The sequence below is a fragment of the Ambystoma mexicanum genome, chromosome 7q, assembly GCF_040938575.1.
Source record: "Ambystoma mexicanum isolate Mex_15411 chromosome 7q, UKY_AmexF1_1, whole genome shotgun sequence".
Taxonomy (NCBI): domain Eukaryota; kingdom Metazoa; phylum Chordata; class Amphibia; order Caudata; family Ambystomatidae; genus Ambystoma; species Ambystoma mexicanum.
Genome location: NC_090941.1, coordinates 694,827,149 through 694,899,237, shown reverse-complemented (window position 1 = coordinate 694,899,237; position 72,089 = coordinate 694,827,149).

The window sequence follows — 72,089 nt, the reverse complement described above, 5'->3', positions numbered from 1 at the left end:
GCTCTCTTATATTGTGCGGTGACCCGTTGACATGTTTGCAGGCACAGTAAGAGGCAAACAGATTGGCTATCAGCAAAACAGGTAAAATGATTGGACTGGAGCTTTCAAAACACTGCCATTGGAGGGGGCGTGGCTTGGCGCCAAAGAAGATGGCCGCCTAGCCCAGTTGCTCCGTCCCACTATTAAAAATAAAACAGGCATATTACATATTTCACAATTATTACTTACCTGCTTCCCACAGCGACGCGGACCGGACCGCTTCCTGAGGCTGCCGCTCGAAATTCGGAGTGGTTCAGGGATTTTCCTCGCGGCGCTGCGAGCTCCGGAGTCCCTGCCTCGACGAACGCTGCAGCCGCCTTCTGCTGCCCGCCTCACACGAAGTAAGTGCCGGCGCCACGCCTTCAGTGACGCGCCGGCTTCGGCCCGGTACGCCCTTCCTCCCACGGCATATCACCGCCTCAGGCGAACAAGCGCCATAACATAAGGGAGGAAAAAAAAAAAAAAAAGTGAAAGGAAGACACACGTTTATTTTGACTAGCTACACGTTTATTAAGGAAGTAAAAAAAAAAAAAAGCTGAGACCTCTTCAAGCTAATATATTTAAAGGAACATAGAACTATTCTATAGGTTATTGCGCAAATACTGCTACATAAGAAACACAACCCTCCCTATTTGGGTTCTTCTCTTCACTGATGAGACGGAGAGATATATGTTTACTTCACATCTTGTGCCATATTTGAACCGTGTACTCAACAAAGTGGAATCTGTTTGGAACTGCGAATAATTATAACTCTTCGCTGCAATCTGCTACTACTAAATACCTACAATAACTGGTGGCTTCTGATGGGTACAAAGTTGGCTGCCCCTCCGATCTACGCCCAAGTTTACGCCTTATTATTCAACTGTGCTCTATTAACATCCACTTCTTGGAGCAGCACTGCATGCATAATATGGATATAAGAATTGTAAATTTGGGATTATAAAAACTCTTAAACAACTCGCTAAGCGGTTATATGGTTCTTAGCCAACTACCACAACCTACGACCATTATACCTCTTCAAAACAGTTCCCATCTAAGGAAGAACCTGCTATTACATCATCCATTATAATCTTCAACATCTTACCGCCCTCCAACATCAATATATCGGGCAGCGTATTACGCAATATATAATATAATAGCATGGCGGCAAACAAAAAGAACAATACTTCTAACACCAAAGATGCTAACATCCCTGCGGCCAACCTCAAGAGACCCAAAAGTGACTCACCCCCTCCGTTAAGCATTTCCGACCCAGCTATCGAAGTCATATTATCAGAAATTAGAGCACTCAAACCCTTCATAGAGACTACTAACCTAAAACTACAACAGTTGGATGACAGATGGAAAGGTTTTGAAATTAGAATGGAAGAGGTTGAGAAAAGAGTTGCGCTAATAGAAGATACTACTCCTAAGGTAACACAACTTGAAAAATCAATAAAAGATCTTCAAAAACACAACGAAGATTTAGAAAATCGCAGTAGACGTAACAACCTCCGAATTTCAGGCCTACCAGAGGGCTCTGAAGGAACGGACACCATCGCCTTCTTGCAAAAATTTCTATCAGCTCTGCTCCACCTACCTTCAGATTTAATACTTAACATACAACGAGCTCATAGAATTGGCCAAACGTCCTCCTCCATCACTCCTCGACCAACGACCAGAACCCTGATTTTCTATCTTCTGGAATATTCTCAACTTCAGCTCATCATATCTGCTGCAAAAGAACGTAAATCTCTTACATGGAATGGCAATAAAATGTACATCTCGCAAGATGTTGCCAAAAGTACGGCTCAGCGCAGGAAAGTATTTTTATCCTTCCGCCCAGCCTTGAAACAGTTAAACATACGCTATGGTCTATACCACCCATGTTCTTTTAAAATAACACATGAAGGTCGTACAATAATGTTTGAAGAACCAACTGACCTAAGAGCTTTTATACGGTCTATTAAATCTGATGGCATGGACACTTCCTCTCCTGCAAGTACCTCCACTTCCTTTATAACTTGAATGTATTATCTTCCTGCACTCCTCACTATCTCAATATATAAAGCCTCAAATATACCCTATGTATGAAGTGTGGGATGGGTAGCCTTGCTGCGTCTATCTTCCATCCTGAGTTGTTCTTTTCTTGTAGACGACTCAGCGGGTGTCACCCTCCATCTCTTCAATTTCACTCTCCTCTTCCCTCTTCCTGTCTAATCTATATTATAATTTTCACGTCTCAAATCTTTGCAGAATATCTATGATTAGACTCCCCAACCCTCTCCCCACTACCTCATGTGTCTTCCTTATGTGTCCTACTCCCATCAAAAACTACTTAAGTTACTGTTGCTCGGCTCCTAATATTGGCATGTACAAGGTTTTATGCTATAACTATGCTATAACAATATTTGAACTGTTACTATGATTTTTAAATGTGTCACCTGGAACATCAAAGGTTGCAAAAATCCCATCAAAAGGTGTAAGGTCATATCTCATCTTAACAAACTCAACCCCTCCATTGCATGTATACAAGAAACACACTTATCTACCTGTGAAACTTTGAAACTGAAGTCTAGATGGATCAAGGAAATTATTTCTAGTCCTGCTGTTGCTAAATAAAATGGGGTTGCTATTCTAATCAGCAAGAAATTAACATATAAAGTTCTTGATCAAGGTGCTGATACTGATGGTAGATGGGTTTGGGCTAAACTAAAAATAGAATCTACTGAAGTTACCATTCTGAATATTTATGGTCCTACTAATTCAGACCCCAAGTTTTGGATCACCATCAAACAATTGATACTTCAAAAAAACTTTTCTAATCTAATAATGTGTGGGGACATGAATCAAGTCCTTGATCCATTTCTGGACAGAAAATCTAGCTGTGTATTCAAAAACAACAAATCACACAAATCCTTTATTGGTTGTTTAGCTGAAACAGGTCTTATAGATACATGGAGAATATCCCACCCCACTCAGCTTGATTACACTTTCCATTCTTCCCCACACAATACTCTGTCCCGTATTGATTATATTTTCTCCACTAAAAACCTCACAGGTACCATTACAGATTCCAAAATAGAAAACATCATAATTTCTGATCATGCCCCTGTTTGTACCTCATTCAGTCTTTCTGATGTTCGAAAACCGTCATCTCGATGGAAGCTTAACAATTTTCTTTTACAAGACCCTCAATTTATCATATCAGTAGAGTCCTTTATTCAACAATTCTATATAGATAATCTAGACGGAGACACTTCGGTAGTGAATAATTGGGATACTCTTAAAGCGGCCTTGAGAGGTCACATCATGGCTTACTCAGGCAAAATGAAAGCACAACGCAAAAAACACCTAGATGACCTATATTCTCAACTAACTATAGCTGAGCATCAATATTACAGTGTCTCTAACCTTGCCAACCTTCATAAAGTACTGACTTTGCGCTTCTCAATCAATAAGGAGATTACAGACCTAGCTACAGGGACAATACTTAAATACAAAACGAAAATTTATCAAACATCCAATAAAGCTGGAAAAGCACTGGCCTCTTACTTAAAAACCAAAAAGGAGCAATTTTTCATATCCCACATCAAAGACCCATCTGGCAATGTTCATCACCATCCCAAAGATATTCTAAATTGCTTCAGAGACTTCTATACCAAATTATATACTCCCGAGATTTCTATACCCCATAACAACATCACATCCTTTTTTGAAAATATTAATAGAACCTCCTACCCTCAATTAGACTTATCCCATTTAGACACTGCAATCACTCTTCCAGAAATTTCCAAAGCAATTAAAGGATTAGGCAAAAGTAAAGCTCCTGGCCCAGATGGCCTTTCCACAGAATTTTATGATAGCTTATCTCGATCCCTCATTCCTAAACTTCAAAATCTATTTTCATACTTTATTTCCCAAAAAGCGTCCTCTGGTTCCTTCTCAGAAGCCTTGCTCATTCTCTTCCCCAAACCCGACAAGGATCCGTCATTACCAGGAAATTATCGGCCCATCTCTCTAATAAATGTCGAAAGCAAAATCTTTGCAAAAATCTTGGCCAATAGGATTGAATCCTCTCTTCCTTCTCTAGTCAAACCTGATCAAGTAGGCTATGTTAAAGGGCGAAACATCTCTTCCAATGCCAGACTCCTTCTAAATGCTATCCACCTAACAAAAATAAAAAAGATAAACGGGGCGCAGCGGTTATAGCACTAGATGCAGAAAAAGCCTTTGATCGTGTCAACTGGGACTTTATGTTTCAATCCCTCCGCTGGCACGGTTGTAGCGATAAGTTCATTTCCCTAGTCAGCTTACTTTATTCTTCTCCACGATCCTCAATTTGTATCAATGGTCTTACCGCCCCATTTTTTTCCCTCAATAGAGGTACTAGACAGGGGTGTCCCCTCTCACCTATCTTATACATCCTCTCCTTAGAGCCATTATTAGAAATGATCAGATCTAATAAAAACATTCCAGGTATAGCAAGCGGTACATCTCATATTAAAACAGCTGCTTATGCTGATGACATCCTTATTCTCATCAAAAACCCAAAAACACACCTCCCACATTTACTTGAAGTATTATCGCAATTCAGTTCAGTTTCAGGTTACAAACTTAATAAAGATAAATCAGAAATTATGCCCCTCAATCCCTACTGCCTTAAACACGACATTGACCCCTTTGGTTTTAAATGGTGCAGTTCCTCTATTAAATACCTAGGTCTTAGATTTGCTCCCTCGATCCCGGACACCATTAAGCTCAATACACATTCATTACTAGATAAACTAAAGGAATTAACATCCAGATGGTCCCCCTTATATCTTTCTTGGTGGGGACGACTAGACACGATCAAGATGATGCTATCACCAATAATTTTATATTACCTACAACTCCTATGTGTTCCGATATCTTCCTCCTTTTACAAATCAATGTACTCTATTCTTCTAAACTTCCTTTGGGGACAAGGCAAAAGTAAAAGAATTGCTCTAACCAAATTGAAGGCACCATATGACAAGGGAGGGGTCAAGTTTCCCGATTTTAAAGCATACGATAATGCCTTTCTTTTGAAGCAAGCCAGATATTGGTTTGCCTGTCCCATAATGTCAGATATTCCCACATGGTGTACCATAGAGAAACAGCTTGTGTTTCCTATAGAAATAACGGACCTCATTTATGTATTCAAGCATTCTTCGACGTCTATATCAGACCCTATCAGAGCTACAATATCAGCCCTCCAACTCTTTGTATTCACACAGACAAATTCCCCCCAAAAAAGCCTCTCACCTTTTTTATGGCATAACAGCAAGATAACGATTAATAACAAAACCTTAAACAGAAAATCCTGGAAGAAAAAGGGTATTAGATTTATACAACAAATTATAAATAAATCTTCTATCCTTTCTTTTCAGCAGCTCAAAAATCAATTCTCAATTCCCAACACTGATTACAATTTCTATAATAAGTTAGTTAATTCTTGCTTTGATGCTCTCCGCAGCTCCTCCAATGAGATTCTAACTCCTGATGTCTCAAGATTACTACACCTAACAATGCCCACCGACACTAAGGCTTCAAAATTCTATGGCATTCTCATATCATCCCTTAAGATTTGCACAATACGCCACAAATGGGAAGAGGATTTTGGTTACATTTTAAATGAATATACATGGTTTAAGATTTTCTCAAGAATCAAGGACATCTCTGCTTCAGCAAATATCTCCCAACATTTTCTCTTCTTTATACACATCACACCTGCTAAACTATGCCTCACTAATATTAATAACAATGATAACTGTTGGACATGTGGAGCCACCCCAGCTTCGTATGAGCATATGTTCTTCATGTGTCCATATACCCACAGATTTTGGCAACAAGTGTGGAAGTACCTTAACTCTATTTTTTTAACTAATGTCCCTCTGTCATTCATGAACATTGTCTTAGGAAGCCTGGCTGTTACCACCTACTTGCCATCTGGTGCTTCTAAACTCTATGATCTCTTCATTTGTTTGGCTATGAAGAATATAACTGCCAATTGGAAAGACTCCCGCTCCTTGTGCATAAGAAGCTGGTGGAATAACATCTGTCTCACGCAAAAGATGGAAATGTATATGGCAAACAATCTTAATTCTATACCTAAGTTTAATGCTAAATGGTCATTTTTCATTCGTTATCTGGATCATTTTAATGTAACCACACATGGAATGTGACTTTTGTTAATATATAACACTCCTTTGATGCTCGTAAGATTTTTATGTATGAATCTTAACCCTAACACTGTATTGAATATTTATTTTACCATATACTAAAGAGCCACACCTCTACACCTAGCCCCCTACCTCTCCCATCCCCTCATTTTTCGTGTTTGTCAAATGTTAGTCTTGTGTTCGTCCTCCCCCTACTTAAAACATCATAATGCAGAAATCGTTCAACACTAAATCGTGCGCAACACTGTGTCACAATGGTTTCGTTTATGTTTCAATTATTATTGTAAGTTGTTCATCAAATGCTTAACCTCATAAAGTATGTAGTGCACTCTATTAATAGATCCTCTGGATCACTACTATTTTACCATAGATTATTCTTAAGTACATGTAATGGTTAACTGCATTATGTTTTGGATATTATGACGTTACAAATGTATTCTACATACCTTAATAAAAAAAATTATTAAAATTAAAAAAAAAAAACACTGCCATTGTGGTTTGTGACTTATATTGTTATCCTGCAGACAGACACTGCACACCATTATAAAGAATATGCTTATTTCGACCCTCTTAGTGTCCACAAAATCCTAGCAAAGTTGAGGCGGACTTACAGAAGGATGTATATTGTCCCAAAAATCGCAAAAGAAAAACTGTTATTTCCTTGGCGCTCAGGCACATGATTGTAGGCCGCAGAGATGTAACTTCGGCTCTATGGCTGGGACGTAATGTCTGCTGGCCAAGAGTGAGTCTCAGTCCAAGATTTAGATTAAACCACAATTACACATGCACACTATGTGCAGGTAAATGCTACCAAAACATGACAGCTTCAACCGTAGTACAAAAGGTTGAAGCTACATGTCAAGTCTTGGAAAGCAGCTTAATACGCATATAAGTAAAGATGCACAGATCTGAAGAGGCGTGGTTAAGATATTTTTAACTCAATCGTACCAGCAGCATTGTCTGTGACACTAACTTGTGCAGAAAAGCCAAGTGAATAACGCATTGACTTCCTCAAGCTTGCCAACAAACGCCTTCTAATTATGGAAAGTATGACTCCTAATGAATTGTGTGCCATGGATACAATACGTGTATACAGGCACTTGTACTATGGCTGTTTTGCTGTGTTACATTTCATTCTATTACCTGAATGCTCATTGCACTCTCTTTAAAGGGAATCAAGCCTTCGAGGCACCACATATCCATAGCTTGTGTGATAGTTTATTGAAAATACTTTGCATGTGCTATCCCAAATGAAAATACCAATCCACAATTACACACCTAAGTTACTTGATACCAAACACAGAGATGTAGATTATATTGAAAAAGAACATTAAAAAACATCAGTATTAAAAGCAACTAGTTATACCTAGCGTATTATTTACATGCCTAATGCTTTCTCTCTCTCTCCCCCCTCGCTCTCTCTCTGTCTCGCAATGTGCCTGTCTTTCTCTCTGGCCCACTTTGCCTGGGTCTGTTTGTATGTTGATGAGATTTGCATTGTCAGGTGTGCATTTGCTAAAGCCAACATCTGTTCCTGACAGCTGTGCAACCACTGGAAAAAACGGTTTTCTTTAGGGGCTGGCTGTGTTTCTATGCAAATGATATTTAATGGTAATAACAGGTAATAACAATGCAAAGTGATTCTTTTTAAAATGTTGCTATGTTCATTTCTATTGATTGCTTCCATTATATATTTTCAAAAGAAGAATGTTAAATAAGAAGAATGATAGACTTGCATTTCTGAGGCAAGCACATTTCTGAAACCCTAAAATACCCGTCTACAGTGTATAACTCTAAGATGGCTGATCTGAAACACTTCGATTGTACTCTTTCGAAATACCCGATGAGAAAGATGTAGGATGTAGATGATAATTAACACCAAGGACTGCTCCATCCTGCTGTGCACAAAACTGGACAACATTTTGTGAATGTAAGAATTACCACAGATCTTTTCTATTTGACAAATATGTCTCTGATAAAACGGTTGTATGCTTGAATAACTAAGTACATTACCACTGCGCTTGGTGACTATTTAATTTGTCCCAAAATGTTTATAGCATTGAACTGTGCGCATTGATTCGAACAGCCTAAGAATTTGAATGTGAGCATAGAATGGCCCTCACATTAACCCCTCCTTTCGGCTGCAAGAACCACCTGGAGGTAACGTGTCCTTTCCATGCATTGACATTTAACTGGATGTCTTGAGTGAAGATGGCTGTGCACATGCTTACTTTTGTATCAAACGGAAAATTGTCCTTTCACATTTCAGGTGGAAGAGTTGTTTCAAGGTTTTTTAAACCCACTATAACTTTACTGGTGTTTGTTAAACATATCACAGTGCTACAACTACAAGACTGTCAGACTATACTACACTGATACTTCCTAATAAGGGCGAAATCCGGTATGTAGTTGTCTTGAGAAATGTTTGTCTTGGGTTGATTAAGCTATGTATACAGTCACACTACCCTCTAAGTCAAAGGAAATGTTCTGGAGAAAAATGCTTGCATTTGAGATAATCTGCATACCTACAATGCCTTGCTCATGTGGTTCTGAACTGCAGGTGAACTTCCAATGATGGCTACTAGGTGGCATTGTAGTGTGTGTGAAATAGCTCAAATGGAACATTATATATATATATATATATATATATATATATATATATATATATATATAATATAAAAAGTGTTGTTCCCAAAAAGACAATAACTTGGTTAACAGAGTCTTTTATTTGCAAACTTTCGTAATCTTCAGATTCCTTCATCAGACATAATAGGAATGAGGCTCTTGGAAAAGCAGGATTGCTTAAGGATTTATCTTTGGAATGTATTATCTGTTTGTGTCTGTGAGCTGCCAAAGACCCACCAATTGGACCCAGGGAAAAACGTACCTGTGGGAGTCCGAGCCATGGGGAAGGTTTGGCAGCAGACATGTGGGTGGGTGGTCCAGCATTGGAGTCAGTCCCCACAGATGATGCAGGAAGGTGTGGGGACAGTGCCCCTCCCAGATTAATGGATCTGTGACGATGGCACAGTCGGTGGTCAGAACCTACATCGACAATCTGAGCCGAGAGAGACGACAAGGACCTGAGATAGGAAACCTGGTCGGATGCCATGCGGACGTAGAGAAAAGCAAACCCATGCCTAGTCAGAAGGGGAGGATCCTCCGGAGGAGTGGTCATGGAGGTTCCAAGCCCAGATCGGATAGCAACTCAGCTTGCCTGGAAGGGGGCAGAGCCAAACAGGCAAAACACAAACACATTGGACAGGGGAGAGCACACATGGATTGGTGGGAGATATGTTTTAAAGCAGCTCAGTATTCTATCAGAGCTGACTGTTCCTTCATCTCCGTTTTGAAGAAGATGGCTCTGTGGAGTGGGCTTAATGATTCCCTATTCAGAAAGCGAAGAGACGCAAGTAGAAAGATTGATCCTTATCAAGCAATGACCCAGAACGAGAGCAGAGGAGAAGTGGTGAAGTAGAAGAGCAGAGAATGTCCCTATACAAATATGTATTGTTTGACTGACACCACAAGTCCTGTCATCTCTGGCCCACAACGTGGTTTCAGAAGTGTGATTGATGATTGCCATGGAGGGACTGATAAAGGTCTTGTCAGATGGGCAGCAACAGTTGCAACAGCTGATCCAATACAGAGTCAACTGGCCTAAGCAGATCGACAAGCTTTTCATCAAACTATACAGGTACAGGGAAAACCAGCAAACTACAGTGTATGACAAACACCAGGTGGCCCTTTTACAGATATTCAGTAGTGTGGTGGCCTAAGCTCGAGTGCATCCTGTAGCACCATCATCAGTACTACAGAAGTACCATGAAGGGTATGACCCAGCTTTTCTGTTTACGAACTATGAGAGTGTTGCTTGCAATGCCCAGTGGCCACAAGAGAGATGGGAACAGTATATAGCTCCCTTTCTTACTGGTACATGCAAGGGGCAAATCAAGCCACTAATCCTACTGGAAATACTCCTTATGTTGATATTAAAGGGGTGGTTTTGGAGAGACGAGGCTTAGATAAAGAGGCATACCAACAGGAATTCCGAGAAACCTGCCTTTGACCTGGAGAAAACACAGAGACAACTCTATTACTTGGTTAAGGATATGGCAGAGAAGTGGCTATAACCAGCTACCTCTCCCTTAATGGGAATAACCTAAAAAGTAATATTGGATCATTTTTGAGAGTCCTTTCCACATACAGTGCAAAGATGGGTCTGACAACATCAGTGCCCCAGTCTTGCCAAAGCAATTAATATAGCCTCAGCATATCAGAAAGCCGGATACATAATTGGTATCCAGGAGCCCTTGACCCAGTGAAAACAGGTCACCTGATGAGACTGCCTGGTACAAAAGCACCTAGACCCTTACAAACCCTATGGAAGCCATCAGAAGACAAATCTCCTTGTGCTGAGATTCTCAGTCCAACACACCCCAGTCTACCATGATAACCCTAGTGTTTTGACTGAGGGGATTGGGGACACATTGCCATGTTCTTCCCCAAAAGGAAGATATCTGAACCGATGGAAATAGGAGCCATGCAAAGCCTGAACACCAGCTGACACTGATATCCCTACACGATTGGGGTGCAAGATGATTGAATCCCTACTTAAGCTATGTTGGACAGCGGAAGTCAGCAGACGGCCATAATCACCCAAGTAAGTACCAGGAAGAGGGGTGAGCTCTCCCTTATGCAAATGAATATGTACATTGGGATGTAAAACTCTTCCCATCCAAAGTGGTAAATGTACATATTAAGAATAATAATCAGAGATCCGGACCACGATACTACCCTCACTAACCGCACCTGTAGTCTCTGTTTCAGATATGCCATGATTTCATGAAATCTTTGAAGGAAAGGAAAGCGACTGGTTGAGGGAAACCCCAGTCGCGCAATATGAAATATATAACAACCTGACCAAAGAGAGAAAGACCCTGAAGGAAGTCTGATGGGGAAAAAGTAAATTGGTGAAGAAGTGTCTTACATATTAGTTTAGTCAACTGGAACATTGAGGGAAAGTCCCTTCTTTGAAACCAATTTATTAGCTGACCCCACTCTCAAGACAACCCAGAAAAAAGCGACCAAGGAGAAGAACCTACAAACAAAAGGCTTCCCTGTTTCAGACTAAAGAATTGTCTCTATTACCAAGTGTTTCAGGACCAAGCTGGAATAGAATTAGAACAACTTGGTGTCCCCAAACAACACTGGGAAATGGTACTGCATGTGGCTCATGATCATCCTCAAGGAGGGCATTTGGCATGGCAAAATACACAACAAAACCTGATAAAGAGGTATACTTGGCCACTCATCTATGGGGATGTGTCTCGATACTGTGCAGCCTGTTCCACATGTCAGCAAACCAGTACGACCCCACCGTCAAAGCCCCATTACAGTGAATGCCCCATATAATTATTCCATTCCTATGAATAGGAATAGACTTAGTAGGACCACTCAAACTCACTAGTACAGGATACAAATACATACTTGTAATTGTGGACTATGCAACAAGGTACCCAAAGGCATTTCCCATGAAAGGAAATCCGCTAAACAAATATGTGATCAACTCATCCCTTTCTTCGCTCATGTTGAGATACCCAGAGAAATCAAACCAGATCAAGTACCCAACTTCATGTCTTATATCATGAAGCAAGTCTTTCAACAACTACAGATAAAGAGGCTGAGGACTTCTATCTATTACCCACAAACAGGCAACTTAGTTAAATGATACAAATAGACCATAAAACAAATGCTAAGAAGAATAACAGAACCAAAAGGAAAACATTGGGATCACGCCTTAACATTAGACCTTATGGTCCTTAGAGACACCCAACAATCCTCAACTGGATTTTCCCCAGTTGAACTGCTTCGGTTACCACCCTACATCCCTTTTGTACATGGCACGTGAGGAATGGGAACAACCCAAAAAGAAACCTCAAAACGAATATGTATATGAATTGAAGGAACATCTTAAAAGTCCCTGAGAAATGGCAGAAAAATCCTGGGATAAACCCGACAATCACAAGAATCTCAATACAATAATAATGCAAAGATGAGATCTTTCCATCCCTGGGATGAAGTTTTTGTTTTAATCCTTAGCAGTGGCAATAAAATCCTGCCTCAATGCAGAGGGCCTTATAAAGTGATGAGAGGTTTATGACCTGTGAACTACCTGGATTCACAACTAGATGCAAGCAGACAGAAGCAAACTATCATGTGAACTTGCTAAAGGAATTGTAGAACCAGAACCAGTGCTATTGTTCATAACCACTGAACAAAAATAGATAACCGAAATATACCTAACCCAAAAACCTGCAGGCTTCACAAAGGTGCAATGGGCTTCTTAACTGTCTGAACATCAAAAAAGAGAAGCAAAACAGCAGTTGCTAACTTATCATCTAGTCTTTTTGACAAGGCTAGGTCAAACCACTCTGGTGGAGCATGCCATTGAGACCACACAAGGAAAAATAGTCTCACTACATCCGTATAGAGCACCGGAAGCAAAATGCAATCAAGTAAAACAAGAAATACAAGAGATGTTAAACCTTGATATCATCAAACCCTCAAATAGTCCTTGGTGTTCTCCCATCGTATTGGCACCTATGCCTGATGGTTCAACCCGATTCTGTATGAACCTCTGACAGCTGAATACCATCTCTCTCTATGAAGCATATCCTATGCCCAGAGTAGTGGACACAAAATTTGGGACGTGCCACCTACATACCGCTCAGAAACCAGGATGAAGAGAAGACTGCTTTTGCCCGCCCTCAAGCAATATATCAGTTTAAAATACTAACTTTCGGGCTGCATGGAGCCTGGCAACATTCCAAAGGATGATGGACACTTTACTATTGACAAATGAAGAATATGCAGCTGCTTACCTGGATGATATCATTGTTTTCAGTAAGACCTAAAAGGAACACCTGACTTAGTTGATCTTATTGTGAACACCCTTGGAAAAATATGTCTTAAGATTAACCAAATGAAACGGTATTATGTATGTCACAAACAGGATATCTGGGATACATTGTGGGATATCGAGAAGTACGTCCACAAGTGGAAAAAATCAAGTCCATTCTTAAATTACCTTTTCCTGAGACCAGACTAGACATCCTTGCCTTCCTTGGGTTTGTCGGCTATTACACAAGATGTATTCCTCTATTTACATCTATAGCCACCTTTTAAATCGATTTATAAGGGCAACTTGAGTCAGGACTAACATGCTACGAATGCCATCAATCAGTTAAAGGACATCATCATTAGACAACCCGTATTACAATGCCCAGACTTTGGGCAACCTATCTTGTTGCTAATGGATGCTTCTGGATAAGGCCTGGGAGCTGTTCACTCCCAGGGAACCCAACAAGACATCAGACCAGCTTGTTTAATCAGCCGCAAAATGCTTCCACATGCAATTGTCTACTCTGCAATCAAAACAGAATGTTTGGCTATTAAATGGGTGGTAGAGTCTCCAAGGTATTATGTGCTTAGTCAAAATATGTCCATCTTTACGATCATGCACCATTACAATAGTTGGCCATTCATAAGGACTCGAATCATAGGGTTATTTGGTGTTTTTTGTCACTGAAGCTCTACTCCTTCCTTGCATTACATCAACCTGCTTCTTTCCAGTTGACTGTGGATTACCTTTCCAGAAATGGATCCCTGCTCGATCGTCAGGGGTTTGGTAGGGGGATATGTGAGCCAGCAAAGACCCGCCAGCCAGATACGGGGAAAACACTTACCTGTGGGAGTATGAGCCGCAAGGCAGGCTCGGCGGTGGACACGTGGGCAGCCGGTCCCACATTGGAGTCAGTCCCCTGAAGGGATGCAGGAAGGTGTGGGGATGGTGCCGTTCCCCAGATTGATGGATCCACGCCAATGGCAGGATTATCAGTCAGAACCCGAACCAACAATCCGAGATGAGGAAGATGGCAAGGACCACAAACTGGAAACATGCCAGACACCAGTCATACATGGAGAAAACTGAATCCATCTCTTGTCAGCAGAGGAGGAGCCTTTGGAAGAGTGGTCTTGGAGGCTCCCAGCCCAAATTAGATGGCAGCCTGACTCGCCTGGAAGGGGTGTAGAGCCCAACAAGCCAAGCACAAACACATTGGACAGGAGAGAGCTCACAGGGATTGTTGGGAGACATGTATAACAGCATCTCTGTATTCTAAGAGAGCTGACTGTTCCTTACTCCCTGTTAGGAAGAAGATAGCCCAGACAAAGCCCCCTCTGTGGAGTGGGCTTAGTGATTCCCTTGTCAGAAAGAGAAAAGAAGTAAGGAGAAAGATGAATCCTTATCAAGTGATGACCCAGGCCCAGAGAATAGGAAAAAGGGTGAAGTAACCTATGTGTCTTTCCTTGGTCAGAGAAGAGAATTTCCCTGTAAAAATAAATATCATTTGACTGACAACACACGTCCTGTCATCTCTGACCCACAGTGTCTGTTTCTGATTTGCGTTACCTTCACAAAGAAGCCTAAACTTCAGAAATTCCCCCACACATTCCAGTCACAAAGATGTAAACAGGGCACTGAAAATGACATGCAAGCAAGCAATAGACAAAAACACTGCTGGGCTGCACTCAAAGGAGTATGAATAGAGAGGGTATTGTCAGACATGGCATTTGCAAACCTACTGAAGACTGGTATGTTTTAGACATAGGCCCTCATTACGACCCTGGCGGAAATCGAAAAACGATGGCGGAAATGCAATACCGCCATCGAATAGCGCTCGGTGCGACTATGACCCGTCACCGCAAAGTACGAAGCCATTAGCGACACCGTAGTGAACGCCAACGCTAACTGCACCAAGCACGCGCGCGCGCGCCATGCCAAACCGCAAACACCACCATGGCGCAAGGGTACGCCAATTCCGACCCTAGCGGACATGTACCTAACGCCATCAGGCATGGCGTAATGTACCATTCCGCCATGGCGAGAAGTACGGCATCGCGAATCAACCGTAAACGGCCCCACTGAGTGCCTGTACACCGCTCCCTGCCCACAAAGTACAACTCCCCGTAGGTGCAATGAAGTCACAATGCAACCATTGAAATGTACAAGTCACCCATGCATGCCAACGAACAAAAGAAACACAAGAGGGGCCAATGGGAGCTGCAGGGCACAGATGGCACGAATACAGAAGCCATCCCAATGGACATGACCACAGTCCCCCACCAAGAAACGCACGCAAACACAGGCACCTGTGACCAGCAATATTCCGAAAATCACATCATTCCACCAGTCCACCTGGCTGACCGGCATCTGTTACACAAAACCCAATCCCCCGCCCCTGAGCATGACAACATTCAAACTGTCATATAGGCAGCCCCCATCCCTGACCTCACGGGCTCAGTAGGCAAACGCGCCCAGTACAGTACCACGCAACTAAACCCCGAAGCTGGAACCCAATGCAGATCTCCTCACAATACATCGCCCCCCAAATAGGCATATGCCACATCACTTGCAAAGAAAAACGCTACACGGGCCAAATCAGAATAGAAATTTATGCACATCAAAGTCACCAAGCCCATACAGCCATCAGGCCATGAACTCCAAAACACTAATCACCATTGTGGGCTGCATCCGCAAGAAATGACCAGCCACTACTTGTGTGTCGCCCTGTTCCCCCATGGTACACAGAGCCACATTCACGTACGAAAAGGCAACATGGAAGCGCACAGAACCGCAGGGCCGTCCCAATGGGGAGGCACTAGTCCAGCTGAAAGGCCAAAATGTTGCTCCGAGCCACCAGTACTGCGTAAGGGCATGTGGGCCATTGGCGATCGTCCCATAAGATCGTAATGCTGCTCCACTGATTAACACGAAGCAGCAGGTGTCGGGAGTAAAATCCATCTGCAGGAGTGGCATACAGATGGCAGTGGCAAAAGGGGAGGAGATACCTGTCAACCAAAAGAAAAGAAAAAGAACAGAATGGCCATCAGAACTACATTCGAACAACTCACTTCAATGATCACACGAAATCCACAGCCATATGCATGCTAGCCCACTCAAAAGGATCATCACCACCCCAAAACCACTTGCGACTCATAACCATCTATATCGAGGTGCAAACACCATCACAAACGAGTGTACCTGTGCATGCGTCTGTCAAAACAGAATCCATCAGATGGGAATGTTAACGTGCATGGACACAAGTGTCTGAGGGCGCCTCGAGACAGGGAGGGCTCAACAAGGCCAGATAGACGATGGTCCCACTATGGCAGCCCTGCATCACATAGCGTAGGGGAGGCGGATAGATCCCAAGAAGCCCTGTACATGGCAAACTCTGTATCAAATCACCTGCCCATGCATCCATTCATCATTCCCTCATCCCGGGATCAAAACGCCTGAATAATTACTCACATAACATTAGAAACATCCATTGAGTCTGTGCGTTATGCAGCCTGCAAAATCCACAGTGCCCCAGCCCGTAATTCCAGTGTTGTGAAGTAACATGTATTTGGGAACGGCCGGCCTCATCGCCCACGTAGCTATTGCGCATCCCAAACTATTCATATCAATCATTGCTCCCTCGCCATGGGCCCTGTCTCAAGGACATTGAACAATAGAACGTTATATTTGCAGTCAGACCTGTGGGCATCTCCTCGCCGCTAGCTGGAAACCGAAAGCGCCGCCCTTCGAATTCCTCATTTGCAACACCACGTCGGAAAGGCATCTGTGGCCGTTTGAAATCACTAATTATTCCATCGAGTGCGGCTGTGTGTGAAAATGGCAACTGCCTTCACCCACGAATGGGACGCCCCGCCCGTCGTTGCAACTCGGTACAGTGATGCATGAGGGCCCACCGTTACTCGAGTACTACGTTCCACTGACCCTTCACAAGTCTGTTCGCGACTGCACAGATAGTATGGGAAACAATGGGACCACAGCAGAATGAACATATCAACCAATCTTACACGGCCATCGGGTACAAATACATGATAGCAATAGCAAGATACCATTCCCCGAATTGCAGCGTTGTGCGCGTGACGTGCTCGGCCAAAGGGGAGAGCAGTTTGCACAGGTGGAATGAATCACCACAGGTGGAGGCCATACAGCCTGAAAACACATAAATTGCACAGCCAGTCTCCTCCCACAACCACACCGAAATGCTACCGGCAGGACTCGCGATGTTGGGCCTGGGGGACCTGATAGCACTGCAAGTGCTCCAACTCCAAGAAGAAGACGAACACCAACTACAACCAGCAGCACGGAGGAGACGCAGGAGGAGGAGGAGGCCAAGGCAGGGCCAGCAAGGCCCACCAGCACAGCCACTACCACCACGCAGGCAGCCCGCAATCCCACGCCTCCGAGCACATCCGTTCAACCTCACTGATGAGCAGATCCACACCCTCTACCGTCTGGACCGGGACACCATAGCCGCCATTGTGGACATGACACAGGCTGACCTTGTCAGCATGATAGATAGCCCAACCGCCATCCCACCCCTACTGAAGGTGGTGTCTGTACTCCACTTCCTGGCCACAGGCACCTACCAGCACACAGTCGGACAGTTGCATGGCATTTCTCAGCCACTGTTCTCACGGACACTATTGCAAGTGCTCGATGCCCTCCTGCAGCACGCAGACGACTACATCTCCCTACCACGCTCGGAGCAGGAAATTACAAACACGAAAGTGGGATTCCATGCACTTGCCGGCATACCGGGTTGCATTGGTGCCATCGACTGCACCCATGTTGAATTGGTCGTCCCACATGCCATGGAGGCCCAGTACCGCAACCGAAAACAATTTCATTCCCTGAATGTACAAATGGTGTGTGACTCCAACAGGATCATTACACATTGTTGTGCCCGATTCCCTGGATCAACCCATGATTCTATGGTCTTGAGGAACTCTACAATACCACGCTACATGGAGCGACACGCAGGGAACAGATCCTGGCTACTCGGTGAGTCTCATTACATGCATGATGATGTGGGGTATGTGAATTGGCAATGACCTGGCAGGAAGGGGGGGGGGTGTGCGTACGTATCAATGGCATTCCACATCATACGTTTCTCGTCCACATACAGGTGATGCTGGATATCCACTGAAGAGATGGCTCCTCACACCAGTCCGGAACCCACGGGACCAGCATGAGGAGGACTACAACCATGCCCACTCACGTACCCGTGTAGTCATAGAACAGGCATTCGGCCTACTGAAGGGCCGTTTCCGCTGCCTCAGCAGGTCTGGCGGGGCACTCCTGTACCGCCATGAGAAGGTTGCAAAGATGGTGATGGCATGTGTCATGCTCCACAACATGTGCGTACGTAGAAATGTGCCCATGCCCCCTGACGCAGAACTGCAAGCACCTGAAGATGGTCATGATGAGGGTGGGGATGTGGCAGCACCTCATGGAGTCTGCGAGGCACCGGAGGCCCGTGACATTCGTCAGCATCTCATTGATGTATGCTTCTAGCACTCACGCCTGGTGGCTGATACATGGACACGGGACTCGTGGCACTGCGTGTGTCTGGGACATGCACAATATGGACTGTACGCCTATGATGGCCTAGTACACAAAGATCAATGTCCACACATCTCATTGGTTGATCGTGCACTTTTTATGGCATATGTGATGTCATGTTGAACACCCTATCGACCCGCCACCCAAGTGAGCCCAACACACCCCCTCCACCCTCCTACCTCCCCCCCGAACACCAGTGTCAGAAGATGCTCATTGTCAGTGGGCTGTCGCTATTGCATGCCCCCTCTGCGGGTATCAGGGGCACCCCTGCCTGTGGAGCGCAGGTTCCTTCCAGATCTACGTTGGGGGCTGCCCTGGACGGAACTTGCAACGGATGATGTGTCTGCCTGCTCACGTCCATGCATGTCCCTAAGGGTTTGCGAGAGCTCAGTGAGCACACGGCGCACTGCGGCAAGTTCGGCACATACGTCCTTGGCCGTCGCATGCAGTTCCCCCCTGAGGCTCTCGGTGCTTCTCTCCATTTGGACTCTCAGGCTCTCGGTGCTACTCTCCATTTGGACTCTCAGGCTCTCGGTGCTACTCTCGATTTGTGCCCTAAGTGTCTCAGTTGATGTTTCTATGTCTGCCTTAGTGCCCCCACATTCATCAGCATGGTCCTTGAGGAGCGTGGCCAGTTGCTGCTGTTGTTCGATCAACTGGTCGAGGGACTGTTGCCTCTGCTGGGCCATGGCCATTTGCGGGGGTGTCACAGAGGGGCTGTTGTCCTCATGTTGCCTTGCCACAGGGCTTGTGGGGGATGGCCAGTCGTCGTCTTGTGGGTGCCCCTGCGTGGTATCCTCATGTTGTACGGGATGGGACAGACAGGGGGATTGGGACAGGTCATGGATGGATCTGACTTCGGCATCCCCGTTTTCTGTGTCCGAGCATGCTGCCATCAATGGGGTGTCACCTATGGTGCTGCTGCCACCAGAGGCAATGCCTTCTGTGGCATCCATTGGGGGGACCTGTGGTGGTGGTGTTGTGGGCATGCTGGCTGCTGGGGTGCCTGTTGATGTTCCCTCCTCTGTGCTGCCACCTGATTTGTGCTGCTGCCGTGTCTTGATGCGTGCAGCTGAGGTGGAGGGTCTCTGGCCGTTGGTCTTGGCCCTCTTTGCAGGTGTGCTGGTAGGGGTGTCCTGTAGCTCGTCGTTTGGATCGGACCCTGTGGTGGAGTAAAGGAGGGCGAGGGTTATTGATGGGTCTGTGGGAATTGGAATGGCATTGTATCACATGCATTGGGGTGGTACCTGAGGGTGATTTGGGTCGGGGCCTTGGAGGTGCTTTGATTTGTGTGTGGAGTGAGGGTGCAGTTGTTTGGCAGCCTGCAGTTAGGGTGTGCCTGCTGCACGTGTAGTGCGTGTATTAGGGGTTTTTGATTATTTATGTATTTATTGTGGGTTTTAACGTGCGCTATCAGGCCGATGTGTGTGGACGTTCTGTGGAGGGTTTTGACCCATGTGGAATCATTAGACGGGGTGAAGATGGGGATTAAGCTGTCGCTGCCCATCATTTTGCCCCAGAACAAAAATAAATAATTGGAGTGGGTAAAGATGGGGATGCGCTGTCGCCGCCCATCATTTCATCCCAGAATCCAGGAGAGCTGCGCAGTTGTGCGCACACCAAAATGGTTACCTAACTTGCCACCCACCAGTGTAAAGAAAGGTCTTTGTTAACAAAATCCACTGTTACTGGTGTCAAAAAGTTGCTGAAATCGTGACTCATTGGACCACTTTAAAGATTCAACCCTTTTTGTGTGTGTTTAGAATGCATTAATCCAAGAAAATCCCAAAGTTGCATGCAGTGTCAACAAAATCCTCTAGGCGGCACTAGCGGTCTAAACTCTGACTGGAGAACTGAGTGCAGTTGCTGTACAAAGGGATTTGACTTAGCTGACTTCAAAGGCTGCATTTTAATTAAAAATTAGCCACATGCTGTTCCCAGAGGCCTGAAGCCTGGGAAACCCTATCACCTCAAGAGCTTCACACCAGGAGTTAGAATCTCACATGACCTCTTGATTGATAGAAGGCAGACTGGCTGGGAGCTTCCCAGAGACCACACAAAGGACCCTTTCCTCTGAAAGGAATATGTTAATTCTGAACTGTTTAATGTCAACAAAGCCCTGCCTGCCCAGAGGACTGACCCACCCAAGTCTTGGAGGCGGACCTCAACACTCTGAGGATTGAATTGAAAGGAATATATATATTTTACAAAAACACTGATAACTCTTTGTAATCAAATGACAGAAATGTATAACTTTGAGAGCTTTAATTAAGAAAATGTACCTTTCATTCAAGGCCAAACTCGAATTTGAGTGATGTTGTGGGGCAAAACCCCATTGTTTATTAATATTACAGACTCCCTGTTTCAGCTAGACAAACGAAAATGCATTGGTATGTGGGTAGATATGTGAGGAACAGTTGTATAAAATTTAATGAAGATCCAATGTTGTTTAGCACATTAAAAAGTGCTAGAAGTGGCCGTTTTTGAATGCAAGCTCTTAGGATGAACACATTTGGACAGAGACATGGCTAAATTCAGCCACACCATGTATATGTGATTTTAATCAAATGTGTACCTGTGCAAATATGTTTTTAGGTCAGATATAGATTGTGTATAAAGTTGACAGGGGTGGGTTCTCTGTATCATAAACAGACCTCATCATGATGACACTTCATTTCATTCCCCCAATCAAGTAAGGGATGAAAGCTGGACCAATGGCAAGTGGAGAGGGGCAAGGCTAGTGATGCGACACACACACCCACTTGGAGAACATATAAATGGACCACTGAAACTTAGGTAGGGGGCTGAAATTCCATTTGCTGCAGCGCACTTTGCTGGACCAGACAACATCCCGAGATCCAGACTTCAAATTCATCAACCTCCTGAAAGCCAAACTAGAGACTTCAAAACCCAGACCAGAGGGAAAGCAGTGCTGTGCCTAGCTGTGAGCAGAACCCAGAGAGAAAGCAGTGCTGTGCCTAGCAGAGAGACCAGACCAGGCGCTGTGAGCAGAACCCGGAAAGACCTGACCAGACTGTTGACCAGATCGTGACAAGTCGCTTTCCTGTTCAAAATCTCTTGTGAGTACTTAGCAAACTCAGAACACATCTCTTAGTTGAATTCATCTAATTCAATTTATTTAACCCAAGTAGAACTGCCTCCTAGCTGTCACCTGTCATTCTAGCTGCAAAAATTTGTCACTTGTCATTTTGAAAAAGTGTGCGTTTAAAATTTACAAAACCAAAAACGACCTTTACTAAATTGCTCATATCTCCGCAACCGTTTGGGTTAGAGACTTGCAATAACTTTTATTTGGAAGCTGAGATCCCAGGCTTTCCTAGGAACCTAGAACCACATCCCTACCCCTTATAGTTTTACCGCAATCGCGGAACACGCACCCGCGAATTTTGCCGCGATTTGCAATCTCTTCACATGTAAAAAACTGCTGATGCTGATTTCCATTTGCTAGAAATTCGTTTGACCTGATAATCATTCCGGCATCATTGCTAGTGTGAGCCTGGACTAATATTAACTAGATACCACTCATCCTGAACCTCTAAAGGGGAATTAAAAGCAAATTTAGCATATTTCTCATTCATTGCCAGCACATATCAAAGCAGTTTGGGCCTGTGATTGCAAAACTCCTATCTGTTTTCTGTTGTTTAAGCTTGCTGGGGTGAACTGAATTACAGTTGATTGCATTTCTGAGAACTGTGTGCTTCCTTCCATTCCTTGCATTGCATAAAAAGGGGGGGAAGGGCTTGCCAGAGAAAAGTGATTACATTGTCTGTTGAAATCATATTGAGTATTTTCTGTATTGCATTTTTATTCAACATTATATCCATTTGAACTACATAAAGCATTCTTTACCACCTTTTTCTGTTGTACCATTTACCAGTGTGCTACCTTATTCATTTCATGTCCACTCATTAGTCATTATAAAGAAGTGTGCTAGTGCCAGATTCTCCGTTGTTAATATTTCCCATATCAGATTAAGTGTGATATTCAATTATTAATTTATTATAAAGTGTGATATCTATATTTTAATTTATCAAATAAACCCTTTCAACTTGCAAAACAGAACTACTTCTTGGCTCAGTGGGGTCAGGGGGATTCCAAGAGAGGGGTGTTATATAAGGGTAGTCATCCAGAACGCATGAACTGGACCTAAAGATATATCAATAAGGGTTTTCATTCAGTATTCTAGACTAGGCGTTAACTTAGCTGTAGTGCTGAATTGAATCCTCTTACAAATTGGGGGCTCGAGCCGAGACGTTGGGTTAGATTTACCAGTTGTGCAGCTTAATACAGTGTGCTAACTGACGGGATACATACATCCGGTCGGATCACCACGCTGCATTACGCTGTGAAGCATTCCTCAAAAGGGACACTCCAAGAAAAGTTCTGTTCTGCAAAAATAAAATACTAACTTCTGTAAGTCAGGACAGAGACCAATCTCTAGAATGACGGCCTTAGTAGACATGAAAATAGCCAGAGAGCACTTCTTACATAAGTTATTTGTGAGAGGTGAGTGGACTCACCAGGACCAAACAGTCTGGTTGCAGGCCATCATGCAACAGGTCACGGAAACAGGGTCAGACCTATGGAGAGATCAGGGTCCATTACATGAGGCCCTGAGTGAACTATATATGGCTCCTAAAGCCAAAGAGGAACACAATAAGATTGCCAGGATAGCAGCATACCTGTACCTATATATGGGAGACATGCAGGATAGATGTGCTGAAAGCCAAAATCTGGCAAATAGGCAACAGATGGAATTACAGAAGGTCCAATCTGATCTGGACTCTTCTGAGCAGAGGCTGCAGAGGAGCCAGGAGTCAGAAAATGACAGCAGACTGTACATTACTAAAATAAAGGAGGATATGGATGTACTGCAAAAGGAAAAGTCAGAACAGGATACCAGATTTCTGGCCTTGCAGAAGGAACACCAAGAAGGTTTGGACTCCCTACTGCAAAGCCAGAAAAAGCTGGAGCAACAGCTAGACTTCAACAGGGTATGTGCTGAGCAGGTAGTCACCCTGCAAGGCCACCTAGATAGAGTGAAGGCAGAGAGCAACAAACTAATTCTGAAAGACCTGGATACCCAGGCAGAGTTTGATGAGGAGCGCCAGAAAGCTGGTGCCTTTCAACGGCAAAGGGACGACCTGGCGGCACAAATGCAGGCTCTTAGTCAGGAAAGAGACGCCATAGGCCAGGAAGTCTGCCATTTAAAAAGAAAAATGGAAGAAAATCACCTGGCCCACCAGGGACTGGGTGACCTCCAAAAAGAAAACCAGAACTTGGTAGAGCACACCAGAAGGGTGGAGGATGCTCTAGCAAGAAAGGAGCAGGCCAATAGGGACATTGCCCAGGAGGTAACCCTCCTGCAGCAAAGACTGGCCCAGTTCTCCAGGACCAACCAGGAAGCACAGAGGGAAAATGAGGCCCTCTGCCAACACAATGATAGGCTCCAACAGCAGGTAGCGATGCAGGAGAAACTGATAGAGTCGAGTAAGGCCTTAACAGAGGAACTGAAAGCACAAATGCAGGCTCTTGCATTGCAACAGGGAGCAGGGGCGGATAGAGATGAGGTCCGCTGGGAAAGAGAGACTCCTGACCATAACCGCAGGAGCCCTAACACCAGGGGCCTTCATCTTCCCCAGTCCCTGAACTCTGCCACCCCCATGTCCCCTGGCGCACATGAGCACAGGGCCACAGGGATGGCAGATTACTATCCAGCCAGAAGCATGGGGCTCATAGGCCAGGACCACTCAGGAATGGAGGGGTGGGCATCCGGGTATGGGCACCCAAGTACAATACAGTTCAGTGGGGAACCCCAGGAGAGTAGGCCCATTAAGGGCATCCTGAAAACCTCTGCCCAGTTAGGTCAGTGGAGGGGGTACCCATCCAATCCTGGCAGCAAGGAGGAATCTGAAGACTCCTCTGAACTGCGCAGGACACAGGAGACCAGGTCCCCACATTCTGCCAGCCATTCCCAGGCTCGCAGAATCCGGGAAAACCTGGAAGAACAGACGGGAACCTCTGGGAGCAGTGCCTCTGAGTCCGACGAAGAATGGACAAGGGTTACCCGAACCAAAAAGGCCAATAAGGCAAAAAGGGCCTTGCTTAAGGACCCCTTAAAGCAGATTAAGGCGATCAGGAGCGTCATCACGCCTTACCATAAGAACTCTAAGTATTCTGTTTGGGAGCACTTAGAGTTGTTTGAACAAATGATGGAGACTTTCCATTTGAAGGACAGCCAAAGCTGCATTCAATACGTAAAGTGGACCTTCTCCCCGGAATACTCCAGTTTCTTTGCGGGGCTGGAGGACCAAAATCATTTAAGATGGTCCACCTATAAGGCGGCCATCCTGAAACATTTTTCTGTTCACAGAAATCCTCAAGAGGCTCGCAAGGCAGCCTACAATTTGCAATGTGGGGAGGATCAGGCCCCACAAGAATTTGTGCAGGAGTTAAAGCGGGCTTTTGCACAGACCACAAGAAGGGTGCGCACGGATAGCCGTGAATTTATCAACACGTTTTTCCATGCCTTGCCCAAATATATCATGACCCAGCTCGTGAGGGATTTTCACGAGAAAAGATCTTTAGACTGGGTCATTGAACAGGCTACCCGCATCTATGAGGTGCAGAAGCCCATAGAAAATAAAAGCAATGCCCAGAAAAACCCCAAAGCCAACAGCACCCCTGCTGCTGCCAAGGTGGCAGAGGTAAAGGTCACCCCCGTTTTGGATTTGGAGATGGGGGGGCCTAAAAACCTACCTGCACCGAATAATGCTAGGCCCAGAAGGTCCTCGGGCCAGTCACAGACAGGGAGCCAGGGAGGCAGCCCCACAAATGGGGTCCCTCGCTCTCCTGACTATGTAAGTCCTCGCTACAAAGGTAACAGACCCATCCTGGGTTATGTGTGGACTCCTCCAGCCCAAGGGGGGGGATCCAGCCAAGCACCAAACCCAGGGAACTTCCCTCCAAACTTCCCACAGGAGGGCAGAAATGTACCAAACCCTGGGCAGAACTTTTTCCCCAGATATCCACCCGACTTCCAACCCCAAAATCATCCATCCTTCTTTCCTCAATTCCCTGAGCCCAGACCACTGAATCCGGGAGAGGGGAGGCCAAGGGTGGAGGGGTACCAAAATCTTCCCAACCCGGGGTATTACCAAAGGAGGGATAGCTACCCTTCCCGGGATCAGCCCAGGGGAGAAAACAGGGCCCCGTATCAGCCTGAGCGGGTTTCCCAGTTAGAGCGCCAGGTTCAAAACATGGCGCGGGATATGGGTCATATACTGAGGGCGCAGCAGAACCCTCAGATCGGCGTGCCAGCGCAGAACGCACCCAACTCTGGACCTGGTGCTCCAGAACAATGACGGGGGCAGCACCCCGATAAATCACCGGTTCCCAGGGAGGAGGCACAAAGGGAAGGGGGGTGTAAAGCCTTGGAGGAAGCTTCCTTCCTCACTTGTAAACAGCCCCTGGAAACCCAGGAACCGGAAACAAAATCTCTTGCCCCTGAAAGTCTGCCTCCTAAGGAGCAGAGGGGGGGTAGGAGAAACAAAAGACCCAAACAGACTCAGTTTGAGGAGGAGGTACAGATCTTCCAATTTGAGGGAGAGGGATCCTCAGAGGATCCTGGGAAAAGGATTTTCTCCTTCAGAGAGGGGGGAACTCCTCCCAAAGAAAAATGGGTCCCTAGGGATGCAAATCATGACTGGGGAGATGTGGAGAGTGAGCTACCGCCGCCCACCATCTCATCCCAGAACCAACAGCAAGAAAATCCCCTGGTTCAAACCCATCCTGGGGATTGCCTCCAAAAAGGGGGGGGCGGCCCAGAAATGGAGCCAGGGGAACCCACAATGGCTCTGATCTCCAGTTGCAAAATTTTTCTTCCAGATTCCCAAGGCTCTCCACAAGATTCTGCCCAAATCTCTTCGCTAGCGATGTCCAAAACCAGAAAATTAGCCCACCAGTTGTCCAAAAATGTACATTATCTGTGCCCCCTTGAGGAGAAGGAGGGAAGATATTATGCCCCGGTACAAGTACAGGGGCAGGGTACAATCTCAGCACTGGTGGACACTGGATCTCAAGCTACCCTTCTGTCCAGAAGGGCCTTTGACGAACTGAATGCAGGAAGGGGAGAGAATTACCAAATTCCTCTCACCTCTCTTCCTGGACAACTGCAGAACTTTGACGGGAAGGAAATTCCCGTCGAGGGGACGGCAGACTTGGACATTAAGATCGGGCGACATAAGTTGAAACACCCGGTCATAGTTGTGACCCCAGAGGGCACCCCTTGTTTACTAGGGAATGACCTCCTGAGAAGGTTGTCACCCCTAATAGATTGCGTAAACAAGGTCCTCTGGACTCAGACTAGCCGACCCATAAAATTAAAACAGAGTGTCAACCATGTTAGTTTAAACGGCACATGCCACATGGTTGAACAAAAATCTGACCAAGTAGAATTTCACTTCCAGAACAACCAAATTCCAGACGTGACAGTAATAGCAGTAGGACAACAGACTGGTGATGGGGGGTCCTCTCTATTTCTGAAAATCAACCTTCCTTCCAGTCTAAAGTGGTATTCCATGCTGGAAGGAAACACTCTGAAATTCTATACCAATCCACAATCAGAAACTCCCACTCCTATAGTCCAGGAAGATGTGAAATCAGCTCAAAGCCTGACTGATGTTCAGCAAATTGGAGAGCAGTTGTTCATCCCTGTTCAGTTAAATGATGGGAAGGACTCTGTTCTCGCTCGAGTGTGTGTGAACAACGGTAAGAGCTTCATCAGCGAAGCCATGTTCCGCCAACTCCCAAAAGATCCAACCATTCCCACCTTCAAACTGATAGACAAATGGGAAATGGACCTGGAAGCACCCAATTCAAAACATCTCCTGCCAAGCAGGTGTATGCTCAAAATCTCCATTGGCAACAAGAGCATAGTCCATAATTGTTGGGTCGTGCGAGACGTCCCTGCCGCCTTTTACTTAGGCAGTGACATTCTCAATCGCTTTGCCATTAGTTTGGACCTAATAAACTTCAAAGCTTGGTCCCGATTAGCGGATAATCCCATGGGCTTTGATGATCCAGAAAAAGCATTTAGGTCAGCTCAATTGCTACCTTATGCGGTTGAAATTCAGGTTAAAGAGGAAGTCACCATCCCAGAAAGGACCCGACAATTCTCCCTGGAAGTGAAAGTTAAAAGGGGACAAGAGTTGAAAAACCCTGATGCTTACATACATCCAAATGCTTCTCTCCAACAGCAAGGGTTGGGGGTAAACCCGACTCCATTAGTCAACATAGAACATGACACCATTCTAATAGAGGTGGATAACAGCGACTTAAAGAGTATTACTCTAGCCGCAGGCACCATTATTGGAATGGCGATTGATGACCGACATTTCTCCATTGATCTTGTAAATGAACTGTTAGGACCCATCCCCAAGGACTGTTTTGACAGTTACAGTGATGACAACGCAACACCAGACAGGATTTTTACCCGGCATGGGGGGAACCTCCTGGTGTACACTTCCTGCCCCTATGGTAAGGAAGATGTGACGTGTGACTTCAGGAGGGATGAGGTGATCTTCCAGGTACATGAGGGCTGCCTTGCCCACCTGAAGCCTCCGGTCCAAATCAGCACTCTGACCAGGGACTTCTCCACCCAGCTGGAGGAGGCCGCGGAGATAGCCAAACCAGAAGTCTTTCCAGGCTTCAGGCAGATGGTGGAAGAGAGAGTCAACCTAGCTGATGCCTGTGTGACTCTGGAACAAAAGCAAAAGTTGAAACAAGTTTTCTTGGATTTCCAAGATCTCTTTGCGGTAGACTCATATGACTGTGGTCGCACCGACATCCACACCACAACAATCCCCACGGACCCTGGCATGACTCCTGTGTTTGTGAAGCAATATCGCTTGCCTCTCGCATCAATGGAGTCCCTTACTGAAATAATTAAGAACCTTGAGTCCCGGGGAATAATCCGTCCAGTCCACAGCACCTTCAATAATCCGGTGCTGGGAATATTGAAGCCAAACGGCCAGTGGAGACTCTGCGCCGACCTCAGGGAGCTCAACAAACGGGTCCATACTTCCCGATGGCCTCTGCCCTACATTGACCAAGGGCTGGCCCAGATCCAGGGGTCACAGGTATTCACTGCAATAGACCTGACCAATGGATACTGGACCGTGCCTGTCAGTAGGGAGGACCAATACAAGCTGGCTTTTACCTTTGGGGGCCAGCAGTACACATGGACCCGGACTCCCTTCGGATACCTTAACTCCGGTAATGAGTTCAATATTTTCCTACATAAGGCCATGCCCGACCTGGGTACGAGGGGTAACCTGGCTTATGTAGATGATGTCCTCATCAAAAGTTCATCTGTGGAGGAACACATAGCAGAGATCCGTTATGTTCTGACACAGTTGAGGGCCGCCGGAGCAAAACTTTCCTTTCAGAAAGCACAGTGGTGTAGAACCCGTGTTAATTTCTTGGGGCATGAGATTACTCCTCAGGGTCTCTGTCCCCAGGAAAAGAAAGTGGAAGCACTTCAGAAACTGAAAGACCCCACAACTCTGCGGGAACTAAGGAGCCTCCTTGGACTGACTAATTACAGCAGAAAGTTCATTGAGGGCTACGCAGAGATCACCAGACCCCTGATTCATCTCCTGAAGGGGGGGGTCAAGTGGGAATGGGGTCCAGAACAAGCCGAGGCAGTAAAACAACTCAAAAGAAGCCTCTCACAAGCGCCTTGCCTAGCTTACCCTGTCAGAAACAAGGAGTTCTTCCTGGAGACGGGGTTCTCTAATACGTGCTTGACGGCAGTATTATATCAAAAGCATGACAAGGTCAATAAAGTAATCTCCTATGCGAGCAAAACTTTATCCTCTGTGGAGGAAAAATTCAACGATTGTGAGAAGGCACTCCTGGCAACGGTGTGGGCATTGAAGAATTACCGCCCGTTTATCCAGGGGGAACACATCATAGTGGAGACTCCACACCAGCCTCTGCAATATCTCCAAAGTGACAGAATCCGGGCCGGAAATGTGAGTAATTCCCGAATTACTTCCTGGATTCTGTCAATGCAAGGCTTTCCTGTGGAGGTCAGATATGGCCAAAACAAGAAGAGTCCACTCGCGCAAGGTCTGGCTGACTTGCATGATTGTGCCAGAGAAAACTGTCTCGAGGACGAAAGTCTAAAAATAAAGGACAACATGGAGGCATACCTTAATTCCCCCCACAAAGTCTTTGAAGAAGACAAGTGTGAGGGAATGCCCACTGTGTATGTGGATGGATGCTCTTACCATGTTGACAACAACGGGGAGAAAGAACTGGTGGCTGGCGTAGGGAATGCATGGGTGAATGAGTCCCCAGGACCCTCCGCTGGATACAAAATTGGTCCCCGAAGTAGTCAGGTGGCAGAATTGATGGCTGTGCATCAGGCCATCCTCACTGCTGTCCAGCATCAACTCCACGAACTGGTCATAATCACAGATTCGGATTATGTACGGAACGGGTTCGTGGAGCACCTGGTTAATTGGAAAACCAGAGGCATGTTATGTGCTAACAACAAACCCTTGAAACATGGGAAGTTGATCCAAAACATTGATGATCTGGTCACCTCGAATGAGATGACCATCTATTGGAAAAAGATCAAGGGTCATTCCAAAGTAGAGGGACCAGACAAAACTGGAAATGACTTAGCTGATCAGCTGGCCAAAACCGGGGCCATCCAAGGGGATCTAATTGAGATTGAGTCCCTGTTGGGGGAAATCCAGGTCACTGCTATCACTAGGTCCCAGACAAATGCTCACAACGACCTCTCAATTGCACAATGGAGTAAGGAGACCCCTGATGCTGATTTGATTACTGCTCAGAAGGGGGACCCAATAATTGGTAAATTTTACCAGCACCTTGAGGACCCTGAGAACTTTCCCCTGACGGATACCGATTACATTGGGAAAGAGGACCTAAGAGTGTTGATGAAATGTCCAAAAATGTTCCGGATCCAAGACGGTTTGTTGGTAAGGAAATCCAAAGCTGGCCATGATCAGTGGGTGGTTCCTACCTCATTCCGAAGCCTGATGTTAAGTCACGCCCATGATGCGGCCACCGCCGGTCATAGGGGGTTTCACACAACATTGGAAATCTTAAGAGAGGTTGCATACTGGCCACACATGGGGCAGGACCTCGACCAGTACTTGAAGGGTTGTCTTGTGTGTGCACAATTTCAGCCGACATCACTCACGCACCGGGCGCCTTTACAAAAGAGGGGAATGACACTGCCATGGTCAGATTTACAAATCGACTTTGTAGGCCCTGTGATTCGCTCGGCTAGGGGGAATAAGTACATGTTGACTGTGACATGCTTGTTTACCAAGTGGGTGGAATGTCTCCCAGCCCCAAATTGCAAGGCAGAAACTGCAGCTGCCTTGATGATTAACCACATCTTTTCCCGTTTTGGTCTACCTCAAAGGATTGAGTCAGACAGAGGTAGCCACTTCACCAGTGAAGTAATGACAAAGATGTGGGAGATACTGGGGGTCAAGAGAAAGCTGCATATTGCTTACAGACCAGCTTCTTCTGGGGCAGTGGAGAGATATAACCGGACAATTGTGAGCATATTAAAGAAGTTTGTGGCAGATTCTGGGCCAAGTTGGGATATCCGATTACCTCTGGTCCTAATGGCCATCAGATCTACCCCTTCATCTGCAACCAAAATGTCACCATTTGAGTTGATGACTGGGCGCAAGATGGTGCTTCCGCAGCATTTGCTCTACAGGACCCAAGAGCAGACCCTGATAAATGCCTCCACTACTCATGAGTATGTGGAGAATTTAAGGAAACACCTCCAACATGCTTTTGCTTATGCTCAGCGGAATCTAGAAAGATCGACTGATAGCATGAAGACCCATTATGACCTGAAAACTTCCAGGAAGGAATATCAGGTGGGAGACCGGGTCTATCTATACAACTTCCAAAGGAACCAGGCCAAGCAGCGCAAATTTTTGCCTACATGGAAGGGACCCTTTGAGATCGTCGATAAGATCTCTCCGGTGGCCTACAAGATCCGCATCCCCAAAGGTGGTTCGGCAGAGGGGGAAGACAAGTGGGTCCACATAAACCAGTTGAAGTGTTGCCATCCCAGGCACACTCTGCAACAACTGGAGGAATCCTCTGGAATCCTAGCGGGTACTGTATCAGACTAATTCAGTTCCAATCATAAAACATACCACATCTAGTCTCTAAAATATTGTGATTTGCATGAAACTGTCTCTTAGTTATACTGTTTTTTTTATCAAAATAAGAATGTAATGGTTCGTTATAATGAAATGCATATGCCGCCCCACTATCTCAACAGTGGTGGAAAGACGTCTATGAGTAGGTATTGCCGCTCTTCCTTTGTCGTCCTAGGAGAAAGAAAACCTTGAGACGGGCCAAGGAGGACGATCCGGAGACCGGGAGCTGAGACGCAACGGGCTCGGGGTACCGCCCAATATTCCCATCGGGACCGGCGAGGAGAACCGATCGATCCGACCGGATGGAGAGGAAGATGCTGAACTGTGCCATCTACAGAATTGGAAGAAGATAATGTGGACATACCAGCGCCAGGGTTCAAAACCTCCCTTGCAACCGACTCCCAATCGACTCAAGTCAAAGCGCAGTCGGGCGGGGGGGGTTTGTGGAGGGTTTTGACCCATGTGGAATCATTAGACGGGGTGAAGATGGGGATTAAGCTGTCGCTGCCCATCATTTTGCCCCAGAACAAAAATAAATAATTGGAGTGGGTAAAGATGGGGATGCGCTGTCGCCGCCCATCATTTCATCCCAGAATCCAGGAGAGCTGCGCAGTTGTGCGCACACCAAAATGGTTACCTAACTTGCCACCCACCAGTGTAAAGAAAGGTCTTTGTTAACAAAATCCACTGTTACTGGTGTCAAAAAGTTGCTGAAATCGTGACTCATTGGACCACTTTAAAGATTCAACCCTTTTTGTGTGTGTTTAGAATGCATTAATCCAAGAAAATCCCAAAGTTGCATGCAGTGTCAACAAAATCCTCTAGGCGGCACTAGCGGTCTAAACTCTGACTGGAGAACTGAGTGCAGTTGCTGTACAAAGGGATTTGACTTAGCTGACTTCAAAGGCTGCATTTTAATTAAAAATTAGCCACATGCTGTTCCCAGAGGCCTGAAGCCTGGGAAACCCTATCACCTCAAGAGCTTCACACCAGGAGTTAGAATCTCACATGACCTCTTGATTGATAGAAGGCAGACTGGCTGGGAGCTTCCCAGAGACCACACAAAGGACCCTTTCCTCTGAAAGGAATATGTTAATTCTGAACTGTTTAATGTCAACAAAGCCCTGCCTGCCCAGAGGACTGACCCACCCAAGTCTTGGAGGCGGACCTCAACACTCTGAGGATTGAATTGAAAGGAATATATATATTTTACAAAAACACTGATAACTCTTTGTAATCAAATGACAGAAATGTATAACTTTGAGAGCTTTAATTAAGAAAATGTACCTTTCATTCAAGGCCAAACTCGAATTTGAGTGATGTTGTGGGGCAAAACCCCATTGTTTATTAATATTACAGACTCCCTGTTTCAGCTAGACAAACGAAAATGCATTGGTATGTGGGTAGATATGTGAGGAACAGTTGTATAAAATTTAATGAAGATCCAATGTTGTTTAGCACATTAAAAAGTGCTAGAAGTGGCCGTTTTTGAATGCAAGCTCTTAGGATGAACACATTTGGACAGAGACATGGCTAAATTCAGCCACACCATGTATATGTGATTTTAATCAAATGTGTACCTGTGCAAATATGTTTTTAGGTCAGATATAGATTGTGTATAAAGTTGACAGGGGTGGGTTCTCTGTATCATAAACAGACCTCATCATGATGACACTTCATTTCATTCCCCCAATCAAGTAAGGGATGAAAGCTGGACCAATGGCAAGTGGAGAGGGGCAAGGCTAGTGATGCGACACACACACCCACTTGGAGAACATATAAATGGACCACTGAAACTTAGGTAGGGGGCTGAAATTCCATTTGCTGCAGCGCACTTTGCTGGACCAGACAACATCCCGAGATCCAGACTTCAAATTCATCAACCTCCTGAAAGCCAAACTAGAGACTTCAAAACCCAGACCAGAGGGAAAGCAGTGCTGTGCCTAGCTGTGAGCAGAACCCAGAGAGAAAGCAGTGCTGTGCCTAGCAGAGAGACCAGACCAGGCGCTGTGAGCAGAACCCGGAAAGACCTGACCAGACTGTTGACCAGATCGTGACAAGTCGCTTTCCTGTTCAAAATCTCTTGTGAGTACTTAGCAAACTCAGAACACATCTCTTAGTTGAATTCATCTAATTCAATTTATTTAACCCAAGTAGAACTGCCTCCTAGCTGTCACCTGTCATTCTAGCTGCAAAAATTTGTCACTTGTCATTTTGAAAAAGTGTGCGTTTAAAATTTACAAAACCAAAAACGACCTTTACTAAATTGCTCATATCTCCGCAACCGTTTGGGTTAGAGACTTGCAATAACTTTTATTTGGAAGCTGAGATCCCAGGCTTTCCTAGGAACCTAGAACCACATCCCTACCCCTTATAGTTTTACCGCAATCGCGGAACACGCACCCGCGAATTTTGCCGCGATTTGCAATCTCTTCACATGTAAAAAACTGCTGATGCTGATTTCCATTTGCTAGAAATTCGTTTGACCTGATAATCATTCCGGCATCATTGCTAGTGTGAGCCTGGACTAATATTAACTAGATACCACTCATCCTGAACCTCTAAAGGGGAATTAAAAGCAAATTTAGCATATTTCTCATTCATTGCCAGCACATATCAAAGCAGTTTGGGCCTGTGATTGCAAAACTCCTATCTGTTTTCTGTTGTTTAAGCTTGCTGGGGTGAACTGAATTACAGTTGATTGCATTTCTGAGAACTGTGTGCTTCCTTCCATTCCTTGCATTGCATAAAAAGGGGGGGAAGGGCTTGCCAGAGAAAAGTGATTACATTGTCTGTTGAAATCATATTGAGTATTTTCTGTATTGCATTTTTATTCAACATTATATCCATTTGAACTACATAAAGCATTCTTTACCACCTTTTTCTGTTGTACCATTTACCAGTGTGCTACCTTATTCATTTCATGTCCACTCATTAGTCATTATAAAGAAGTGTGCTAGTGCCAGATTCTCCGTTGTTAATATTTCCCATATCAGATTAAGTGTGATATTCAATTATTAATTTATTATAAAGTGTGATATCTATATTTTAATTTATCAAATAAACCCTTTCAACTTGCAAAACAGAACTACTTCTTGGCTCAGTGGGGTCAGGGGGATTCCAAGAGAGGGGTGTTATATAAGGGTAGTCATCCAGAACGCATGAACTGGACCTAAAGATATATCAATAAGGGTTTTCATTCAGTATTCTAGACTAGGCGTTAACTTAGCTGTAGTGCTGAATTGAATCCTCTTACAGTTCTCCTGGACATGTGTTTCTGTTGCACTATGTGGACGCATGGTACTTCACATGGATGGACTGTGTGGATTTGGCATTGTTTTATCTGGCCCACCTACCTGAATCTTCGGATGTCTGCACTCCTTTCTCCATCCCTCCGACTCCCTCTATGCTCTCCATTCCGATGGTGGAGGCACAGATTTCTTCCCAGGGGGTCAACTTGATGGGTGATTCAGGACCTCCCCCGGTGGCTGTGGCAATGTTGCGGTTGGCAGAGAGTATGCTGCGGACGCGTATCCGCAGGTCGTCCCATCGCTTGCGGCATTGCTGTGGGGTGCGGGGTGCGGTCCCCACCGCACTTACCCGCTGTGCCACCAGAGCCCATATGGCCTTCTTGTTTGCAAGTGCCGTCCTGGTCATTTGCGTGCAGAAGACGACGGCAGCATTCTCCTGGAGGGTCTCTGTTAGCACGGTGAGTTCCTCACGGGAGAAGTGGACCTGCCGCTTGCGGTCGCACGCTTTCTTCGCTACTTTTCCCATTTTTCTTGGTTTCGCTAGGGTGGTTGACGGGTTGGGGTGTGTTTCAGGGTAGTGATTTTAGTGGTTGTGTGGTTTTAGTGTATTTATAGGTGTACGCCGGGATGTTTCCCGTTCCGGGCCCATGTTTTAACTTCCGTTTCCGTATATTTCCGGGCACCGTACTTTCCGGTAGGCGCACACTGCGGTGACCGCTAAGAGGGGTGGCGGTATTGCACCTAGGGCGCCGTACGGCGGCGGTGTGGGCCGTTTTGGGGTCATTTCCGCCATCGCGGACTTTGCACTTCCGCCATGCCGTGGTGCTCGTGCCCGATGGGTCGGAATGGGCCGCACTTTGCTCCTTCGTGCAATGGCGGAAACGCTATTTACGCTGTGGCGCTCCGGTCAGTCGCTTTCCGCCAGGGTCGTAATGAGGGCCATAGTCAACTGCATGTCCATCTCCACCAAGGCTGTTGCCCTCCATGCCCAACTATCTTTAAGCTCGGGATAGAAAACACAGCCTGTCACTTCTTGGACAATTGCATTTAGAAAATTATTCAGGCTGTTGGACACTTTTTCAGTAGTGGCTGGCCAGACTGAAATAGAGTAATCCATTTGTTGTAGTGATCGCTTAGCGTGATTGGTGATGGCGCAGTAATCCACATGTTGGGCTTGTTCTTTAAGATGGCCAATAAAGCGGGGGAACCTTTATTCATGTTTTGGGCATTTGTCTCGTGAAGGCTGGTGTGAAAAGGGGACTGACATATTGAGAGTGTGCTTCTCTAAATCTGGGTGGAAGTGAACAAAATAACTGTCTGATATGGAGCAGAAGCACTCACCAGCCTCTGAGAAGCTAGTAATAAAATAATAATAAATAATTTGGCACTTATATAGCGCTACGGCGCTGCTTATTATTACCCACGGTGTGTGGTGCTCATTTATCGACCTCGGAAGGATGAAAGGCTGAGTTTGGCCCTGCCGGGATCCGAACCTGCGTTAGCAGGCTCTGCACGGATGTCAAAGCGAGCGCCCTACTCGCTGTGCCACTTGACCGGCTAGTGGGGCAGGGCTTTCTGAAAAGTTGTGAGGGCCTGGTCAGGAGGGAGTCTAGCAACTGAACATTGCCTCAGAGAAGCAGATGTGGCTGGGGATGTGCCAGTCAAGTGTGAGTAAAGAACATTAGAAAATGTTATTGGAAAAAACAGGTGTTTTTTTTGTTGACCTCTTGTTCGCTATGAGTGCAAGGAATGGGAATTTGTTATTTGGGATAGTGATTCATGAAGCTGCAATATCTATTCAAATCATTTTCCAGTGTATTGGAAATGTGCATGCATTTGTATTAATATATATTTCATGCATTTTCTGACCTAAAGTTACTTTTCAGAAGTTATAAAGCCATTGAGGGTGGGATTTGGTTCCAGTAAGTGCTCACTGATGGCTGTGTATCTACTTCATCGCCTAATGTTGTGTGTGTAGATTTATCCATGTATCTACTTGCTGACCAGTTTCTCCAACATCGTAGCCCCCTAGGGGTCAGTTCATACACATAATCAGATATGCAACATTTCTGGATGGATAAGTGAAACTTCCTGTAATTTTGTAATCCTGGTCCGTGTGGGGTATCTTGATTTTATCTGAACTGTAGATATGTGGACAGGTTAGCCATATTTTGTTGTTGACAACTTTGATCCATGGTGTGTGCAATGTGAATGTAACTTGCTTCTTATCATCATTTCTACAAGATTGTTTGGCTGTCTGAAAGCAAGGAGGAGCATTTCAGGGGAACTTTGCACATTTGTTAATCTTTTCCAGAATGGGTTGCAGTTCTTCAGCAATCCTGCAGAGGGATTTCAACTCTGGATTCTAAGTGACAACCAGTGGCACTTGATTTTGTATTGCAGAAGGTTCTTCTGGGGGATCCTTGCTGCAATGTGAATATGTCTGTCCACAATTCTGCAGTTGTATCCATGGTTCAAAAGTCAGATCTCAAAGACTGTATGTGTTTATCCCGGTCCCTTGTGTCTGACCACATGACCATATTTCGTTGTACCTCAATGCTTGACAGAGCATTGTGGTCACAACTACCTGTACACCTTTCAAGACACTCACTATGGAAGAACTCACTGCCACCTTGGCATCCCTCAAGGCCACATCATACATGGACAACATCCTCTCTGCCTCCATACCCTTTCAACTTAAGCACTCTTCCCTTAACTCATAATCATCAACAGCTTGCCAACTCAAGGAACCTTCCCCTTGACCCTCAAGACTTGAAAAATCCTCCTGCTTGTTAAGAACCCAACACTTGACCCGGACAAGCGCAGCAACTATAAGCCACCTTGCCTTCCTATGTAGGATCTTTGAGAAAGCAGTAGGTGTGCAAACCTTCCAACATTTTCAAAGCCAACCCTCCTTCAGTCCTACCAATCTGGCTTCAGACCCAGATGTTGCACATAAATGGTTACAATCAAGGTGATTGATGATACCCTTAAAATCCTTGATGATGGTCATCCAGCCTCCTGGTTCTCCCCAACCTCTCATAGCATTCGACAAAATAGGCCACCAGGCACTCACTAGCATTTTCCATCGCCAAATGGGGATCAGCAATATCGTCCTCAACTGGTTCGAATACTAACTTTTTAATTGCTAATAGTTTGTACAAATGTATTCATACAGATCACCAATACCCTTAACCTGCGGAATCCAGATAGGATCCACCCTCTACTTTGTGATCTTCAGTCTTTACATGCTGTGTGGAGCCAGGAGGATTCAGAGCAGTTTCTAATCCCACATCCACATCCATCAATAAGCAGATGAAATGCAGCTCCACCTCCACATATGCTCCATTGAAGACATCCACAGGCTCAAGGCCTGCTTCATATTGATCCAGTCTTAGCTCTCTAGTGCTTATGTGAAGCTCAACCCTCTGAAGACCACATTCCTACTGCTAATCAACAACACTGAACACCCTGACATCCAGACCTGGCTCCCTGCTATGAACCCTGAAGGCTTCACGCCCAAGCTAGCAGGTCTATTGGTTTCAGCATCAACAGATATCTTTCCTTCAGACAGCACATAGAAATAAAAACACAAAAAACGAGGTGCCCACTTTCCCTCCTGTGGCAAATGAAGGACTTCATCCCAGAAAACAACTTCATACCTGATTTCCAAGCCTTGGCCCTCTCCCACTTGGATGGTGGACATACACCCATGGAGCTGAGACGTTACTCTTAACTCTTTACTAATAACAGAAAAGTTTAATTGGTCATGATTCGGAGGGTTGTTTTGGAAGAAAATATGAACGTTTCCCAATGGTGTACCTGACACTGAAATAGGATACAAATTGGGGTTTCTTTCTTTGAATACTATTATTCCAAGAAAAAGTTTAACATTTTTGATGAAAATTGGAGCAGCCAAAGGGCCTTTGATTTGGTGGAAGTTGAAGTGGCTTAATGATCAAAAGATAAATGTTCCTTTTAACAAATGGTTAGCCAGATACAAATTATGTCTAGCTCGACATCAAATAACTATTGGGACCTAGTCTGTGACACCTTTTAAAGTTACAAATAAACTATGGTAGTCAGATTGGATTGACACCATTCAGGATGTAGGTAAACATAGGCTGTACTCAAACAGTTTTGTTAGGCACTAGGCACACTTCCCAATTATGTATTGCAATTTCCCAGTGCCTTCGGGCATGCCTAGTTTTTAAGACGTTTTAATGTTTTCCCGGTGAATGAAATGCTAGGGGCCAGAACGAAAACTAAAAGAGAACAACAGATGTGTTGCTACTGTAGTGATGCCATCAACATTGAGTCACTTTTCTTTTTGCTTCTTGAATGGCAAGCTCTCATAAAGCAGTGCCACAGTATTTTTGGTCATTTTATGTATGATTTTAGATTCATAACGTGTGATCTTGTGAGGCAAAAAACATTTGTAGACACTTTTACCGCTTGGCGATTCGCTCCGTACATATCCTTGAGTTTTTACCAAGGGAGCAGCGATTAATCACTATTGGATCTAAAGTAGTAACATAGTTTAACCTCTGTTCTAATGTCATTTTTATATTTATACTGTTTAATGTGGTAACATTTTAAATATGATTGCAATGTTGTGTATTTCGTTGACTATATTTCTTTCCTTTTCATTTTGTTTGATATGGATAGTGAAAGGTTCTATTAAATTAAACACAATGAAAAAATACACTGTTAGAAGGCCTTACGATGAGTACCCTGGCACCACTGCGATGTGTACTGCATGCTGCAGGATAACTCATCAAAGGGCCCTGGAAACTCGACCACATAATCCATACCCCCATCAAACTGCACTGGCTCCCACTGCAAGCATGTATCATCTTCAAATATGCTTAATTATCTACAAATCTGTTCCCCTGAAGTCCCTATGCTACCTATGATGCACTAACAGAAGGAAAGAACCAGAATTCTCTGTATACATCCCCACACACTCAAAATCTGGAACCTCCTGCCCCTCACTTCTACACATATTGAAAGAGCTCAAGAACACCCTCTTCAAGGAATAGCTCCTGCCCAATGCCTAGCTTCACACCTCCTCCAGTCCCACTCAACCTGAGACTCGGTGAGCTGCCCCCCCCCCTGTTTCCTCTCCTTGTTGCTTGAAGATCCCTTTGTGCCAAATTGCTTTCCCTGCCCCTCCCCTATTGCTTGTTCCCCCACTTCCTTGTATCTCTGCTTCCCTCACTGTGTCCTTCCCCCTATGATTTGTAAAGCGCTCTGATGATACATCAGCACTGGTTCTGACTTGAAGGGGTTCCTGTGCCCTTCAGCCCCTTATTATCAGGTGGAACATCCTGAGCTCTCAAGTCAGGTTTAAAGATTTCCTGCACCCTTCTTCCCGGTGTTTCTCTGGGTCTCTTGTTCTCACTTCCAGTTTAATGGACCAGCATCCTTTTTTGATGACCCCCTGCTATTCTCTTCTTCCTGTTCCTCAATTTCAAGTGTAAGGGCATCGCATACCCTTCTTTTCTGGTCCTCTCATGATGCCTCTGGTTGTTTGTGTCAAGCTGAGCCTCAGGTGAGATCCCTGTCACCCTGATCAGGGTTCTGTCTCCTATTCACTTCATGACCTCTCTACTCATGTTCTAGTCCTACTCCTCAACAACATCGCACCAGTTGTTTGGGCATCAGCCCAAATTGGGCATGATACTTTTGAATTGAAGTCTCACCCATCCCCCTGCCTTGGGCCAAACGTGCCCTCTCCTATTTTCCTCGTGTGGGTAGTGTGAGACAGGCATGGTATCAATAGAGATGACACAGACAACAGATGGACTGCTGCCAATAAAACTTTATTAATGATCAGTATGGTGTAACGCCTAACTTGCCCTATGCGAAGGTGGGATTTTCTCTACCTAAAGAAACTAAGGAAAGTCTGTCTCTACAGGTCCAAAATAAAAGTCTGTGTCAAAACCTACGCCTGTCCTCACTGAAGATGGATAGGGAAATTCACCCCCCCCCCCCTCCTCCTATAAGGTACATGACACAGAGGAAGGCCAGGAGATACCGGGAACGGCAATGCTATTTTGGACCAATTCCTAGTGCTCCATTGATAAATAAGTATGTTGAAAGGTACCCCCTCAGCCAGCCCTACAGGCCAGGTGCGATACAAACCTTACCCAGAATGGATGAGGAGCCCCAGGCTGCAACTAAAGGGACCTCAATTGACAGTATTGATTAAAGCACCAGGAAACCATGTTACTGATGTCGTTATAGACACCACGATTTAGCAGCGTTAGACAGGAAGCACACATGCCATCCTCACATCGGGACACCACCACAAACTCGAATACACGAAGAAAATGAGCATACAGTTCTATAGTTAGATAACAAATACATATACATATTGTTATTGCTTTTATTATTTTTTCATTAGCTGAATGCAGTAACGTAGAAACCGCAAGAAGCAAGAGATCCTGAGTAAAGCTTGCAGATGTTTTATGTGAATAACCTTATAAAGCTGCAGGAGCACCTATGAGACCTAGCATGAGCCATATGGAGAATATAGAATAGCATGGACACTGTAGGAACCACGTAATGGTTTAGGAAAATAACAGAAGGCCACAAGCCTCTCAGCAAGAGCTGAGCTGAGTTGAATTCAGGCTGGACCAGAGCAAATGTGTGAGAAAGGACCTGGTATCAAGGTCACCAGATACAAGTGATATTCCATTCCCTGGACAACAGTAATACCAGCTGCAATAAATGCGAATCATTCTTCATATTCCAGAGCTGCAGAGCTCCAAATCATGGGGCCTCATTACGACCCAGGTGGCCATGGAATGAACGGGGCCGGTAATGGTTCAGCCCCATTCATTCCGGGCTGCCCTATTCCGAGGTCTGCAGCGGGACCCGCTAAGGAACACCTGGTCAGACCAGGCATCCTTAGCGGGACCCGCTAGCAGACAAGGATGCTAACAATGGGCCAGTCATTAACGGGCCCATTGTTAGCATCCTCCCCATTCCCATTCAGCCCTATGGGGATGTACTGAGTCTGGGTCCCACGAAAGGGATTTACTGGGCCCTCCAAGGTCAGAAAGGCCTGGTACGTCCCCTTTCGCTGGACCCAGACCTGGAACCCAGTATGGAGGCAGCCATGTTGCTTTTAGCGGTATGGCTACCGCCATACTCGTAATGAGGCCCATGATCTCCGAACACGTGACCCGGCTGACTCATGACAATGGACAGAAATCGGAGCTGGGAAAGAAAGCCAATCTCACGCTGCCAGACAGAAGCTTGCAACAGAGATGTTATAATGTAAGACAAGTGTTGCACGAGATGAACAAGCACTCTCATAGTCTGAGATGGTACACACATGTTACAATGCAGACACATTGTCATTTTTATTACCTTGAAAATGTACACTAGGAGCTGAGAACGTTTGCGGATCCCAGGCCTGCAGAGGTCAGCTCTAGCCAATCACAGTTCTGGCTCCTAGGGGTGGGTAGCAACAGGCAAGTACTAATGGTAAGACCATCACACTGCAACTTTGTTATAGATAGAGGTTTGGGATGGACCAGGCCAGCCACCTGACATACGAGAGCCAGTAGATCAACATGTATAGTGTCCATTATAGGTGGACTATTACTCAGTACCCAATCCAGTAGTGCAACAGGTTTTCTGGAGAGGGGCCCAGGTTGTGACATCACTATGATGCAACTTTAGGACAAAACTGGCCTGTGAGCCAGGAGACGCTGTGTGGTCCTCAGATTTATTTTATCCTTGTACTGATCCATGTGGGTTTTTGCTGTAATAAACCGTAGTTTGAACTTTCTGTCTGGCTGGGTCTATGTTCTTTTTGGGGGAAGGTGTTGGGCCATCCAAGAGTCTGATAACTCCTAGTGGCCCTTAAATCTACCTGGGAGTTTGTCCCCAACATCACAACTATAACTACACATTGTGGGGGAATCTTCTCAGTAAAATGAACTTGTTCAAAAGTAAAGTTACGCTACTTTCAGCTTGAGTTCTTCTTGAGTTCCCTATTTCAAGTTCAATACAGTTCCAATAGAGAGTTCAAACGTATAACAGTTCACATAAAGAGGAGGTCTTGGGATTCCCTTCCCCAAGTTCAAATGTATCACAGTTCACACAAAACGCAGGTCCTGGGACTCCCTTCTCCAAGACTTCAACTTAGGACTTACGTTGGCTTCATCTGTTCAAGGTTCAAAAGAAAACACAGGGTCCGTTTGACCCACCTTTAGGTTTGCTTCACCGATTGTTTCATACTTCTTTGAAGTGTGTTCACCATTCAGGGTTTTCTAGCCTAGTTGCAGTTTTCACACCACACAGTCCACCCATCACAGGTCATGCAACCAGTAACCCTATACTTTGTCTTTGGCTTGATTCTTGATGTTGGTAACTTTCATATTAGGAGACTTTCTCGACTAGCCGCAGTTGTCAGACTGTACGGTCCACCCACCACAGGTCACACAACCATAAATATCCCAAAAGCTGTTTCTTAGTGATGCTCAACACAACTCTTCAATTTCATCATAGATCTTTAGTTCTGTTCATATTGCATTTTGTTGGAAGTGTGCCATTTGATATGTCTATTTGACTTAAAATGTTCAATTACCATTCAGCACATTTTAGTTTGGTCAGAAAGCAGCTTTCTTTCAGTTCGGTATTCAATATATGCAGCATTGACTTGTGCTCACTCAAATATCACCTTTCTTTCAATTTGGTACTCGATAGATGCAGCATTTACTTGTGCTCACTCAAATAGCAACTTTCTGGCAGTTCAGTATTGAATAGATGCAGCATTTACTTGTGCTTACTCAAAAAATTACTTTCTTTCAGTTCTGCATTCAATAAATGCAGTGTTTTCTTGCATTCGTGGACTGTTACTTATTTCCGGTCCCTTCAGGGTGCTGCGGTCTCCCCAGTGTCTTCTGATACTTACCAGTTCTTCGCAGCTTCTCCCGGTGGCGCTCCCGAATGAGAAACCAAACCTCCAGTTCGCTGGGCACATCGCCACATCAGCCTCTGTGCTCTGTTCCACCTCTGCTCTACGGCAGTGCTTGCTGCCTGCCTTCCCATACGAGGGCTCTCGGTCTTGCTAAGTCCCACTGGCTGGTCTCCCGGGATCGCTGACAGCGTCTCGGCTTCCTGGTCCTCCAACACGGCAGATTCTCTCCTCCCTCTCATATCTCCTCTGCTGCTGCCCTATGCTTTTGGGCTCCATCTTTTATACTCTTTTCCATTCTTGACAGACTGCAGGTGAAGTGAGTTAAACTCAATTGCCTGACCTTGCATAAACCTGTTACTGTGTTATGCCTCTGGTTTTCGGGGAGGTTTGTGGTACAAGTCCCAGAGAAAAATGGGATATGTCTTTGATTCCAGATTCATACAAATTACAATGTGGACCTTCACCCAGACGCAAGTTAAAATCTTCTCCAATTATCTATTTGGTAGATACAGGCAATCTTTAATAGACCTTGCATTTTTACATAAAACAGATTCAGGGAGTAACCTTGGGATGATTTTCTAGCAATGTAAAAAGTTCCAAAACAATAAGTGGATTTGCAATCACTTAGAGGGACTTTGACACACTGAAATATCCCATGATGATTACACGCCAATTCTGGGATTCCACTCAGAGATATGGAAAAAAGAATAGCAAGTCCCCCAGCATTGCGCCCCCTTTTACTTTTGATAGATGGTTTCAAAAAGGACAATAGCCTTCCAGAGCGGGTCTTGAAGCAGCCACATTTTTTGTTGAAGAATAACATCATAACCTGAAACTGTAACCATCCATCATCTATGGGATTTTTGTTCCATGATAAAACTCTAAGGTGCATATCAGAGTGCACAATACCGGGAGAAACCGCCTTGCATGTAGCAGCTGGTGGTACAAGCTGAGAGGTGAACGTGCCCAGAGTCTCAGCCTGGTCCGCCCCTTGTATACTCAAAATATATTATTGCTTGCTTAACAGGGAATATAGCGTCCAGATCTTGTGCCCATTTACAGTTGTCTCTAGTAGTATTAATTTGCTTCCTCCAGACGAACCTTGATTTAAATTGAGTCAGTCTATCTCCTTTTGACTTTCTAGATGGTGGAATCTATTATATAACAGTATCATACTAGAAAGGAAGCCACCATGCTTCACATCCCGTGGCTTCTCCAGCTGTGAGAAGTGCCTAGTGTGTAGAGTGGACAGCGTGCCAGATGGTAGAGTTAGTTGACCATCGGTTTGCCCAATGGCTCTTCTATGCTTGAATAGCTGAGGTGGATAAAAGCCCAACACCATCAATCTAATGTTAGTGCAATTTGAGGGCTGTAACCTGGAAATAGCCAGAATGTGTGATACCACAAAGTCGGAGTCAAAGGAGAGTATAATGCAATGTTCACTACTACTTCTTCAGTAGGGTTGATCCACGTCACCTGTCTAGCCATTAAGAGTAGCTGAGGATTAAGATGAATCAATGGGTATGTTGTGGTCAGCCAACGGGTTGCTACGCTAACAAGGGTTAAAGAATGTTCTTCCCCCTTGTCCAGGTCTCTAATGAGCATGTTGGTCATAACTAAAACATATGGAGTAGGAGCCGGAGGTAGGTCAGGGATGTGACCTTGATCCTTATTTACTCTATTTCTATTAATCAACATCATCCTTGTCTCTACTTTGCAGTTGGTGCACGTGTCTCCATTGTAGGAAACCAACAATGAGGAGTCAACATCATAATTATTAGAGAAGGCAGAAATTCCTCTTTATGAACTCCCCCCTCCCGCTCAAACCTGGTTTCAGGGGTACATATCGCCTTCTTGCGCTCTTCATTAGTTACTCAGGACTTCCCTCTATGTTTCTGTTTTGCAGATTGAACGACAGGGTTTGATTGGGGGAAAAGATTCTCCTTCCACAAGTGGGCAAAAGCCTGCCCCACCTCCTTTTTCTGTGCGCCATACATCCATCTACTTGGGGGCACAAACTGTTTGGCCGAGGTAACCCCTGCACCTCCTGCTTGGTGCCGGAATCAGAACGGATTGCTGAGATATTACTATTTTCAGCCGAAAAAGGGATTTTTGGACAACTTCACACAAGTTATCCAGTGATTTCTTTAGGAAGTCACTAGAGATTGTCGCACAGTCATTCCTGTCATTCTCTGTGCATGGTGCGCAAAGGAACTATGATCACTATCGTAATGGTGGTCTGTCTCAGTTGACCTGTTGACTCTGAGTTGCTTAGCTGCTTCTTGAACTGCATATCTCAGATCACTGGTTCATCAGGAAACACTACCAGTAAAGAATTGGCGTTACTATTGCTTTGTTTGCAGGGCCTTCTTTCCTGCTCGGAGATAATTGAAGTCATTTAACCTGAGTTCTGCCTCCGGTTTTGATGGTGTGATGTCATCTGGGCAAAAACCCACTTGCAGACTGTTAGCTGGGGTCATCTTGCATTAGTGCCTCAGCTGATCTGGCAGCATTCTGCATAGAAACAGGCCTAGCCTGGTCTTTCTCCTTCCAGGCGTTTTGCCCCTGCTCCTGGCTCACCGGTTTCACTGAGATTTTGACGCATTTCTTTCCATGTGGTTGTTTGTGTAGATTAATTGGCAGGTAAAACATCAAGAGGACTTTATCTTTGCCTGAAATGATTGTCAGGTGCTGTTGAGTATGTAATTTCAGTAATAGTGTTCCTTTTTGTGCTGAAGCTACCATCTGCCTTGGCCAATATGGCATCTTCAACTTTAACAATGGAAGCTTCTATAGCAATCACTGCTTTTCTGAAATAGTCCTCCAGTGAGCCAACCTATCAAGTTCATTTAGGGTAATCGATACTCGTTTTCTGCTCGCCCTAATCCTCCCAAGAGTAGGTGAATCCCCTGAGAACAGCTCAGAAACTCCCTGCTGAAGCTAATATTGCAGTGGGCCAGATGTTGCCAGCACTGCCTCTAAATCCAGGATTAGCAGAGGCAGGGGCTGGGGTTGCAAGGGGAATGCCACTGGTAGCAGATCCTATCCCTGGCTAACACCAAATGACGTCCATGTGTGTAAATATATCGCCACAGGAAGTCCGAAGTCGACTTCGACTTCTTTTACGGCCCCATTCACAAAAAATGTCTCTTGTTGATCACGTGCTGATAACATGTTTTGTGAATCTAGACCAATGTCGCAATATGTCTACTTTAAGGTTTACAACGAATGGGAATGGAAATGAAAATCTATTGTCTTTGAGGGCGAGGCACATGAGAATAAAAGGGAGCAGTTCTTTAAAAAAAAATGCTTCTGCAATTGTCCGATTTTGAAAATCATTGTACAGCAACTATTAAAAAAAAATGAAAAATAAAAATAAACTCTTACCATAGTCCCACTTTGCCACTCACCGAATTAGGCGTGAGGTGAGGAGGGCATGGAACGTTTGGCAGCACGGGGATCGCCAAAAAGGAAGCTGCAGTCACCTAGGATACTGAAGCAGGAGGAGAGATGGGTGGAAATTAAAGCCCGAAAAGGTTCTTTCGTGGCTGTTGATGTCTGTCGAAGTGAATAGTAGCATGAGTCGTTGAGTATGAGGCCTGGTCAAAAGAAGGGTGGCTGGTGATTAATTACTCCAGTCACTGAGAAGGAAGGACGGGATGTTTTGCAGACACAATATGAGTTTTATCAGTATGGATTATTCACGCTTCAATGCTTTGAAAAAGCGATCTTACAAGAAACATCGAGCGCGCTCTGCTGTATTCAACCTGAACGCTCTCTACATCATGATTTGAACATCGAATAATATCAGAAGACCTACAGCACTATGAAATTATGTTATATGTATTAGATGAATGTTTGTATAAACAATATCCGACAGAAATAAGTGGTGAACAGCACATGTAATTGAAACATTAATTATTTTCTTGTGGCGCGTGAATGGAGTCAGATTAAACCAAGCCGATGACAACAGGGACCTTTTTGAATGTTTCACAGCAGATAATAATTGTATTGTCTAAAAATGTTCTGTTATCTGCCTCTGCAAATGTGACATATTTTCACTTATTTGGCCATGCACAAAACGATCTAGACGTTTTAAGGATGGTCAATGCAGACAGAAAGACACACCTTATTATTCACATGACTTGATTGAGAAATATTTTATTTTTCAGTCTGGTGAAAGTAGAATAAGCCAAGTCACACATCTTACAGTGCCACCAAGTAACCAACCCTGGAAGTTTACCTCCACTTCAGAGCCCCTTGGGCATGGCATTGTGGGTATGCAAATTAGCCCAATCGGAAAGACAAAATATAAGGCGAAATGAGGAATGTCACATTAAACAGAATAACAGATAAACTGATGAGACACCTCTGAGGAAACCATATTACCTCCCTACCAGTTATATTCTGAAGACTTATTTGACACTCTTGTTTGTGTTTTTCCTCCAGTTTTAATAATGCTTGAGGCTTATTTTTGCATGCCGTTCAAAATGAAGCAGAAACAGTACATCTGTTACTGCTTCTGGCAGCGGGTACTCTGCACATCCTTTACAGCTTACGGTAGCGGGCACACTTTCTGCCTTATATTTCATGTTTTTAATTTGACACTGTTTTTTATACACGGAACAAGCTGAAAAGACCACGTTGTGTGAATCCACGCGAAGGTAATGATCAATGGTGTAAGTGCATGCAATGTTTATGTAAGACCGTGCATACAAAAATCGGTTTCTGCCTGCTCCAAAGGCACAGGAGAGATGGAAATATCCCTTACGAAGCCCTTTCTAGGGTGCAAAACTTTGCAACCATCATGAAGTTGAAAAGGGTTTAGCAGGTGCCATTGCATACCTGGAAATTGCGGTTTGCATGGATTTAGGTATGTAGTAGCTAAATTAGCACAAGGAAAAATGTTGTGGTGCTGCTGTATTGTTTTCCCTCCATAATTAACTGTAACTCATATACAAATTCCCGACCTGTTAAAACCAGATGTCGGCATGGAAATATATTCACAACAAACACAATTTGCTGAAATGATTCATCACAAACCAGTTACTTCAAGGTGAAAAGGAGGATAGAGATGAGAATGCAGTCACTGCTGGAAGCCTAGAAGCAGGCTTGACAATATAAACTTTCATTGCCTATTTTTATCTCATGACTGCAGGGGGGAAATATAGACCCTGGATGTCAGAAATAAAGAGGCCAGGCCACTATTTAAGGGTGAAGCTGGATGGTGCTATCCATTGGAAAATGCAAGCCAGTCGAAAACATTTCTTTTTCTAACTCTAGGCCAAGTGACAGGGAAAGAAATGGGCCTAGTTAAACTCTATTAAAATGGACAAATGCGCAAGTGGAGAAAGACAATTATTTTCCACAAATGAACTGACATTTTGGAAAGGCCTACTTGGAGCATTAAAGGGGACATTGGTTTCCCCTGGTAAATAATGGCTCATGCATGAACAATACCAAAGGGATACTCATGTCATTTCAACTGTAAGATTAAAGAAATATATTGCACATGGACAGATTTAAAAACAGAAGCAATGAAAAGAAATAGTTGTACATTTGGAAGTTAGAAAGGAGTACCAATACCTTTGCAATCCAGAAATAAAGTGAGAGACAATTTACATTCATCAGGAGGAAAGATAATTATTTCCACTGTATAAAACAAATGCATGGTCAGAGAAGGGCCTATTTCGTCTGGTATAGGATTGAATACTGCTTCCTTATGTAACTATGGCCTATTTTGTATGCAGGAGATTGTTTCATTGACCTCTGTTCTAATATTGTATGAAGAAAAGATTGTATGTCTGGACAACAGGCTCTGGTGCAGCACTGAAAGTTGCAGGCATACAGGGGTTAAATGTAATATGCTAGCCTTTCAGAATGGTAAACTGACCCTGGTTTTCCCTCTAAGCTGAAATCCCCTTTTTGAACTGTGAACTGATAAAGGTGTCTGTATCCTGACCTCACAGCCCTTTGGTTTGATGAAGGCTAGGGATGCAGGACTGGTTTCAAAGATATGTTTCTCTATGTATCTCTGAACCAAAACCCTTTGAAATCTGAACTCCAGACATGTTGGGGCTGGGCCCACCAAGAAGAATGTCTGGTTGTCAATTATTTGCTGATAGCAGATCCTGCAGAAGTGACCTTAATGTCAAGCTTCCCATAAACTGGACAATAAGCACTGAGCAAGGCACTCAGTGTACGTGTGTGTGACTTCTGAGTGGAACACAATCTGGTAGTCTGTTGGACGTACATGAGTCAGCAGAGAAAGAGGCCTCTGGAAATAGTTTCACTAATGTAAATAAATTAGTGATTATACCACATGTTATTGTGAATACCTTACGGAAGCATAGCTCACTGGTGTAGATAAATCAGTGATAACAGCCATAAGTGGCACTCCATATGAAAATGTGGTGTTCTTGAATAATGTAGAAGCCTGAGGCCTCTAGAGATCACAAGAACAGTCTAAACAAAAGAAAGGGGTTTTGTATGTTGGGGCCACAAATAAAACAAAGAAATTATGCTCATCACTATACCACAACGAAATGCATACCAACTAAATGTATCTGTGTACTGAAGTAATGCATAGCCATGATACCACTATACTACCAAACCCAATCTGAATGCAAGGACTGATTGTTGCCAAATTACTTTTATTCTTGGTGGTAAGAAAATACCGCTAGGCTCCAAATCTACACAAAATACCCTACAGGTCCATTTATGAAAGTCCGGGGTCAAGTGGGAGTGGGGTCAAGAACAATCTGAGGCAGAAAAAAACAACTTTCCAAAATGCCTTGTTTGGCTTACCCCATAAAGAACAAGAAGCTCCTCTTGCAGACAGGGTTAATGGCAGAATTATACCAAAAGCACAACAAGGTCAACAAAGTAATCTTGTACGCGAGCAAGACTCTGTCCTCTGGAGGAAAAATTCAATGATTTCGAAAAGGCACTCCTTGCAACGGTGTTGGCTTTGAAGAATTACCTCCCATTCACACAGGGGGAGCACATCATTTTGGAGACTCCACACCACCCCTTGCAATATCTCCAAAGTGACCGAATCCGAGCAGGGAACGTGAGTAATTCCAGAATTAGTTCCTGGATCCTGTCCATACAAGGCTTTCCTGTGGAGGTCAGATATGGCCAAAACAAGAAGAGCCCTATAGCACCTGGATTGGCTGACTTACATTACTGTGCTCAAGAGGACGAATGTCTAAGGAGCAAGGACAATCTGGAGGCATACCTTATTTCTCCGCACATAGTCTATGAGGAAGGAACGTGTTAGGGGATACCCACCATTTATGTGGATGGGTTCTCCTACCATGTTGACAATCACGGGGTAAAATAATTAGTGGCTGGCATTGGGAATGCCTGGGTGAATGATGCCCCAGAAACACCTGCTGGGTACAAAATAGGTCCCTGAAGTAGTCAGGTGATATAGTTGATGGCGGGATTAAGCCATCCTCACTATCGTGCAACACCAACTCCAAGAACTGGTCATAATCACTGATTCAGACTATGTCAGGAATGGGTCCATGGAACACCTGATTAATTGTAAAAATTGAGGCATGCTGTGTGCAAATAACAAACCGCTCAAGCACGGGAAATTAATCCAATCAATTGATGATCTGGTAACCTCTAATGAGATGATCATCTATTGGAAAAAGATCAGAGGCCACTCCAAAATAGAGGGACCAGACAAAACCGGAGCCATTCACAGGGGTCTCCTTGAAACCAAATCCCTGCTGGTTGAAATCCAGGTTGCTGCTGTCGCTGGGTTCCAAACACATGCCAAAAATTAACTCTTGACTGCCCAGTGTAAAAAAGAAACCCCAGGTGCAGATTTGATAACTGCATAAAAAGTGGACCCAATCATTGGGAAATATTATCAACATATAGAAGACCCAGTGAATTTTTCCTCTGACAGAATCCGATTATGTACGGAAGGAGGATCTCCGAGTGTTGATGAAGTTTTCCAAAATGTTCTGAATCCAAAACGGTTTGTTTGGTATAGAGATCCATATCTGGATGTGACCAGTGGGTGCTACCTACCTCATTCCGAAGCCTGATGTTATGTCACACCCATGAAGCGGCCACTGCCGGTCACAGGGGGTTTCACACCACATTAGTAATCTTGGGAGAGGCCGATACTGGCCACACATGGGTCAGGACCTTGACATCTATTTAAAAGTGTGTCATGTGTGTGCTCAGTTTCAGCTGAGTTCCCTCACACACAGAGCTCCCCTACAGAAAAGGAAAAATGACACTGCCTAGGTCAGATTTGCAAGTTGATTTCATCGGGCCAATGATTCGCTCCTCTATAGGAAACAAGACATGTGGACTGTGACATGCTTGTTTACCAAGTGGGTAGAATGCCCTCCGGCCCCAAATTGTAAGATGGAGACAGCTGCCACACTAAATATCAATCACAGTTTTTCTTGTTTCGGCCTTCCCCAAAAGATTGAGTCAGAACGAGGAAGTCATTTTACCAGTGAGGTGATGACCAAGATATGAGAGATACTAGGGGTGCCTACAACTTAGCCTCAAGCGGGGGAGTTGAGAGGTAAAATAAAACAATGGTGGGCATCTTGAAGTTTGTGGCGGACTCTGGACCTAGTTGGGACTTCCGATTACCGCTTGTCCTGAATTGTCCTGATGTCCACTAGGTCTACACTATGTTCTGTAGCTAAAATGTCTCATTTGATCTCATGACTGGGCAAAAAATGGTGCTACCTCAGCATCTGCTCTACAGAACTCAAGAGCAGACGCTGATCAATGCGTTCACGATCCATGAGTACATTGAACATTTACAAAAACACCTTTAGCACACTTATGCTTACGCTCAGCGAAATTAAGAAAAGTCTGCAGAGGGTATGAAAACCCCCTATGTCTTAAAGACTACCAAAAAGGAGTATGAAGTCGGATACAGGGTCTACCAGTACAATTTCCAATGGAACCAGACCAAAGAACGGAAGTTCCTCTACTCTTGGTGCTGTGCTTTTGACATTTTTGATAAAATCTCACCTGTCGCTTATAAGATCTGCATCCCTAAAGAAGAACAGATGGAAGAGAAATTAATCCATATCAATCAGTTGAAAAGCTGTCACCCCAGACAGACTTTGTGACTGATTGAAGAACCCAGTGCAGTAGAGCCCAGGAACCATCTGAAGAATAAAAGGAAAGAATGGAAAACCGGATGGAGAAAATCGCACATTTACAGGGAGTAAAACAACTTATACTAATAAGGGATTTACGAAAAGTAGATCATGTTGTAAGTTGTATATGCCAAATGAAAATGAATGTGTAACTTGTTGTTTTGTGTCAATTTGTAAGCCGATAACATCAGGGAAATTAATACTGTATAACATACTAAACCTCTCTTTTACTCTCTGCAGATTAAATAACTCATTGCCTCTGCAGCTTAGAGGTGCAGCTACCGGAAAGGGAGGGGTGCAGGCCCAAAACCCCAATATCCTAAAAAAGAGTATAGTGCAGACCAGAGCACCACTACCCCAGGACGGGAAAAGAGTGAAGGTGCTCCGATGAGGAAATTCATGAAATGATCCCAAAGGCCAAAAGGAAGGAAAAAAACAGTCTCTCCTAGCTCTTTTCTCTAAGTCACCGAATCAAGGGGGGGATTTGTGGGGTAAAATATAACCCCTGAATGTCAGAAATAAAGAGGCCAGGCCAGTATTTAAGGGTGAAGCTGGCTGGTGCTATCCATTGTAAAATGGAGGCCAGTCCATAACACTTATTTTTCTGACTCAAGGGCAAGTGACATGGAAAGAAATGGGCCTAGTTAAACTCTATTAAAAATGACAAATGTGCAAGTGGAGAAACAAACTTATGTTTCACAAATTAACTGAAATTTTGGAAAGGGCTACGAGGAGCCTTAAAGGGGAAATTGGCATCCCTGAGTAAATAATAGCCTATACGTGGACAATACTGAAGTGATGCTCATGTCATTTCAACTGTAATATTAAAGAAATATATTACACATGGACAGATTTCAAAACTGCAGCAATGCACATAGGATGAAAAGAAGTAGTTGTGAATTTCGAAGCTAAAAAGGAGTAAAATGCCTTTGCTAGCCTGAAAAACAGTGAAGGAAAGATAACATTCATCAGGAGGAAAGAGACTTATTTTCGCCATATAAAACGACAGCATGGATAGAGAAGGGCGTATTTTGTCTGGTGTAGAGTTGAATACTGCTTACTTATTTAACTATGGCCTATTTTGTATGCCGAGGTTGTTTCATTGACCACTGTTCTAATATTGCATAAGGAAAACATTGTATGTCTGGACAACAGGCCATGGTGCAGAACAGAATGTTGTGGGCATACTGTGGTTAAATGTAATATGCTAGCTTTTCAGAATGCTAACCTGCCCCTTGTTTCCCTCTAAGCTGAAATCCCTCATTGAACTATGAACCGAATAAGGTGCCCTGACCTCACAGCCTTTTGGTTTGATGAATGCTAGGGATGCAGGACTGGTTTCAAAGATATGTTTAAATATATAAGGAAATAGATCGAATTTGCAGTGAATTGCTGATAACACAACCAACAGAAATGACCTTTAAGGTCAATGTCCCTTAAAAAATGCGGGGGGTGGGCCCACCAAGAAGAATGTCTGGTTGTCAATTAGTTGCTGATAACAGGTCCTGCAGAAGTGACCTTAAGGTTAAGCTTCCCGTAAACTGTACATTAAGTACTGAGCAAGTCTTTGAAGCCAAAGAGAGAAAAGGTTAAGATAAACCAGATAGCTGATCACATGTCTTAAGAGAAATGAAACTCACTGACACATGTTATGCCCTGCCATTGATTAAACATCGAATACACTTTGTCTGAAATAAAAGGGGCATTGTGTGTCCCATAGAGCACACCCGGGTTCAGATTAAGCAGAAGAGAAAGCCTGTTATGACCCTATAAAAATGAAATCTTTGTGATGTACATAAATTAAGTCATGTGGAAAAATATGATACTGGAATTTTCATACACCTAAGAAATGGAAAAGTTGGCAAAGGGGAAGATCATGAAAATAAGGAAATGGTCCACATCTCATTGTGGGGGTTATCTGAAAGACCAAAGGAGTTATTGTATTATGAGAATTTTCAGAACAAAAGATTTAGAAACTCCCTGTCATTTTGAAATGTTGCATCTATTCTCCTCCCTCAGCCTATATCATACATATCTCCCAGCCTTGGGTCCTATCCGCAGCAAGTGGGCGTCTTGGTGGGAGATGAAGTGAGCGGGAAAGCTAATCCTGACCACGGAAATTATAAACATGTTGTAGTGTCACTAGCCCTACAAAAAGGTATGATTGCATCGGAACAGGGCTTTTGAGGTTTTTTGGACTTTCTACCAGGAGGCAGACTGCTGCGGGACTATAGCGAGGAACCACTAGCAGAAAGGCAAGGAGAGCTACCAAGTCCATCAGGGAAACCTTGCCTTGAAACCTGGGAGACCTATCTGAGAGAGGCCTGTCTGGAGGGACTGTGCTGTGGGAGAGGCCTGGTGTGAGCTGCCTATCAAAGGAGGGTCCCAAAAATCTGGCTGTCTTCCTAAGCAAAGAGCATTGAGCTCCCATGTAAGTAAATATCCCAACACCATCCATTGTGTGGGGATCCACCTGCCTTTATCCCTTTCCATTAGTGGGTCAGTGGGTGTTAAACTGGATAGGCCCTTCATACACTTTATTAACTCTGATTCAAATTATTGCCCTATAGAAAAGCACCCCTTTGTTGAAATTGCATTGTGTTAGGGACTGCCTGCCTTAATCCTTTCCATGAATTGTGGGGAGGGGGACACCCGGTGTAGACCCTTAGCACATTTGACTAAAGTAAATCAACGAATTCCCTTATAAAAAATCACAGGATCACTGTTGTTAGCATTCAAAACTAACAAATCTCATGCCTGGTCTGTTAGAGCCGGTAAAGCCCATAAAGACTTGTTTGACTGTTTCTGAAATCCTTCACTTCTATATAAAAAGGGATGGGTGTCCATAATCACAAAATATGAAATCCTAAACGCTACCTTTCAAGTCAAGGCGGGTTACAAAACGAATTTCCCCATCCATTTAAAAACAGAATGACCAAGTATTGCATCTCCTCTGTATGTGTGTTGAAAAACAAAATTCCCCATTCATTTTAAACCTGAATTACAAATTATTGCATCTCATCTGTACGTGTGTTGAAAAAAGAAATTTCCCATTCATTTTAAACTAGTAACCATTTTATCTCATCTTGTGGGATATTTTTACCCATGCCTATACAACCCACTGCACCCCTTTTCTAATGGGGAAAGAAACAGCCAAAAATTGATGCGCTAACCCCTGTACACGCAATAATCTGCAAAACTGCACGTTGGTCCCAATCACACAAGGCTGCACACGCCTGCCACACAGTGAAAGAATTCTCACTGCAGGAGAATGCCAGTGGTTGCTGTTACATTTAACATAAAGTAAGGCTACAGAAATGGGCTAAAAACCGAAAATGCCTTTTAAAATGCAGCTTTGCAACCTTCAAAGTGCTGTTTTGGTGGTAGATCCATTCATTTTCCAGTGAACCATTGAAATTAAAAGGGTACAGATCATCCAGTGTGTCCAGAGAAACAGGGCCTCATTGACTGACAGCAGCTAAGAAATGTACTTCATGAAAAAGGCAGCCCAGCAACATTGTTTTCAGTGCCACTGGAAAAATGCGGCTGAACACGGCAAAACATGTAACAATTTCAACTGTGCAGAGAAAACTCCAAGCAAAGGCTGGATACTTACTTCCAGACTGCAAACAAATCTCAGAATTTAAGAGAAGAACTGGTGCTGAATAAAATGTAGCTGGAGAGGAAACTCTGATGTAAAGGATTCAATTTAAATGTGTTTTTTCCCTGAAGAAGTGCAAAATTGCCGGTTTAAAAGCTTGCTTTTGTGAAAGGCCTAATTCTTTAAATGTCAAAATCCCCTATAAACGGTGTTCATTTTTATATGTTTAAATGTAAGATTTAGGTGAATCTTAAAGTCAAAACCCAGTCTGGAGTTAATTGAATAATTAATTCTGACTTGACAGTGCCCAGCCTGGGAAAGATGACACTTCATGTTGACACTCCACTGCTAGCAGGAAGGCTTAATTGCTGCAGGAGGTTCTCGCATATTGAGAACAATGAACTGATTAGACATTCGTCTGGGGCTCAGCCAAGGACAATGGCTGGCTGAACACTGATCCCTTCAGGAGAGGGGCAGGGAACTTCCCTCTGGACCCCCACCCTGATCAAAGGAATTTGACAGCTGTTGCGAGTTGAAAGAAGAAAAAAACTGCTGAAAGATATTTGTTGTTCAAAAAGCCTATTTGTGATTACATTTTGAAAACCTTTAACTTTGCAACATGAAGGAGGACAAATCTAAAAATTGATAGTTGTAAATCTAATTTTATGCTCTTCCAGTGAAGACGTGAGTGAATCCTGTACTATATAAGGGACCAACGTTACACAAAAAGAATAATTGTGGCAAAACTTTTGATGCTGCCCAAATCCCAAAACCATCCCAAAAGGAATAATTCTGATCCAGTTTGGCTCGCTACCATCCAGGCTTGCCAGCTGAAACATGCCATCACGCTAACCTACAGTGTCCAGTGACCAGAAAGTCCAATCCAATCCAGTCTGAGGTGCTGTCCAATTGACCAGAACCACCCAGCTGATCCAATTCCGCCACAGGTGCCCTGCTGCCTGTAGACTGATCCGTGATGACCAGAACCTGACGGTCCAATCTGAAATTTCAGTGGACTGTAAGTATCAATAGGAATCCTAGTGACACATAGTATATTTGCCTTTGCAAACCCATCTCTCGACCTATCTCATCTTTAACTTAAGAACCTTTAACCTTTTCAGAACCATTCGTGAAACCCTGTTTACAATCCCGAAGTAATTCCCATAAAGAAAACCTAGTATAAGCCACGTGAAGAGTTACAAGCAGTCGTGCGTAACTGTGGAGATTCACGGGTGGCATTCTCTTTTTCTTAGTCATTAATATAGTTTGAATAAAACCAATCTGTCATTTTTAAAACCGAATTTCTGCTTTCCTGTGTTCTATTTTTACAAAAACACCTCTCATTCAAACGTACATAACTTCTTCAATTTTATAGCTACAAGACTTAAATTCAACTCTCTGTTAAACCTAAGACCTGTAGCTACATCCACAACCAAAAATTCTGAAACAGTATATTTGACCCGTTTTTATTAAAAATCGCATGATGAAATTTAGGCGCTAATCCGCATTTTGCAAATGTTTTACATGTGTCTTTTCCCATTCAAAGTGTTTCTTAATTTACATTCTGGTTTAAAGTGTTTATTGTTGCTCATCTTGTAGCTCATGTTGGTGAGAATCTGTTTAGTGGTGCTATCAAAGGAATTTCTATAATTTTAAGGATTTTTGCAAATTTTTCCTTGTTTCACAAAGCCATTTTCAACTATCATTTTCAAAAGTTTAAATTTCACAAAACACTTTTCTCTCTTTCTCTCTTATTTGGGGAGGGAAGCTTGCATTCAAACTCTATACACTGTTCTTATTCCTGAATACCTGCTGATTACTTACATTTGTGTAGAATTGCTCTTTTGTGAATTGAAAACTTTGCAGGGGGACACCTTAACCTAAGCACTATCTTTTCACAAGCTAAAACTGTTATTTTTCCTGTGTTTTCTATTCTGTAGTGCTATAAGTGAATTCAATTGCTTTACTTATTTTATGAATTGTTTTGTCACCACATTGGTGATTGCTGCCCCATATATATATTAAAATGTGTGTTTAATTTGAATTTTAAATAAATACATAAATATTTACCTTTACCAACCAGCCTGATTCCTGGTCCAGTGTGACCTGAGGGCAGGGGGGTGGGGGGGACAAGTTTGAGAAGGGTGTGATATGAGTGGTATATCACTCAGAATATTGAACATATAGACATAATAAATAAGTGTTTCATCTGTGCATTACATGCTAGGCGAGACCTGGGGGTATTGCCTGATTGAAATCCTTAACAATCTGTGCATGTGTTACAAAACAAAATGTTTCTTTTGTTTTAATTTTTCTCTGACCGCAAACTACCAAGTGCTGCCTTTATTGACATGGGTGTTGAAAAACGATTGCAAATTTAATATCCTTTTTCCAAACCTTGCCTTTTAACTAAAAGTTGAAATATTAATTTTTCCCATTGAATTCCCTTCCCAAACAGCGCCTTTTAAATCAATAACCAAAACTGTTTGTTCATCGAGCACTCCCTGCAACTTCCCTTTAAATCAAAGAGGTCATATTTAATTGAGGCCTGAATGGCGGGGGTTGCTGGAAGAAAAGTATTTTTTCAAATTAAGTAATTTCCATGCACCCTGTATTGTGAATGTTTTCCATTGGTGAAACTAAATCTGTTGTGTTATTCAAAATTCCATCTGTGTTGTTTGAATAATAGAGTTATTGTTGTGATAATGGGTGTTGCCACAGCATTGGTGGGTGATGTTGGCTTTTAGCATTTTGTCGAATCTTAAATAAATAAATAAAAATATACTCTTAGTACACACCAGCCTGGTTCCTAGTTCAACGGTTACACAGGGTATGTTTTGGGGTATGTGCGCCACCTTGTTTGGGGGGAAAGGAACTCCCTGAGTTTAGTGGGACCGCATACTAAACCGCAACATGACTGATTTAAGAGTTTTGATTGACTACATCTTCATGAGGAAAATGAAACCTTCTCCGGTGCGACCATCAGAAGTTTCATGCTAAAACTAAGTTAATTAGTCATTCCATTTCTTAAAATACTGTGTTTGTTTTTTGGGTGAATTTTTTAAAACTCTTTTCAGGAACAATGGAAGGGGTAAATGGGATGCAAATTAAGGCTATGCAAAGTTGCATGACTTTACATACACACACTTCTTGAAGTTTACTACTAAACTTGACAAACCTCTGAAGTTGTGAAGTATTCTACCTGCACTGTAAAAGCACACAATGTGGTTTTTTTGGGGTATTTTTATTTGGGCAGTTTTTGTCGGGGGCATTATAAATATGTAAGAGTGATTATTAGCATGCTAAAGGATGCATTTGTGGTGCTGCGTTTTTTCCCTTCCCTTATAATCAAATAACTAATTACGCTAGCATTACTTGCTGATTGAAGGAAAATATATCATCACGACATACTGGTTTCTGAAATTATTTCGAGCAAACGATTTATTTCCGGGTTAAAATAATGTTTGTACTAATCGAGGATGGACTGTAGGTAGCAAGCATGCTTGCTAGTATTCACTTCCAACTCCTCGATGTTGGCCTGGGAAAGAAGCTGATTACATCCTCATGACTAAGAATCGGTATGCATGCTTTGTTTTGACATTACATTCTTGAATTATTTTCCATGCTAAAACAAACATAATTAATAATGACATGTATTACAACTTATTTGTGAATTATTGGTGAATATGTTTTACTTTTTCCACATTTTTTGGGAGGAATTGATCAGAGTCAAGCATACCTTACTGTTAATGAAGGACACCCATGATGTTAGAGTAGAGAGTCACAGTAGAGAGTTGTAGGAGATTTTATTAATTTAATTTCAAAGACCCAGGGCATGATGTTTGTAGGATGGTAATTCCACACTTGATTCAGGAATGGTGTTGGTTAGCGAGTTGTATTTTATTCTGGCATGAGCGTAGAGGGGTGTGCCTTAGATTGGTGACCCTGATGTGATCCCAACGCCTCATACCTGCAGAGGTGACCAGGCAGTCTCTCCGGAAGGGCCGCGACCACTGACAGCGACCAGCCCCAAAACGCATACTTCCTAGTGGCCGTCCAGAAGCCGTATTTCATAATGCGGTCTGCTCTTTAGAGCGGGGTGCGGCCCCAAGGAAAAGTGCAGGCCAGCATTGTTGGAACCCTGTGAACGGAGGAGTTTCGATGAACAGCGCACATGAGTATAGCCTTGCAAGGGATAACAAGTACGGGACAGATCTACGGGGAAGTGTGAACAGGGTGAATACGCTGAGATTGAAATTGGGAGTGTGGCATGCCTCTGGCTTGTTTTTTGTTTTTGTTTTATTAATGTTTTAATCATTGTTTAACAAAGAACAAAAGCCCCATATAGTTAGAGGGCTCTGATATAGTACTGATTGTTAATTGAGCTCATTATTTTAGTTTTTTTATTTGTGTATTTTATCGTGTAGGGAAGGAGTCCTAGACGGGGCGTTGTGTGACATTTAGTGTGTGTGAGGAGTTTAGTTTGTGCAAGTAAGAGACCGAAAAGAAGAAAGGGTGGGTGGGGCAAACATTTCTTATTGAGGGAGGAGGTGAAAAGTGAATGTCTTTCTGACAATACACAACACTGTGTAGCCCATTAGCACAGGCCATCAGTAAGCACACGACAGACACAACCATGGGGGGAGAAATGCCCATAGAACTCATTTGCAAGGCCTGCCGTTGTACTGCGATAGGAGCAAAAATATCACAACCAATGGGTGACTGAGACTAGGGGAGTGGAGATGCCCTGCTCATGGCCAGAGCAGGGCTCCTATGCCAGAAGTATGCTGGAAAACATGTCCTTCATTCTGATGGCCAAGTACAAGGGGAAACAATTGCAAAAAAGAAAGGAAATATTGAAACTGCTGGAAGATGTTCAAGAATACAGAGGAGCATGAGAGGAAGAGAGGGGCACGCAACGATAGCAGAGGCACAGGCCCCAGCGAAGATGGGAAGGCATTCATGGGACATAAGGGGAATATATCCTTTAGCAGCCTGTCCCACAGCAGGATACACAAACCCAACGTATGTGTCAACAAGTCCCAATGTATCAACCGCAGCGACAGCCCCGCCACCACCATATGTCTCCCCTCAAGAAGACAGGATCACAATCAGGGAAACATTGGTTAACAATTCAACATTCAACCTAAAGTGTTAGATAGAGTACATGATTTGTCGCACACAAAACCCTTCTAGAAACCCATTGTATCAACGTGGGATAACTTGTTAATTATACAGTTAATGTATTACCTCAGAAAATCCTCATTAGAGTAATGACATTAGAGTAATGAGGATTTTCTGAGGTAATACATTAACTATATAATTAACAAGTAATCCCACGTTGATACCGTGAGTTTCTAGAAGTGTTTTGTGTGTGACAAATCCCCTCCATATTAACGTGGGATAACTTGTTAATTATACAGTTAATGTATTACCTCAAAAAATCCTCATTAGGTTAATGAGGATTTTCTGAGGTAATACATTAACTGTATAATTATCAAGTAATCCCACGTTGATACAGTGGGTTTCTAGAAGTGTTTTGTGTGTGAAAAATCCCCTCCAGATGACGCAGCACACACAGATATTAACCCAAGAGACCTAGAAATAGCACTGGCATTGACAAGCACAGAACATGCCAGACTGCAGGTGGTATGTGACGTAACCAAGGCAGACATGCCAGCGCAGCAGGGAACAGATGAGTGATAGTCAGGAGATTTTTTATTCAAGATACACAACGCGCCCATTACAAATATACACGTAGAACGTGATGGTGACGCAGACAGCCTGGGCTACGAGAATGCTGGTTTCTTAATTTACATTCTGGTTTAAAGTGTTTATTGTTGCTCATCTTGTAGCTCATGTTGGTGAGAATCTGTTTAGTGGTGCTATCAAAGGAATTTCTATAATTTTAAGGATTTTTGCAAATTTTTCCTTGTTTCACAAAGCCATTTTCAACTGTCATTTTCAAAAGTTTAAATTTCACAAAACACTTTTCTCTCTTTCTCTCTTATTTGGGGAGGGAAGCTTGCATTCAAACTCTATACACTGTTCTTATTCCTGAATACCTGCTGATTACTTACATTTGTGTAGAATTGCTCTTTTGTGAATTGAAAACTTTGCAGGGGGACACCTTAACCTAAGCACTATCTTTTCACAAGCTAAAACTGTTATTTTTCCTGTGTTTTCTATTCTGTAGTGCTATAAGTGAATTCAATTGCTTTACTTATTTTATGAATTGTTTTGTCACCACATTGGTGATTGCTGCCCCATATATATATTAAAATGTGTGTTTAATTTGAATTTTAAATAAATACATAAATATTTACCTTTACCAACCAGCCTGATTCCTGGTCCAGTGTGACCTGAGGGCAGGGGGGTGGGGGGGACAAGTTTGAGAAGGGTGTGATATGAGTGGTATATCACTCAGAATATTGAACATATAGACATAATAAATAAGTGTTTCATCTGTGCATTACATGCTAGGCGAGACCTGGGGGTATTGCCTGATTGAAATCCTTAACAATCTGTGCATGTGTTACAAAACAAAATGTTTCTTTTGTTTTAATTTTTCTCTGACCGCAAACTACCAAGTGCTGCCTTTATTGACATGGGTGTTGAAAAACGATTGCAAATTTAATATCCTTTTTCCAAACCTTGCCTTTTAACTAAAAGTTGAAATATTAATTTTTCCCATTGAATTCCCTTCCCAAACAGCGCCTTTTAAATCAATAACCAAAACTGTTTGTTCATCGAGCACTCCCTGCAACTTCCCTTTAAATCAAAGAGGTCATATTTAATTGAGGCCTGAATGGCGGGGGTTGCTGGAAGAAAAGTATTTTTTCAAATTAAGTAATTTCCATGCACCCTGTATTGTGAATGTTTTCCATTGGTGAAACTAAATCTGTTGTGTTATTCAAAATTCCATCTGTGTTGTTTGAATAATAGAGTTATTGTTGTGATAATGGGTGTTGCCACAGCATTGGTGGGTGATGTTGGCTTTTAGCATTTTGTCGAATCTTAAATAAATAAATAAAAATATACTCTTAGTACACACCAGCCTGGTTCCTAGTTCAACGGTTACACAGGGTATGTTTTGGGGTATGTGCGCCACCTTGTTTGGGGGGAAAGGAACTCCCTGAGTTTAGTGGGACCGCATACTAAACCGCAACATGACTGATTTAAGAGTTTTGATTGACTACATCTTCATGAGGAAAATGAAACCTTCTCCGGTGCGACCATCAGAAGTTTCATGCTAAAACTAAGTTAATTAGTCATTCCATTTCTTAAAATACTGTGTTTGTTTTTTGGGTGAATTTTTTAAAACTCTTTTCAGGAACAATGGAAGGGGTAAATGGGATGCAAATTAAGGCTATGCAAAGTTGCATGACTTTACATACACACACTTCTTGAAGTTTACTACTAAACTTGACAAACCTCTGAAGTTGTGAAGTATTCTACCTGCACTGTAAAAGCACACAATGTGGTTTTTTTGGGGTATTTTTATTCGGGCAGTTTTTGTCGGGGGCATTATAAATATGTAAGAGTGATTATTAGCATGCTAAAGGATGCATTTGTGGTGCTGCGTTTTTTCCCTTCCCTTATAATCAAATAACTAATTACGCTAGCATTACTTGCTGATTGAAGGAAAATATATCATCACGACATACTGGTTTCTGAAATTATTTCGAGCAAACGATTTATTTCCGGGTTAAAATAATGTTTGTACTAATCGAGGATGGACTGTAGGTAGCAAGCATGCTTGCTAGTATTCACTTCCAACTCCTCGATGTTGGCCTGGGAAAGAAGCTGATTACATCCTCATGACTAAGAATCGGTATGCATGCTTTGTTTTGACATTACATTCTTGAATTATTTTCCATGCTAAAACAAACATAATTAATAATGACATGTATTACAACTTATTTGTGAATTATTGGTGAATATGTTTTACTTTTTCCACATTTTTTGGGAGGAATTGATCAGAGTCAAGCATACCTTACTGTTAATGAAGGACACCCATGATGTTAGAGTAGAGAGTCACAGTAGAGAGTTGTAGGAGATTTTATTAATTTAATTTCAAAGACCCAGGGCATGATGTTTGTAGGATGGTAATTCCACACTTGATTCAGGAATGGTGTTGGTTAGCGAGTTGTATTTTATTCTGGCATGAGCGTAGAGGGGTGTGCCTTAGATTGGTGACCCTGATGTGATCCCAAAGCCTCATACCTGCAGAGGTGACCAGGCAGTCTCTCCGGAAGGGCCGCGACCACTGACAGCGACCAGCCCCAAAACGCATACTTCCTAGTGGCCGTCCAGAAGCCGTATTTCATAATGCGGTCTGCTCTTTAGAGCGGGGTGCGGCCCCAAGGAAAAGTGCAGGCCAGCATTGTTGGAACCCTGTGAACGGAGGAGTTTCGATGAACAGCGCACATGAGTATAGCCTTGCAAGGGATAACAAGTACGGGACAGATCTACGGGGAAGTGTGAACAGGGTGAATACGCTGAGATTGAAATTGGGAGTGTGGCATGCCTCTGGCTTGTTTTTTGTTTTTGTTTTATTAATGTTTTAATCATTGTTTAACAAAGAACAAAAGCCCCATATAGTTAGAGGGCTCTGATATAGTACTGATTGTTAATTGAGCTCATTATTTTAGTTTTTTTATTTGTGTATTTTATCGTGTAGGGAAGGAGTCCTAGACGGGGCGTTGTGTGACATTTAGTGTGTGTGAGGAGTTTAGTTTGTGCAAGTAAGAGACCGAAAAGAAGAAAGGGTGGGTGGGGCAAACATTTCTTATTGAGGGAGGAGGTGAAAAGTGAATGTCTTTCTGACAATACACAACACTGTGTAGCCCATTAGCACAGGCCATCAGTAAGCACACGACAGACACAACCATGGGGGGAGAAATGCCCATAGAACTCATTTGCAAGGCCTGCCGTTGTACTGCGATAGGAGCAAAAATATCACAACCAATGGGTGACTGAGACTAGGGGAGTGGAGATGCCCTGCTCATGGCCAGAGCAGGGCTCCTATGCCAGAAGTATGCTGGAAAACATGTCCTTCATTCTGATGGCCAAGTACAAGGGGAAACAATTGCAAAAAAGAAAGGAAATATTGAAACTGCTGGAAGATGTTCAAGAATACAGAGGAGCATGAGAGGAAGAGAGGGGCACGCAACGATAGCAGAGGCACAGGCCCCAGCGAAGATGGGAAGGCATTCATGGGACATAAGGGGAATATATCCTTTAGCAGCCTGTCCCACAGCAGGATACACAAACCCAACGTATGTGTCAACAAGTCCCAATGTATCAACCGCAGCGACAGCCCCGCCACCACCATATGTCTCCCCTCAAGAAGACAGGATCACAATCAGGGAAACATTGGTTAACAATTCAACATTCAACCTAAAGTGTTAGATAGAGTACATGATTTGTCGCACACAAAACCCTTCTAGAAACCCATTGTATCAACGTGGGATAACTTGTTAATTATACAGTTAATGTATTACCTCAGAAAATCCTCATTAGAGTAATGACATTAGAGTAATGAGGATTTTCTGAGGTAATACATTAACTATATAATTAACAAGTAATCCCACGTTGATACCGTGAGTTTCTAGAAGTGTTTTGTGTGTGACAAATCCCCTCCATATTAACGTGGGATAACTTGTTAATTATACAGTTAATGTATTACCTCAAAAAATCCTCATTAGGTTAATGAGGATTTTCTGAGGTAATACATTAACTGTATAATTATCAAGTAATCCCACGTTGATACAGTGGGTTTCTAGAAGTGTTTTGTGTGTGAAAAATCCCCTCCAGATGACGCAGCACACACAGATATTAACCCAAGAGACCTAGAAATAGCACTGGCATTGACAAGCACAGAACATGCCAGACTGCAGGTGGTATGTGACGTAACCAAGGCAGACATGCCAGCGCAGCAGGGAACAGATGAGTGATAGTCAGGAGATTTTTTATTCAAGATACACAACGCGCCCATTACAAATATACACGTAGAACGTGATGGTGACGCAGACAGCCTGGGCTACGAGAATGCTGGTTCCCGGAGGAGAGACAAAGATGAGTTGAGCACGTTCGATGAAGTTGAGGATGATGAGGATGGGGAGGTAGAGCACTCCTAGAGTAGCAAACTTATGGGATGGCTGGTTAAGAGAGCGGTCTGGCCGGAAAGCAGCGGCAAGGAAAAAGGGAAGTGCGACGAATGGCGGAAGGAGAAAAACTGAAAGTGCAAATCCCCCTAATACACAAGGGCACGGGGAGGCCGCAATATGTGCCGTGGGCACAGATGGTAAAACACAACCTAATAAAGGCGCTTTCGGCCCTTACAGTGGGCTCAGGGAAATGGATATATACTTTTGAAAAGCAAACGGTGGGAGTACCCCTAGTAAAAGGAGACATGAAGAGCTTATTGGTGGCCGCTGTCGTGGATCAGCTGCCAATGTGTGGGTTATGGCGGGGTACCCGGGGAGTAACCCTCAGCAACGATGCTCATGATGGAGCATCCTTCAATAAGATTAGAGAGAAGGTGTGGGATGCACTGCGGTGAGCATTCCCACACACGCCAGATTTGCAGTCCATTATGCAATGCACAATGGGAGATGATGAGGATGCCGATCAATTTCTTCTTAAGGTGCAAGAGATGTGGACGGCAGATATAGGGAACACATGTGACCAGTCAATACCCTTTTTCTATTTTATAGTGAAACAAGACCTGCCCAAACAGGTCCAAAAGGCGCTAGATGAAATTGTGGGGGTCGAGGCGAGGGGGTGGTCTGAAATTCAAAGCATCACAGTGCATCATTGTAGAAGAATAAAAGAGTGTAAGAAGGAGAAGCTTTAGAGGCGGCATGCAGAGGAAGCGAAACTGGTATGAATTAAATTAGTAAAGTAGCTGTGGTGGCATCGGGACTGAAGCCAAAACAGATAGAGGAGGGAGGATATACCTGCAATACCCTGTGCTGCAGTGGCAAGGAGGACAACAGCGAGGCAGAGGTGGGTTCAGATGATCCAGCGGATGGGAGCTCGGAGGAATGGGTCCCAGAGGAGGAAGAATGGGGCAACGTTGAAACTGTGGGAATCGGGGGAAGTGCAGGCATTTCTAAGGGGAATGCAGGAACAGACAAGGAATGTGATATAGTTATAGCCAACAGAACTCTGGCGCACCACCCAAGGGGCCCCTCAATGGCCAACTCCCAGAATGACCTCAATACTGTATGAGATACTCCAAGCGTATACACAGTTGCCCCTGCAGATCCCAGGCCCTCCCCTGCTGTGACACCCCCAACAGGCAATGCAACACTACCCACCTCACTACAACTCCCAGCAGGCAGGGAACGTAAACTCCTTAGGCGGTGCGCCCAATGGCACAGTGGCCCCATTCCAAGGTGCTGCAGTGATGTGGGGGTACCCTTTCTCATACCTGACTAGGACAGCCCACAGAGAGCACTTGCGTGTCCAGTCCTGTCAATAACCATTAGTCCAGAAGAGGAACTGTTGGTGGGGGCAGAGATAGGAAACAAACAATTCATCTTTATGGTAGATTCAGGCACTGAGAAATCTTACATCAGTGAAGGTGACTTCCCGCTATCTGGCAAAACTCTCGACATGCAGGGATTCTCTGGGGCTGTTTTACTGGTTCCATATACAAAGGACTTAGATGTAAAGGTGGGAGGAAGAATAGTATGTGCTTCCCTACTGTAGTCTGAGAACTCTACAGTCAACTTGCTCAGCAGGGATCTGCTTAGAAAGTTGAACATGACGATCTCATTCACAGACAACAGCATTGTCTGCGCCACACCAGGTATGTGCACAATGAGGGCAATGCTCGTAATACACGCCATGGCATGGGACATAGTGGTGCGAGGCAGTCTCGTTGACTCAGACATGTTCATATTTGGCATAGCAGTATTTGTGCAAGCAATGCCGCAAATCACCACAGCCTGATGGAGAGCACAAAATGATTTCATTTTCTGCATTGTAGTATCCCCACAGCTAGTAGTAGGCAACATATTGTCCCTAGATCTACAAGGATTGCTGGTATCTTCCAGAATTGTTGTTCTTGGCACAGACAGACAGGGGCATAAGTGGCGCACTGTATTTTGCATTGAACCCATAGTACCCCTCAAGGAATTGACAGATGCAGAACTGTTTGAGGACAATGACAACGACAGGGAGATAATACTTGAAATGTGCATCCCCTGAGACATTATGGTGCAGTACAGAAGAGTTCAGAGCCCCATGATGGCCATTGTCGCACCACCTCCCTTCATCCAGGCTGACTTCGGGTATGTAACAAAACAAATGTGGACAACTAACCCACATGACGTAGGACTACTCAAGCAAGTGACCCTGTACGTATCACACTAAAGAATGGAACAGTATGACCCAAAGTGAAATAATACCCATCATCAAGGGAACCAGAGAAAGGGATAAAAGACACAATACAGGCCTTACTGCTCCAAGGGATAATAGTGCCCTCTGCCTCACCATGCAACACAGGCATATACTCTGTCAAAAAGGAGACAGAGATAATTGGAGAATGATCCAGGATTGCTGCCTACATAATGACATAGGGCCTCATTACACGGACGGCGGTAAGGGTTAACGGTCACCGTTAATGGTACCGGTGACCGTTAACCCTTACCACCTTACTACGAGGTCACTTTGTGGGTTGGAGACTTTAACGCCTGCTTTTTGCAGGCGTTAAAAAACAACCCGCAAAGAGACAAGGGAGCTAATTACGGTACCGCAATTTGCGGTGCCGTAATTAGAACCTTCCCCATTCCCATTATGCCCTATGGGGCAAAAATGGGAATGGGGAAGGGCAATGGGGGAAGGGGGAATTACCGCCCCACCAACCTTGGAATAGGGCAGTAATTCCCCTTTCCTCCAAGGCGGTGCCGGTATTTTACCGGCATGGACCAAGGTGCTATTAGCACCTTGGTCCACCGCCGTCCGTGTAATGAGGCCCATAGTACAAAAAGAATTTACTTTAGTTCCGAACACTGCCTCCATTTTGTGCCACATCCCCAAAGAAGCGACACACTTCACAGTGGTTGATTTAAAGAATGCCTTCTTTCCAATACCATTGTACCCAGACTCACAGTACCTCACAGCATTCACACATGGAGGAAAGTGCTAAAAGCACACTCATTTGTTGCAGGGGTATTGGAAGAGCCCTAGCATATTCAACAGGATACTGCACGACAACTTAGGTAACATCCATGTGCCCAGCACAGTTATCCAATACGTGGATGGCTTGTTAGTTTGCAGTGCCAGTGAACAGAGCTGCTGCAAAGATTCCATTACCCTACTGCAACTGTTAGCTCGCAAGGGATACAAGGTTTACAAGTCCAAGCACTGGCACCTTTATGTACTCTACTTAGGACAGCTAATTTCAGCAGACAGCAAAAGAATAATACCAGACAGGGCAGCGACTCTGTAAGCCATGCCCAAGCCAGTTACAGTAAAAGACATGCACAAATTCCTGGGTTTATGCAACTACTGTAGGGCATGGATCCTGGACTATGCAGCGTACACAAGACTGTTCTTACAGGGTCTCAAGGAAGCACAAAAGTTCAACCATGAACTAGAATGGACAGCAGACATGATATGATATATGATATTTTATTTATAGCACGCTTAAACAGAAGTGTTTCAAGGTGTGACAAGGCAAGGGACGGGTACAAGGGAGGACAAGACAAAAATCTTACTAGGCCCAGTGATAGTGAGAACACGCAAATGCAGGGCAGAGGGAAGGGGAGAGTGCAGAGGGAAGGGGAGGAGTGGGAAGTGCTGAACAAGGGATCAAGACAACAACAAGTAGTGCGGCCAAATTTGAGAGGGTAACCAGGTGCCCAGTTCAAGTAGCAGACAGATCAGCAGGGTAGAGGAAGAGAGAAGGCAGAAGCAAAGAGGAAGGTCTTGAGTTGCTTTCTGAACAGAAGATGGTTCTCTTCAAGTTTCAGAGAAGCAGGGAGGCTGTTCCAGAGGGAGGCCGCGAGATCTACTGCCAACTATTTGCTTGGATAAGCGACTGACCCTGAGGGAGTTGGAGGTGGAGGAGCTAACAGCTCGAGGAGGAACTTATTTCCAAAGGGAGAGTTGAAGGTATTGTGGGCCCAGGCCCCAGAAGGAATTGTGGACAATGCCGAGGGTCTTGAACTTAATCTTTGCAGCCACTGGCAGTCAATGAAGAGATTTTGGGGATGGAGACATAAGATCCCTGGGCTTGAGGCCAAGGACAAGTCTCGCAGTCCTGTTCTGGATGAGTTGCAGAGGACGGAGAGTAGAGGCAGGTAGATTTAGAAAGAGGCTGTTGCAGTAGTCCAGCATAGAGAGAACCAGAGCTCTATAGACAGTGAGCTTCTGGAGGAAGGAAAGATAATGAAGAATACCTCTGGGGAGGTGAAGTTGGTAGTTTGACTTTTTAGCGATGTCAGAAATGTGAGGAGAAAAGGAAAGTGTAGAGTCGAAGATGACTCTGAGGTTCTTAGCCTCACAGGTGGGATTAGGAAGAGGGTTCAGGGAGGCCAGCCAGAGAGTGACAAGGAAGGAAGGTGCAGGTGTGCCGATGAGGAGGATCTCTGTCTTACTAGCGTTAAGGCAGAAGTCATTGGTGGAACACCACTCATGGATAGAAGACAGACAGTCAGAGATGAGTGAGGGAGAAGAGGTGGCAGAGGGGATCCAGCAAACAAGCTGGGTGTCATCCCCATAGCGCTACAAGTTGGAACAGAGAGCAGCAATGCTGTGGGCAAGGGGTGCCAGGTATTGGTTTAAAAGCCAGGGAGAGAAGTTAGACCCCTGGGGAACACCACAGACAGAGAGTGAGATAGAGGAAAGGAAGGACTCAAGTTGGAGGGTCGATTGGAGAGGAAAGAGGAGGTCAGCCAGCCCAGTGCCTGATCGGTGATACCCAGGTTATCACGGGGGCAGTTAAGCTGGATGGCATGATTGACTGACTGCGTCAAAGGCAGAAGAGAGATCGAGTAAAATGAGGATAGAGGGGAGATTAGGATTAAGGATGGAGAGCAGGTCATCACGGATGTTCAGGAGAGCAGTTTCTGTGCTTCAATTTCTGTGCTTCTGGCTGCTCTGAAGCCATACTGATGGTCATGTAGACAACCAACCGAGGCAGTATGGAGGTTAAGCTTGGAGTTGGCCAGCTTT